This window comes from Lethenteron reissneri, chromosome 66, assembly GCF_015708825.2.
Source record: "Lethenteron reissneri isolate LAM-NWPU_2019-01 chromosome 66, ASM1570882v1, whole genome shotgun sequence".
Taxonomy (NCBI): Eukaryota; Metazoa; Chordata; class Hyperoartia; order Petromyzontiformes; family Petromyzontidae; genus Lethenteron; species Lethenteron reissneri.
The window spans coordinates 1,556,313-1,628,229 of NC_083844.1; the positions used below are offsets into that span (position 1 = coordinate 1,556,313).

Sequence of the window (71,917 nt, forward strand, 5' to 3'; positions counted from 1 at the left end):
CGAAGAAAATGTCCACAAAAATCATTCATCCGGAACGCGTAAATGGACAAAGTGTCAGGGGCCTGGTCTACCGACCTCCAACCTTTGGTCAAAGCAGCAAAGGCGACGACCAGCGTGTCGATCGATGTGCCGGCCCCGGCGTCGGTTACAGTAAGAATGGCGCCCTCGCTGTCCGGTCGCAGCGCTGATGATGCGGTATGGTAAGTTGAAGCCAGCTGTCATCCGGCGGTGAAGGTCGCAGCGCTGATGACGCAGCGTTGTTTGGTTGGACCACGCTGGGCCTGGAAGTGACATTACTCCCAGCGGTCATTGCTCCCTCAGCAGAAGTGACGACACACCCGGAAGTATCCCCCACATTTGTGGCTGGAATGCCGGTCGCGGGAACGGCGGTGGCGGGCTCGGGCGAGCGCCGCGCCTCTTCTCTCCCTCCCGCCATCGCCTGTGAGCGCCGCATCCCGCCCAGGAGGGAGGCGGTGGCGCAGTGCAGCTCTGCGAGGCGAAGCAGCGCCTCCTCCATCCCTGCTCTCGACGCTGGAGAGGGGACGGTCGGCGGAGCAGACAGCTGTTCAGCCGGCAGTGCAGCGTCGCTGTTGGCCGGCGGTGCAGCGTCGCTGTCGGCCGGCGGTGCAGCGTCGCTGTCGGCCGGCGGTGCAGCATCACTGTCGGCCAGCGGCATCGTTGTCGGCCGGCGTTGGCCGCCCCATCGCTGCTTGCTCCTCGACATCGCCGTCAAGACTGAAGCTTACTTCTTGTCTCCATAGCCACTTCTGACTCCAAATGTAATTGGTTCCGGAGACACTTGGAGAGGTAACTTCTTTATTACAATCCAACAGCACTCCAACAGTCCAACAGTCCTGATACTCTGTAACAGCTCCCAGGTACACAGCCTAGGTACACAGCCTAGATACACTACTCTGGCTACGCTCTGGAACTCGCCCTCACAAGGACGTAGAGCCGGGAGTTCCAGAGTCCCACCACTCGCTCTCACAGCATCCCAGGGTCCTCAGATGGCTGGTCTTGGGTCTTGGGTCTTGAGCTACGACTGGCCCTGATCGTCCAGGGAGCTCCCCTTTTATGCCTAGTCCCCAACGAGGGGTGGGGCCGTGTGCACCCCCAGATATCCCACAGAGCACACACAGCTCCCCCCTTTGGCGGCGCCAAGGGGCTTAAGCACCTGGGAACCCAACGCCTGGCGCCAAGAGGCTTAAGCGTCTGACCCGCCTGGGAACCCAGCGCCTGGCGCCAAGGGGCCCAAGCGCCTGGCCCGCCCAGGGTCCCAGAGCCCCCAGCAGCCCCTCCCTTCTTATGTCACTACACTTCCATAAGGAATCCCACCCACTGTGGAGGAGCTGCAAACTGTTGTGAAGGAGACCTTTGGAGTTTCTGATAAGTTTAGTCTTCAGTATTTGAATTTGAAGATTACTTTTCTCTTGATACAAGTGACCACATTAAACACAAAGACACCATAAAGGTTGTTTACGCTGCCCCGATTCTTCTTAACTTGGCTAATGAATGTTTCGGCAGTTCCTTTGGTCAACAGTCAACTAACTGAGTCAGCATCTTATGTAGAGTCAACTTCATCAAATGCAGAGTCATGTACTGGAACGTCTTCTTCACAGACACCATTATCCGGTCCAGGCGAAGTACCACAGAACGATGTCAGCCATGGCCAAAGCAGTTCCCCATTCCACTGTTTTCGTACGAAACTGAGATGTACCTTGAAAGAGCCTCTGAATATTACAAGAAGAATGGAACACTTCTGACTAACTCAAAGGTCAAAGCAGACATACTTGAGAAGCTATCTGAAACCGTATATGCATATAAAGCCTATCCATCAAGTGCACAGATAAGTGATGTTGCTCAGGCACTTGTCGAGAAATATCATTTTCTCAAGGAACCCGGCTCTTTCTCAGGTTACTATGGCTGGCAACAAAGCATCAAGTACAAGATGGCAAATTATCGCACCAAACTCCGAAGCTACGGTGTTCCTGAGGTGATATGCAATTCACTGAAGCGCAAGAGCCCTGCAGATCAGAAGTCTGCAAATAGTGTAAAAAAGCCGAGGAAGGCAGAAGTAAATTACCTCCCCCCTTACCCGGCAGGAGAGGATGAAGAGAGTCAAGAACAAGAGAGGATTCAGTTGCTTACTGAAGTAAAGGGACAACAACCAAGTGATAAAAGAAAAAAATGTCCAAAACATTTGCACACAGAAGAAACGAAATCGTCAATTGAACGCCCAGCATAGATGACATCAAAGCCAGATGGCCAGCTCTATTTTAAGCATCTCATGTGAGTTACGAGTGCATGCTAATTAAACATATTCCTAGTCAATATTTAAGGCTTTATAGCTGATTTTCTTTGTTTTCAGATCCAGGATGAGTTTCAGAGAATCACAACGGTACACCTTGAATCAAAATTCATGTCCAAGCTGGATGAATACACATCCCAGGCTTCTGAGCATCTTCCACTCCAAGGGCGGAACCATGGCGTTGAAGTTGCAGGCCATCCTGCTCAAGGTATCTTCACTGAGTATTATGTTTGCTAATATTTTATTTTTAGGGATTTTGTGATCAAACTGCTCTAATATTATTAGCTTATTAAACAAATCTACATGATGTAATGTTAGCCTGTGATTCCCTCTACAAAAAGAGTATGAAATAATTGCATACCTTTTTTGTGCTGTCTCAGGGACTGGTCTAATGAAACACTTCCTGTCATTACTGAGGTTTTCCAGGGAACCAGCTGTGACTCCAGGAAGTCATTGGTCCCAGCCAAGAAATAATGCATAGCACATCAACTCCCATAACACGTTCCTTCGGAGTGGGTAGGTAGGAACTTGGTTGGACAGCGCATTCGTGCACGACAGACAGACAAATAATCCCTGGTGGGCAGTGTGGAACCTGTTGTTCCTACCTGTATAAGTGTAGTGTATCGTGTCATGTATAGTGTAGTGTGTTGGTTAAACGTTGAGTTTTATAAGGGCGCCAGGGGGTGACCAGCCCCTCCCCACCCAGCCCCACCCCTCCTACCCCCCACCCAGCCCCTCCCCACCCTCCCCTCTCCACCCAGCCCCACCCCTCCCACCCCCACCCTCCCCTCCCCATATGCACGACAGACAGACAAAACATTCCTGCGGGCGGAGCTGGTAGTAACGTTGGGTTGCTCGGTCAATGGCCAGGGTCAACGGCGGCGTGGTGTATTCTGCAAATATGCCCGACTGAGGGCGAGCACAAGCCGGCGTGAGTAGGTTAAACATTGATACAGGTAGGAATAACAGGTTCCACACTGCCCACCAGGGATTATTTGTCTGTCGTGCATCGGAATGCAGCCCACCCATGCACCCCCCCACCGACCGCCGAGCAGGACCACGATTGGTTGAGGATGTCGGGGAGGGTGGGGGGAAGGTAAACATGCCCAATCATCCAACTCCCCCCCCCCCCAAACGCCGAGCGGGGCCGACATTGGTAGAGGTGGGGTGTAAACACGCTCACTCATGCAATCCCCTCCCCACCGAACACCGAGCAACGCCGCGATTGGTTGACGATGTCGGGGAGGGTGGGGGGGTAAACATGCCCACTCATCCAACTGCCCCCCCCCCCCCTGAACGCCGCGCTGAGTGTGTGAGTCTGAGAGTGTGAGTGTGAGTCTAAGAGTGTGAGTGAGTCTGAGATTGTGAGTGTGTGTGTGAGTCTGAGTGTGAGAGTGAGTGTATGTGCGTGTGAGTCTGAGAGTGTGTGTGTGAGTCTGAAAGGGGAGGGGAGAGGGAGGTACCCGTCGGAGGCCGTCGGACTGCGAGGGGGGCGGCGTACATAACGAGAGAGTGAGCGAGAGAATGAGCGAGAGAGAGAGCGAGAGAATGAGCGAGAGAGAGAGCGAGTGAGATAGAGAGAGCGAGAGAGCGAGCGAGAGAGTGAGCGAGCGAGCGAGGGCTACATAAAGCCCCGTTTAAAAAAAAATTACGACATGATGAACGAAACAAAGTGCCGACTACACCGAGCATCTTCTTGTTTCCTCTGATCGTAAAAAAAGAGGGAGAGGAGAGGGAGGAGAGAGGGAGGGGAGCGGAGGGGAAGGGTCATTTTATTTCCCAATGAATAGTGGGTGGGGTTTAGTGGGTGGGGCTAGTGGATAGTGGGTGGGGGTTAGTGGGTGGGGGATAGTGGATAGTGGGTGGGGGTTAGTGGGTGGGGCTCGTGGATAGTGGGTGGGGGTTAGTAGGTGGGGCGAGAGGATAGTGAGTGGGGGTTAGTGGGTGGGGATTAGTGGGTGGGGGGTGTGGCTGTATCCTCCCACGCGGAAGAACAGCAGGCGGCTACTGACATTCGTGCGACGTCGCAAACAGCAGCAAGCGACAGTGACAGCTGCTGTAGTGGCTGGTGCGTGGTCGCCATCTCTCTCCTCTGCGTGCTGTGTAAGTAGCGAACACCCAGGGGAGGGTGGACTCACTACTGGTGCCAGGCTAGGTGCAGGAGGTCACGGGACAGACCCTGCAAGTGTCTATGGGGACGACTGCTGTGCCAGGCTAGGTGCAGGAGGTCACGGGACAGACCCTGCAAGTGTCTATGGGGACGACTGCTGTGCCAGGCTAGGTGCAGGAGGTCACGGGACAGACTCTGCAGGTGTCTATGGGGATGACTGCTGTGCCAGGCTAGGTGCATGAGGTCACGGGACAGACTCTGCAAGTGTCTATGGGGACGACTGCTGTGCCAGGCTAGGTGCAGGAGGTCACGGGACAGACCCTGCAGGTATCTATGGGGATGACTGCTGTGCTAGGCTATGTGCAGGAGGTCATGGGACAGACCCTGCAGTTGTCTATGGGGATGACTCCTGTGCCAGGCTAGGTGCACGAGGTCACGGGACAGACCCTGCAGGTGTCTATAGGGATGACTGATGTGCCAGGCTAGATGCAGGAGGTCACGGGACAGACCCTGCAGTTGTCTATGGGGTTGACTGCTGTGCCACGCTAGGTGCATGAGGTCACGGGACAGACCCAGCAGGTGTCTATGGGGATGACTGCTGTGCCAGGCTAGGTGCAGGAGGTCACGGGACAGACCCTGCAGTTGTCTATGGGGATGACTGCTGTTCCAGGCTAGGTGCATGAGGTCACGGGACAGACTCTGCAGGTGTCTATGGGGATGACTGCTGTGCCAGTCTAGGTGCAGGAGGTCACGGGACAGACCCAGAAGGTGTCTATGGGGACGACTGCTGTGCCAGGCTAGGTTCAGGAGGTCACGGGACAGACCCAGCAGGTGTCTATGGGGATGACTGCTGTGCCAGGCTAGGTGCATGAGGTCACGGGACAGACCCAGCAGGTGTCTATGGGGATGACTGCTGTGCCAGGCTAGGTGCATGAAAATACGGGACAGACCCAGCAGGTGGCTATGGGGATGACTACTGTGCCAGGCTAGGTGCATGAGGTCACGGGACAGACCCAGCAGGTGTCTATGGGGATGTCTGCTGTGCCAGGCTAGGTGCATGAGGTCACGGGACAGACCCAGCAGGTGTCTATGGGGATGACTGCTGTGCCCGGCTAGGTGCATGAGGTCATGGGACAGACCCAGAAGGTGGCTATGGGGATGACTGCTGTGCCAGGCTAGGTGCATGAGGTCACGGGACAGACCCAGCAGGTGTCTATGGGGATGTCTGCTGTGCCAGGCTAGGTGCATGAGGTCACGGGACAGACCCTGCAGGTGTCTATGGGGATGACTGCTGTGCCAGGCTAGGTGCATGAGGTCATGGGACAGACCCTGCAGGTGTCTATGGGGATGACTGATTGGAACGAATAATAATAAGTTATGCATTATTCATTTACCTGATACGATTTGAGAGTCGTCGTTCTATCCACTGAACCTTTGTAATGCTGCGTTTATGATTTTCCCTCGAGTTGGCGGATGACACCAGCAGTTCAGATAACACCCTTGAACCTTAGAGTGTAACACGTGCCCTGGAACACATCCAACATTGGGTAGACCTGCACCTAGCCTGGTACAGCGCGTTGCTACAACTGCGTCAACTCCGTGCTGTTTACTCATGGACATCGGCCACGTCTCAGTTGCGCAATAATGTTGCCTGCAACTCGTCTCTGCCCGTGAGTTGCGCAATGATGTTGCCTGCAACTCGGATCTCTTTTCCCCACGAGTTGCGCAGTGATGTTGCCTGCAACTCGGTCTCTTCCACTTGGACGTCTCTGCAACCAGTTGCTCACAGCGATGGTGTAGACTGCGCCTCCAAGCCGTCGATCCGGTTCTGAGTTTCTGAGCCCTGCAGCAGAGTGCGGGGACCCAACTCCATCTGTTCACTCCCTCTCTGCCCCGTGGGCGGTGTTAGTCTGTGGGCGCGGTGTTGGTCTGTGGGCGCGGTGTTGGTCTGTGGGCGCGGTGTTAGGCTGTGGGCGCGGTGTTGGTCTGCGGGCGCGGTGTTAGTCTGCGAGCGCGGTGTTGGTCTGCGAGCGCGATGTTGGTCTGCGAGCGCGGTGTTGGTCTGCGGGCGCGGTGTTGGTCTGCGGGTGCGGTGTTGGTCTGCGGGTGCGGTGTTGGTCTGCGGGTGCGGTGTTGGTTTGTGGGTGCGGTGTTAGTCTGCGAGTGCGGTGTTAGTCTGCGAGTGCGGTGTTGGTCTGCGAGTGCGATGTTGGTCTGCGAGTGCGGTGTTGGTCTGCGGGTGCGGTGTTGGTCTGCGGGTGCGGTGTTGGTCTGCGGGTGCGGTGTTGGTCTGCGGGTGCGGTGTTAGTCTGCGAGTGCGGTGTTAGTCTGCGAGTGCGATGTTAGTCTGCGAGTGCGGTGTTGGTCTGCGGGTGCGGTGTTGGTCTGTGGGTGCGGTGTTAGTCTGTGGGTGCGGTGTTAGTCTACGGGAAGTGTTAGTCTATGGATGCAGCGATAGTCTATGGGTGCAGTGTCATTGGGCAGTGTTAGTCTATCGGCTGTGTTAGTCTATGGGTGTGGTTATAGTCTATGGGTGCGGTGTTGGTCTATGGGTACTGTTCGTTTATGGGTGCGGCCTTTATTCTGTGGGTGCAGTATCATTGGGGAGTGTTTGTGCGGCTAATTTATACTCGATTGCTTGTTGTAAACGGGTGTGTCTATTTGGTGTGCATTTGTTTTTTTAGCATCACCATAATCATCGTCATCATCACCGTGAGCACCATCATCATCACCAAAATAATCACCACCATCACCACCATCAACACCACCATCAGCGGCCTCACTCTTTCATAGGCTGCTAATACATATTTAGGATAACAAAAGAGACAACCCCAGTTCCAAAATATGAGAATAGGGTTTTCCCCTTTTTTCTGGCAACTAAACAGGTGTAAAGATGTTAAAACACCAAACTTAAACCTTTTACAAGAAATCATGTCTGCATTAACTACAATACTTGTGGTCAGAATGCAAAAAATCACTCTGATAATATTTGCATTTTCTTTGAAACTGATTGGTCCACACCAGAGACAGCTTTCTTTTAGAGTCTATGGCTAGTAATAGTCTCCGTGTGCGGTGATAGTCTATGGGGGCGGTGCTAGTCTATGGGCAGTGTTCGTATCTTTATTTCACAAAGCTGTCTCTGGTGTGGACCAATCAGTTTCAAAGACAGTTGCATATATTATCAGCGTTTTTTTTTATTCTGACCACAAGCATTGTGGTTAATGCCGACGTGATTCCTTGTAAAAGGTTTCAGTTTGATGTTTTCACATCTTAACACACCTACTCTTAGGTTTTTTCGGTAAAGTCACGTAGGGGGAAAATAAATAATAAAATAACCAATAAAAATACTAGCAATAGTAATAATAGAAATAAAATAATAAATTAAAAACTAAGAGTCTTAATCCTTGCAGTCACGAAAGCTTCAAATCTAGACTTAACACACCCGTTTTGTTGCCCGAAAAAAGGGGAAAAACATCTTCTCAGACCACCACACAGTTTGAGCAGCATTTTTTTAACATTTTTTTACCGAAACTTGTTATCAGGCGAATGCCCACAGCACAAACTTTGCATACCACTAACACCTCAACCAAAGACAAAGGTCCCCCGTGTAGCCTGGAACAGACTGCTGGGGCAAGTGCTGTTTGTTAGTAGTAGCGAGCAGCCCCAGTAGCGCCTATGAAGGCCACTGGCACGCACAGAGGGGGTGGGTGGCCAGCACCACGCCCGCCCGGCTGCCTTCGTCTCTACATCTGTTATATGGTAGTGTATAGTAGTGTAATGTATAGTGTAGTGTATAGTGTAGTGTATAGTAGTGAAGTGTATAGTAGTGTATAGTGTAGTGTATCGTAGTGTAGTGTAAAGTGTAGTGTATAGTGTGGTGTATAGTAGCGTAGTATAATGTGGTGTATTTTATGTTTACTGCTACACCACTGCACCAGCGACCCATTTGAGGTCAGGTGGCTCAGGGTCGGTTCAAATATTCGTCACTGGCGTTGGTGGTGGCCGTGAGCGAGAATCGAACTCGGTTTGCCGGGTTCGTAGTGCAGCGATGACCTGGCCGCCACCACCACCACCACCGCTGGCACCTGCACCATCGTCACCACCACCTCCACCACTAACACCACCCCCACCACAACCACACACACCACCAGCAGCACTCCTTCCAGCACCACCCCCACCACCACCTCCCCCACCATCACCAGGGCGAGGTGGAATTTTGCTCGTGCCGCGTGAGTCATTTGGCTCGAACTCCGTGTCGCCTTATAACTGGTACTTATTTCTTCAGTGTGCCAGTGAGTTGCCTCATTGCTGTCCCCCCTCCTCTCACACACAGGAACCGCCATCTGCAATCATGAATTGTGGACTCATCTTCATTCATGAGTATCAAGAGAAAGGTGAGTGTGTGTGGGTGTACGCAGGATGAGTGTGTGTGTGTACTCAGGATGAGTGTGTGTGTGTACGCAGGATGAGTGTGTGTGTGTACGCAGGATGAGTGTGTGTGTGTACTCAGGATGAGTGTGTGTGTGTGTACTCAGGATGAGTGTGTGTACTCAGGATGAGTGTGTGTGTGTACGCAGGATGAGTGTGTGTGTGTACTCAGTGTGAGTGTGTGTGTGTACACAGGATGAGTGTGTGTGTGTACTCAGGATGAGTGTGTGTGTGTACTCAGGATGAGTGTGTGTGGTGTATACGTGTATGTGTGTGTGTACTCTATTGAGGAGGCTCATGAAGGACGCTGCTACTGGTCAGTTGGAGGCAGTCGCCCTCCAACAGCAGCGGAGGGCATAGGAGTGACGCTCACAACAATGAGTGGAGCGCGAGTTGGCACAGTAGTGGACATTGCTGGTGCATCTGCCAGTCATCTCAGTGGGTCAACCCATGGCACCTTCTGGGTCTGTACCGTGATCTCCTGCCATCAGCGACCCTTGGACACTTAACGTGGCCTGAAAGTGCACCTAGACTGGCACAGGTGCCGTTGTGACGTCACCGTCACTTAGTGGCGAATTGCAGGTGTTCTGTGTACGTGTGTGGCGCTATCTGAACCGGTCCTGGGCCTCCCCTAGGTTGACTCAGCCTCAAATAAGTGCCTGGTGCCACAAGGGAGACAAAGGCGGCCGAACGTTGTGCTGGCCACCCAATGCTTCATGTACCGTGCTGGCCTATATTAGTGATGCTCGCTATCAGCTCTTGCCCCAATAGTCTGCTGATGCTATACAGGGTAGCTTTCTCTTTGTTGTGTGTATGTCGGTATTTTTTTACTTAAAACTTACGTGACTACAGGAATTAATATTCTATGGTTCTTTCGGTAAAGTCATGTAGATAGAAAAATACAAATAAAATAAAGTGAATAAAAAAAATAAACAAAAACCACGACGTTTCAATCACAACACAAGTGATCGTCTCCAGGAGGAAAGACGATCTCTTGTGTTGTGACCGAAACGTTGTGGTTTTTTTTCATTTTTATTTAATTTGTATTATTTGTATTCACTTTATTTTCATTATTATTTTTCTTCTATTTACGTGACTTTACCTAAAGAACCAAAGAATATACCATTGGAACCTCATTTGCTAATCAAAAATATGATAATTGTTTTTTTTACCCTTCTATCTGGCAACAAAACTGACACCTTTTTAACAATGAGTCATGTTTACATAGACCACAATATCTGCAGTCATAATGCAAACAAAAAACATAACTCTGATAATGTATGCACTGTCCTTTAAGTTGATTGGTCCACACCCGAGATGACGCCTTTTGGCATCATCTGGTCCAACCCATGTGAGACTAGGCTCTAAGGAAAGCTGTCTCGGGTGTGGACCAATCAATTTCAAGGACAGTGCACATAATCAGAGTTATGTTTTTTGTTTGCATTATGACTGCAGGTATTGTGGTCTATGTAAACATGACTCCTTGTTAAAAAGGTGTCAGTTTTGTTGCCAGATAGAAGGGTAAAAAACCAATTATCAACCAAAGAATATGTCTGTCTGTCTGGAGAGGTGGGTGGGGCTAGAGGCTGAGGGGGCATGGCTGTGACATAATGGGTGGGGCTAGTGACTAAGCGGGTGTCATTTTGAAAACGAAAAAACGTTGTTCATGATAATACGAGATTCGCCTCACCTCACCTGACCTCACCTCACTTCACCTGACCCCAGCTCACCCGACCTCACCAACTCACCTGACCTCTCCTCACACGACCTCACTTCATCTCACCTGACCACTCCTCACCTCACCCGACCTCACCTCACCAACTCGCCTGACCTCACGTGACCTCACCTGACCTATCCTCACCAGCTGTGCCGCTGAAGGCCGTGTCGGTGGAGGTGAGCGTGCAGGGCTTTGTGGCCTCCGTGCGCGCCACGCTCAGCTACCTCAACGCCGAGGCCTTCCCCGTGGAGGCCTCCTTCCTCTTCCCGCTGGACGACGACTCGGCGGTGCACGCGTTCAGCGCCAGCCTCAACGGGCGCCACATCGATGCCGTCATCAAGGAGAAGGAGAAGGTGGGTGGGTAGTGGGTTTGTGAGTGGGTGGGTTTGTTAGTGGGTGAGTGAGTGGGTGGATGATTGGGTGAGTGAGTGGGTGGGTGAGTGGGTGAGTGGGTGGATTAGTGGGTGGGTGAGTGAGTGGGTGAGTGAGGGGTGAGGGGTGGGTGAGTGAGTGGGCGAGTGGTTGAGTGGCTAGGTGGGTGAGTGAGTGGGTGGGTGGGTGGGTGGTGGTAGAGTGGTGCATTTGAGTGGGTGAGTGAGTGGGTGGAGAAGGAGATGGTATGGATACCGGGGCGGCCCATCCCACTGCAGTGGCCAGGGGTAGCTGTGTCATTTGTGGGTGGAGATTGCGGCTGAGTGGGCGAGGCTATGTCAAAGTGGGCGGGGCTCTAGCCGGAGTGGACATGACTGGGCAGTGGACGTGCAACGGTTGGCGTGCTTTGCTACGAACCCTGGCAGGTCCGAGTTCATTTCCCACTCACGGCCACCAACACAAGTGATAGTGATTATCTGAACGGGTCCTGGGCCTCTCCTAGGTAGACTCAGTCTTAAATGAGTAGCCGGTGCGGTGGTGTAAATATCACCACTGGGGAGACAAAGGCGGCCAGGCGTGGAGTTGGCCACAAACCTAACCCATCGTGTGCCGTGCCGGCCTTCATATGTGCTCGCTAACAGCACTTGCCCGAACAGTCTGTTCAGGCTATATGGGGGATGTTTGTCTTTGATGTGAGGGTATGTGGGTAAATGGGTGAGTGGGTGAGAGAGTGGGTGAGTTTGTGAGTGGGTGGGTAGGTGTGTGTGCTAGTCAATGAGTTAGTGAGTGGGTAGGTGAGCATGCTAGTGAATGCTTTAGTGAGTGGTTGAGTGAGTTAGTGGGTGGCTGAGTGAGTGAGTGGGTGGATGTGTGAGTGGATGATTGAATGGCACCGTGTCTCCCACGGAGTGCTTCATGTCCCCAGGCCAAGGAGGAGTACGACGATGCGATGAGCTCCGGCCACACGGCCTTCCTGCTCTCCGAGGACCGGGGCGACGTGTTCCAGTGCATGCTGGGCAACCTAGGGGCGGGCGAGGGGGCGGAGCTGCGGGTGGAGTTTGTGAGCGAGTTGGCGGTGGAACCGGACGGAGCGGTGAGATTCTGCCTGCCCACGGTGCTCAACCCTCGCTACACGCCGCCAGGTGAGGTGACGAGATGACTACAACACAGCGGTCGTAACGCAGCGATATCGCGGTGAGAACAATGTGGCCAATTTGAACTCGCTGGCTCAGTATCCGACACGGAGGACCCGGAGAAAAATCTATGCTACAACGGGGAGAGAGACACCGCAAACTCCAAATATACAGCAGGCGTCAGGACTGGTATCGAACCCACAAACTCCTGTACCAGGCGAGGGACTTAACATTTCCTAGTCACCGTAATGATGGTGAGAGAGAGAGAGACCGCAAACTCCAAATATACAGCAGCAGGCATCAGGGTCGGGATCGAACCCACGACCTCCTGTATACTAGCCGAGGGAGTTAATATCTCCTAGCCAATGTGGCGCTCCCACCAAGAAGGCCCCAACCGTCATCGTCCACCACCAACCACCATCACGTAACACGTTGCTTAAAACTGCAGCGAATCTGCGGCTCTCACATCGGCCTCTTCAAGCCTCACTGCCTCAGTCTCCGACACGGCCATTGTGAACCTTCCATTGACGAACACACGCCTCTTTCCCTCCCTCTGCTCTCTCCCTCTGCTCCCTTCCCTCCCATCCCCTCCCTCCCACCACCAGACTCATCACCAGCAGACTCCGCGCTGCCCTTTGTGCCATTTGTGAGCTGCTCCCAGCCGCTGCCCTACTCAATGGCCTTCCGTCTTCGCGCCGAGGCTCCAGGAGGCATAGCTGCCGTCACCTCGGCCTGCGACCTTGGGCCGGTCTCCTTCTCGGGCCCTGGCAACTCCGTGGCTGAGGCAAGGGTGGCTACGTGCCGGTTCGGAGATGTTAACTTTCTCGCTTGGTACGCAAGAGGTTGTGGGTTCCGATCCCGACCCTGACAAAATGTTAACTACCTCTGCTGCTACGCAGGAGGTCGTGGGTTCTGATCCCAATCCTGAAAAGATGTTAACTACTTTTCCTGGTATGCAGGAGGTCGTGGGTTCCGATCCAAACCCTGACGAGATGTTAATTACCTCGCCTGCTACGCAGGAGGTCGTGGGTTCTGAACCCGACCCTGACAAGATGTGAACTACCTCTCTTGGTATGCATGAGGTCGTGGGCCCTGACTAGATGTTAACTACCTCGCCTGTTACGCAGGAATTTGGAGGTTCCAATCTTGACCCTGATGAGTTTGCGTCTCTCTTTCTCCACGTGGTGAGATTTTAACTACCTCACCTGGTAAACAGGAGGTCGTGGGTTCCGATTCCAGAGCCTGATTCTGAAACCTGTTGTATATTTGGAGTTTGCAGTTCCTCCAGTTTTTCCCCTCCACATTTACAATCAAAGTCTCTATGGCTACTGCTTTACATTTCCACGTGATGATGATGATGATAAGCCACTTGGTCGGGCTATTATTTGTGATTGCGAGGTCACTTCTGAAAATAGTTTAGTTTTAGTATAGATCTCTATGAGTAAGGTTGTTTTGTGGGTCTCTATGGTTCTATATGAGTCTCTGCTTCTATATGAATCTCTGTGGGTCTCTGATTCTATATGAGACTCTGGGTCTCTATGGTTCTATATGAGACTCTGGGTCTCTATGGTTCTATATGAGTCTCTGGGTCTCTGTGGATCTTTTTGGTTCGATATGAGACTCTGGATCTCTATGGTTCTATATGAGTCTCTGGGTCTCTATAGTTCTGTACGAGTATCTCTGGGTCTCTATGGTTCTATATGAATCTCTGGGTCTCTGTGGGTCTCTATGGTTCTATATAAATCTCTGGGTCTCTGTGGGTCTTTATGGCTGTATATGAGTCTCTGGGTCTCTGTGGGTCTCTATGGTTCTATATGAGTCTCTGGGTCTGTGGGTTGCGCCGCGTAGCTCTAGATTGCGCCGGGTTTTGCCGGGTTGCATCAGACAGTTCTGGATTGCACCGGGGTTGCGCGCGGATTGCGCTGGGGTTGAGTTTTTGGTTGCACTATATGGTGGCCATGAGCGGTGATGGCCTCCCTCCCTTCTCTACCACCCCTCCACTCCCTCCATTCCCTCCCACCCTCCCTCACCCTCCCTCCTGTTCCCTCCCCACTCCTGCTCCACCACCACGCCTACCGTGTGCCCAGGTGTCTCTGGGGGAAGGGTTCAAGATGGACCGTGACGTGGAGCTGTTTGTCCACCCAATCCAGAAGCACCGCCCCTTCGCACTGCTGGAGGCGGGTGGCACGGCTAAGGGTACGGAGACACACGGATGCACACACACAGACACAACAACAACAACTGCCATTCGCTACTAAGTGGCGGTGACGTCACCATGGTGCCTGTGCCAGGTCAGGTTAATTTTGAGGCCACGTGAAGTGTCAAAGGCTCGCTGCTGACAGGAGGTCACAGCACAGATCCAGCGGGTGCCATGGGTTGGCCGACTGAGATGACCGGTAGATGCACCACCACCAGTTGTACCCCCCACTTTGCCCACTTGCTGCGTTTTAGGCCGCCCGGTGCTCCGCTCGTTGTTGTGAAAGTCGCTTCGCTGCCCTCCGTTCTTGCTGGAGGGCGAATGCCTCCAACTGCACAGTAGCGTCTTTCACCAGCCTCCTCCATAGAGGCCGATCTTGAAACCACTGGGGCCAGTCATGGGCAGGTCCACTCAGCTCCACATCCTCTCGTACCGCATCAGTCCGTCGCTTCTTCAGCCCATGTCATGCCCGTTTAGCCCCTTTTATTCTGCCAAACAGAAGCTGCTTGGGCATGCGGGCTACATGACCTATACATTGCAGCCTTGCCTACTGGAGGAGCTCACTGATGGGAATGTGTCCAGATCTTTCGAGGATTTGTGAGCTCACACAATCCAGCCTGGTTAAATCCAGGATGGATCGTAGGCATGCTAGCCTGAATGTTTCTAACCGGCTCAGATGTTCCATTCGGGGGGTCCGCTTTTCACAAGCGTAGAGAAGGGAGGGCATGACTGTGGCCGAGAAGACCTAAAACTTCGTGTGGAGTGACACACAGTGTTTGCCAGCCGATGAAAATATAATGCCGCTCGACTTATTCGGAGCGAGAGACCTCTGCTGTCAAACCGGAGCCGGTCATGAGCACACTGCCCAGGTATGGGAAACTCTCCACTCTCTCCACAACTGCCGCATCAACAATTGGGAATTGTGGGAGTCGATTTTCCTATGGTACAAAATACCCAGGCAAGTGCTTAGTTTTGGTGGGGCTGATGGTAAGGCCCCACCTCTTAGTAGCAATCTCCAGGTTCAGCAGCATCTCCAACTCCTCCTCTGAGTGAGCAGCAATTACCAGATCATCGGCATACATAACATGGTTAAAAAAATAGGGAGCCATCCCTTGACCACACCCGGGCATCGATGAGCCTCTCATTCTATCTGTACCAGATGGAAATTCTTCCGGTACAGCTATTGAAGGCTTCACGAACTACGTCATCGAAACAGATGTTAAATAATGTGGGAGCCAGAGGACATCCCTGGCGCACCCCAAGGTGTTAAGGGAATGGCTCCGACTCCCAGCCACGTAGTTTTAGCCGGGCATTCTCACCATCATGAAGGTCCTTAATGATCGTGAGCAGTGGGTCAGGGACTCCGAAAGCATGAAGAACAATCCACAGCCCAGGCCTACTGATGGTATCATAGGCCTTGACCAGGTCAATAAATAGAGATGTAGGTCTTTTTTTAATTCCCTACACTTCTGCTGTAGCAGACGGACATAAAATATGCCATCAGTGCAGGACCGCCCTTTCATGAAACCACATTGGGGCTCCGCAAGACTCTCGTCAGCATGCCTGGCAAGGCGATGTTGAATAATCCTTGCCAGAACCTTTCCCGGCAATACCACACACACACAAACAGACAGAGACACACACACAGATACACACACAGATGGAGGGTCCCCCAGGTAGCATAGAAACGGGATGGTGGGGGCAAGTGCTGTTAGTAGCGATTAGCAGCACCAGTGAGAGCCGGCACACAAAAGACAAAGACAATACCTTAGACACATATACACCCACACACTCGTACAAAGACCCATACCTCCGATTATCACGGTTGGCTCTGTATAATGTTACATAATTTCAGCTTTCACACGAACATACACTAACAAAGAGACCCATAGTGTCACACAGAGACCCATAGACTCACACAGAGACCCACAGACTCATCACTTTAGAGACCCACAGACTCACCACACAGTGTAGTGTTTCGAAGTGTAGTGTATAGTAGTGTCGTGTACAGTGTAGTTTATAGAAGTGTAGTGTAGTATATAGAAGTGTAGTGTATAGTAGTGTAGTGTACAGTGTAGTGTATAGAAGTGTCGTGTATAGTAGTGTAGTGTACAGTGTAGTGTATAGAAGTGTCGTGTATAGTAGTGTACAGTGTAGTGTATAGTAGTGTACAATGTAATGTATAGAAGTGTAGTTTATAGTAGTGTAGTGTAAAGTGTATTGTGTAGTGTATATCGTATCTGACAGCAGAGCAATGGTGGGGTGACTGTCTTTGTTCGATGGCTTAGCCAGAAGCCGCTGCTGCGAGGATGAGTGGAGTGTCGCATGATGATGGTTTATAGCTCCTTGTGCGACGACCTTATAGCAACGTATTAGTTTGGCTCACTGAGCTGCATTGGCTTCTGGTTGCCGAACGAATACAGTCACTCACTCTCCCAGTAACTCACCCACCAAGTCAATCACCCAGTCACTCACTCGCTCACTCACCCACCCAGCTAGTCACTCACCTACTCACTTACTCAGTCACATACCCAGTCACTCATCCACCCAGTCACTAGCTCATTCACCCAGTCACTCACCCACTCACTTACCCAGTCACTCATCCACCCAGTCACTAGCTCATTCACCCAGTCACTCACTCGCTCACTCAACCACCCACCTAGTCATTCACCCAGTCACTCACCTACTCACTTACTCAGTCACATACCCAGTCATTCATCCACCCAGTCACTAGCTCATTCACTCACTTGCCCAGTAACTCACCCACCTAATCAATCACCCAGTCACTCACTCGCTCACTCATCCACCCAGCTAGTCACTCACCTACTCACTTACTCAGTCACATACCCAGTCACTCATCCACCCAGTCACTAGCCCATTCACCCAGTCACTCACCCACTCACTTACCCAGTCACTCATCCACCCAGTCACTAGCTCATTCACCCAGTCACTCACTCGCTCACTCAACCACCCACCTAGTCATTCACCCAGTCACTCACCCACTCACTTACCCAGTCACTCATTTACTCAGTCACTCACTCATTCACCCAGTAACTTGGCCGGTCACTCGCCTACCTAGTAATTTACCCATAGACTATACAGTCACTCACTTACCTAGTCACTCATTTATTTGTCAGTGAGCCAGTTACTCAGCTCACCTCTAGGTCACCTCACCAGGCCCCCCACTACCGTCACTGTCTCTAAGCCCTCGCAACAACCCACAACCTCGTGCTTACCAGGCGAGGAAGTCAACATCCACGACAACGCGGCCAAACTCTGATCCTCTTTTTCTCTACCCCTTCCTCCTCCCCCTCCTCCTTCCTCCTCTCCCCTCCCCTCCTCCATAACCTCTTCCTTCCCCCCTCCCCCCTCACCTCCTCCTCCTCCCAGCCTCCTCTCTGATGAGTGACACAGTGGCCATGCTGAACTTCTTCCCGGATGCTGGAGAGACCAAGTCCGCCAAGGGGGCGGAGGCGTTGACTCAGAAAGGGGAGTTCATCTTTGTGGTGGACTGCTCCGGCAGCATGGAATGCCCCATGGTCAATGACGGCAGCGGAGGGAGGGAGACTCGCATCCACAGCGCCAAGGTGGGAAAGTCGCTGTGGGGCTCTGTGTGTGTGTGGGGGTCTCTGTGTACGTGTGTGTAGGTCTCTGTGTACGTGTGTGTGTGGGTCTCTGTGTGTGTGGGTCTCTGTGTGGTGAGTCTGTGGGGCTCTATATGTGTGTGTTTGTGTGTAGGCCTGTGTGTGTGGGGGTCTCTGTGTTTTTGTGTGTGTGGGTCTATGTATATCTGTGTGTGTGGGTCTCTGTGTATGTGTGTGTGTGGGTCTATGTGTATCTGTGTGTGTGGGTCTCTGTGTGGTGAGTATGTGGGGCTCTATGTGTGTGTGTGGGGCTCTATGTGTTTGTGTGTAGGTCTCTGTGTGTGTGTGTGTGGGTCTCTATCCCGGGATAGAGTCATTTTGTTGAGTGACTTCAATGCCCTTGTCAGTCATGATGCTGGCACCTGGTTGGGAGTGATTGGAAGGCATGCGCCAGATCAGCTTAATAACAACGGTAGGAGGCTGATAGATTTTTGTGCAGCCCATGGGCTTGTAATTACCAACACGCTGTTCTGGCATCGGCGCATCCACACAACATCATGGATGCATGCCGGGTCCAAGCAAGAACATCTGCTGGACTACATAGTGACGGATCAGCGGATGCGAGCCCATGTCCTTGACACCAGGACCTACCGTGGAGCTGATCTGCCCTCTGACCATCGACTTGTCATCTGTAAAATGCGCCTGCCATTCTTCCACTCCGGTGGTGGGTGTACACCCAAGACCCAATTCCAACCCAAAGTGGCCTGGTCTCAGTTAGCTGATGAAAGTTGCAAACGAGAATTTTATCATCGTTTGCAGCTGGGGTTGGCATTATCCCCCACTCCTGATTTTGAGGGTAAATGATCGAGGTTTAGGACCGTGACTCATGCACCTGCAATGGCTGCTTTGGGTACGCGGTCCAGACCACCCCAGAGACCCTGGCTGACAGAGGAGGTGTTCAGGATGGTTGAGAAAAAGCGACAGGCCCACTCTAATCATCTACAGCATCCCACGTCAGAGAATGAGGAGGCTTACCGCAGCCTTCGCTCGGAGGTTCGGAGAGCCGTGAGGCGCTGCAAGGATAGGTGGTGGTCGCGGGTTGCTGAGGAGATGGAATCCTCTGTGGCTCGCGATCACAAATCATTCTTCACCTCCATCAAAAAAGTAACCTGCAGCGCCACACCTATTACCATCATTAGGGGAAAAAACGGTGATCCAATCTCCGACCCCCAAGAACAGGTTTGTAGATTTGCTGAGAATTTCTGTGAGGTCCTGGGGGAGGGGAAATCCCTCAGCCTGAAAAACATTGTGGCATAAAGTGGGGATGACCCTGCTGAGGCTGCGGTGCCTGAAATATTGGAAGAAGAAGTCAACCCCCTGTGAGTGGCTGGCTGAGGTGCCATCTGTTGAGGAAGTACTGAAGGCGATCCAGAGTCTGAGACCAGGAAAGGCACCGGGCAGATGGTGAGCGGGCCCGGGTAAAACTATGTGGCCGGGAGTCAGAGCCATTCCCTGTACACCTTGGGGTGCGACAGGGATGTCCTCTGGCTCCCACATTATTTAACATCTATTTTGACTACGTAGTGCGTGAAGCCTTCATTAGCTGTACCGGGGTAATTTCCATTTGGTACAGATTAAATGGGAGGCTGATCGATGCCGGGTGCAGTCAAAGGATGGCTCCCTTTTGTCAACCACATTATGTATGCCGATGATTTGGTAATTGCTGCTCATTCAGAGGAGGAGTTGGAGGCGCTGCTGCTGAAACTGGAGTATGCCACTAAGAGGTGGGGCCTTACCATCAGTCCCACCAAAACTAAGCACCTGCCTGGGTATTTTGTACCATCAGACACTCCACCCCCACAACTCCCAGTTGGTGGTTGGGCAGTTGTGGAGAGAGTGGAGAGTTTCCCAGTCCTGGGCAGTGTGCTCATGACCGGCTCCAGTTTCACAGCAGAGGTCTCACTTCGAATCAGTTGAGCGGCAATGTATTTTCATCGACGCGTAACGCTGTGTGGAAGCTGCCTGGTCTGTCGCTCCACATGAAGCTTCGGCTCTTCTCGGCCATGGTCATTCCCTCCCTTCGCTACACTTGCAAAACGTGGACCCCCCTAATGGAACATCTTCGCCAGTAAGAAACATTTAGGCTGGGCTGCCTACGATCCTCCAGCAGGCAAAGCTGCATTGGTTGAGTCGTGTAGCCAGCATGTCCAGCCACCGCATGCCTAAGCGGCTTTTGTTCGACCGGATAGAGGGGGCTAAACGGGCGCAGTATGGGCTAGAGAAGGGATGGAGTGATGTGGTACAAGACAACGTGGAGCTGAGTGGACTTGCCAATGACTGGTACTGGCGGTGTCGAGATCAGCCTCTGTGAAGGAGGCTCGGGAAGGACGCAACTGGGCAGTTGGAGGGAGTCGCCCTCCAACAACAACGGAGGGCAGATAAGCGATGCTCACAACAACGAGCGGAGCGCGGTGGCTATAGCACAGCAAGTTGGCACAGTAGGGGGCACAGGTGGTGCATCAGACAGTCGTCTCAGTCATTCCGTGGTACCTGGGTCTGCCCCGTAATTTCCTGCGAGCGGTCGTTAGACACTTCACGTGGTCTCAACATGCACATTGCCTGGCATAAGCGCTTTTACCGCCACTTAGTGTCGAATGGAGGTTGTTGTTGTTGTGTGGGTCTCGGTGTGTATGTAGGTCTATGTGGTTCGCTGTGCGGTGATTCTCTGTGTCTGTGTGTGTGGGTCTCTATGTGGGTCTCTGTGTGTTGAGTCTGTGGGTCTCTGTTTGGCAAGTGTGTGGGTCTCTGTGTGTGTATTGGTCTCTATGTGGGTCTCTGTGTTGTGAGTCTGTGGGGCTGTGTGATGAGTCTGTGTGTCTGTGTGGTAAGTCTATGGGTCTTTGTGTGGTGAGTCTGTGGGTCTGTGTTTAGTGAGTCTATGGGTCTGTGGTAAGTATGTGGGTCTGTGCGGTCTGTGTGGTAAGTCTATGGGTCTTTGTGTGGTGAGTCTGTGGGTCTGTTTGGTGAGTCTGTGGGTCTGCGAGTGGTGAGTGTGGGTTTTTGTGTGTGTGCGTCTCTGTGTGTGTGTGGGTCAATGTGGGCCTCTGTGCGGTGAGTCTGTGGGTCTGCGTGGTGTGGGTCTGGTGGTGAGTCTGTGGGTTTGTGTGGTAAGTTTGTGGGTCTGTGTGGTGAGTCTATGGGTCTGTGTGGTGAGTCTGAGTCCTTTGCTTGCACCGTGTTAAACTGTGGCCTCCTTTCTTCTATGCTTTTCTCATGCTTCCCACATGTAAATTTCATCCTTCCCCCATGTTAATTCCATGCTTCCCCAATGCTTCCCCCATGCCTACGCCATGTTAATTCCTTGCTCCCCCCCCTGCAGGAGACGCTGATGCTGCTGCTGAAGAGTCTGCCTCTCGGCTGCTTCTTCAACGTCTACGCGTTTGGAAGCAGCTACAACAGCTTCTTCCCGTGAGCCTCCACCCTTAGCCCCCCGTAGCCCCTCCCACATCCCCTAGCCCCTTACCCAGCCCCCTAGCACTCAGCCCCCCATGTTACTCAGACTCTGTATTTAGAGTGGAGGAGGAGGATGAATCCGATGAGCTATGAAGCTCTTATTCACAGATGACCATTCCTCCCCAGGGAGGGAGGAGGGAGTGTGGAGTGGCGAGCGAGGGTGGAGGCGGGGAGGGACGGTGGAGGCGGGGAGGGAGGGTGGAGGCGGGGAGGGACGGTGGAGGCGGGGAGGGAGGGTGGAGGCGGGGAGGGAGGGTGGAGTGGGGGGAGGGTGGAGTGGGGAGGGAGGGTGGAGGGAGGGAGGAGGCAGGGAGGGAGGGTGGAGTGGGGAGGGAGGGTCTAGTGGGGAGGGAGGATGCGGAGAGGGAGAGTGGAGGTGTGGAGGGAAGGTGGAGGCGGGGAGAGAGTGTGGAGGCGGGGAGGGAGGGTGGGGGCGGGGAGGGAGGGTGGAGTGGGGAAGGAGGGTGGAGTGGGGAGGGAGGGTGGAGTGGGAAGGGAGGGTGGAGTGGGGAGGGAGGGTGGAAGCGGGGAGGGAGGAGTGAGTGGGGAGTGGGGAGGAAGGGAGAGGGGAGGGAAGGGAGGAGCAAGGGGGGGAGGGAAGGGAGTGGGTCAGATGGAGGGAGCGAAGGGGAAGGGAGAGGGGGTTTGGAGGAGCGAGGGGAGTGGGGGCTGTGGATGCCACGGTGTAACCACCCCGGTGATGAGAGTTGACGTCTCGGTCCCGCTTGCTGTACTCCCCCCCGCCCAGGGAGAGCCGTGAGTACTCGCAGGCGAGCATGGACGAGGCGCTGAAGCTCGTCAAGGGGATGAGCGCCAACTTGGGGGGCACCGAAATCCTGGAGCCGTTGGTGGCCATCTACCGCTCGGCATGCCGGCCGGAACACCCCCGGCAGGTGAGTGGCGCGGTCCAACCGCTACCTCCCCCACCCCCTCCTCCTCTCGCCATTCGGCAAGTCGCGCTTGGGCCAGTCCATTGTGATCGACAACATTGTGGGGGGGGGGTTTGGAGGTGGTTTTAGTGTCTTTAAGGGGTAACCCAAAATTACAAACGTCCCCCGGGTAGACACACAGATGCGCACAGAGGCGCACGTCAATATACACAACAACCGTCATTCGCCACTAAGTGGCTGTGATGTCACTACGACGCTTGTGCCAGGCTATGTGCACCTTGAGGGCACGTGAAGTGTCGAACGCCCGCTGGCAGGAGGTCACGGGGTAGACCCAGGTCCCACGGGATGATTGACTGAGATGGCTGGCTGAAGCACCACCTGTGCCCCCTACTATGCCAATTTGCTGTGCTGTAGCCACCCGGCGCTCTGCTCGTTGTTGTGAGCATCGCTCCTCCGCCCTCCGTTGTTGTTGGAGGGCGACTGCCTCCAACTGCCCAGTAGCGTCCTTCACGAGCCTCCTCCACTGAGGCCGATCTTGACACTGCTGGTACCAGTCATCGGCAAGTCCACTCAGCTCCACATCCTCCTGTACCACATCACTCAATCTCTTTTCTAGCCCATGCCATGCCCGTTTAGCCACCTCTATCCGGCCGAACAAAAGCTGTTTGGGCATGCCGTGATTGGGCATGCGGACTACATGGCCCAGCCAACGCAGCCTTTCCTGCCAGAGGAGCTCACCGATGGGACTTTGTCCAGATCTTTCGAGGATTTGTGAGCTCCTCACACAATTCAGCCTGGTTAAACCCAGGATTGATCGTAGGCAGGCCAATCTAAATGTTTCAAACTGGCGAAGATGTTCCATTATGGGGGTCCACGTTTCACAAGCGTAGAGAAGGGAGGGAATGACCGAAGCTTCGTGCGGAGTGACAGACCAGGTAGCTTCCACACAGCGTTACGCAACCGATGAAAAAATAATGCCACTCTACTCATTCGGAGTGCGACCTCTTCTGTTAAACCGGAGCCGATCATGAGCACACTGCCCAGGTATGGGAAACTCTCCACTCTCTCCACAACTGCCCCATCACAGATTGGAAGTTGTGGGGGTGGAGTGTCCGATGGTACAAAATACCCAGGCACACACGTACACACACACACAAATACAAAGACAACATCCCCCGCATAGTCTGTAACAGACTGTAGGGGCAAGTGCTATTAGCGAGCACCTATGAAGGCCGGCACGTCACACGAGGGGGTGGGTGGCCAACACCACGCCTTTGTCTCCCCAGTGGCGATGTTTACACACCGCACCAGGTACTCATTTGAGGCTGAGTCGACCTTGGAGAGGCCCAGGACCGGTTTAGATAATCGTCACTGGTGTTGGCCGTGAGCGGGAATCGAACCCGGGTCGCCAACTTCGTAGTGCAGCGTTGCGCTAACCACTACACTACCGCTCTCCACACACACAACAACCGCCATTCGCCAATAAGTGGCGGTGACGTCACCACACACAAACACATGGAATTCGTCCACAGGCGTCATGTGTAACACCTGCACATGCACGCACAGAGTACGTGTACACGCACACACACAGAAGACGTAATTGATGTGATGTTATGATATTATAGTTGACGGTATTGTGATGTGATGTCATAGTTGATGGTGTTTTGATGTTGTGATGTCATAGTTGATGGGGTTGTGATGTCAGAGTGAATGGTGCTGTGATTTTGTGATGTCATAGTTGATGGTGCTGACTGATGGAGAAGTCTCCAACACCCGTGACGTCATCAGCCTGGTGAAGAAGAACGCAAGCAAGCATCGGTTAGACTCACTCACTACTCACTAGTTCACTCACTCAGCTACTCACTCAGCTGCTCATTCAACTACTCAATCTTTGTTTTCAATTGAGTATAATAGTGCAGGTAGTGTAGTGTAGCGTCTAGTAGTGCAGTAGTGTAGTGTATAGTCGCGTAGTGTATTGTAGTGGTTAGTGGTGTAGGTAGTGTGTAGCGGCGTAGTGTATAGTGTGTCATAGTGTAGTGTGTGGTAGTGTGGCGTGCAATAGTGTGTAGTAGTGTAGCGTGTAGTAGTGTGGCGTGTAGTAGTGTAGTGTAGCATGTAGTAGTGTGGTGTGTAGTAGTGTAGTGTAGCGTGTAGTGTGTAGTAGTGTAGTGTAGCGTGTAGTAGTGTAGTGTAGCATGTAGTAGTGTGGTGTGTAGTGTAGCGTGTAGTGTGTAGTAGTGTAGTGTGTAGTAGTGTAGTGTAGCGTGTAGTAGTGTAGTGTAGCGTGTAGTAGTGTAGTGTGTAGTAGTGTAATGACTTGGACAACTGGATACGTGGAGCCTCTTTATTTAAGACACAGTGACTATACTAGGCCCGGACTTAGTTCTTCAATCTGTGTGTGCGTCTCTGTGTGTCTGTATGTGCGTGTCTGCGTGTCTGTGTGTGTGTCGGTGTGTGTCTGTGTGTTTGTCTGTGTATCTGTGTGTCAATGTGTCTGTAGCTGCTTCTCCTTTGGAATCGGTGACGGTGCCTCCACGGAGCTGATCAAGGGGATCGCCGCCAGCGGAGGAGGGACGGCCGAGTTCATCACCGGCAAGGAGCGCCTGCAGGGCAAGGTGAGCGCCGTGCGTCCCTAGGTCCGCTCAGACTGAAAACCGCGAACACGGAGACCCTTCACCTGACAAGTGCCACTCGGATGCCCGGGTTCTGGGCGTCTCTCTCTGTATCTGTCTTCTGTCTCTATGACAGACATCCAGAGGGCTGTCTGTCTCTGTGTCTCTGTCTTGGTATCTCTCTGTGTCTCTCTGTCTCTCTCTCTGTGTCTGTCTCTTTCTGTGTCTCTGTGTCTCTATCTCTCTCCGTTTCGACCTCGGGGGAGGCCCAGAACCGGTTCGGTTCATTTCCCGCTCACGGCGACCATCATTGACGATTATCGGAACCTCCCTCCCCCTCTCCCTCCCTCTCCTCCTCCCTCCCTCCCTCTCCTCCCTCCCTGCCACCCTCTGCCTTTACCTCACCCTCCCTCTCCCTCCATCTCCCTCCGTCTCCGCGCCTACCACCCCAGGTGCTGAAGGCCCTGAAGTGCGCTCTCCAGCCCACGCTGACCTCCGTGTCGCTCTCCTGGAGCCTCCCCCCGGGCCTATCGGCCATCGTGGTGCCCGAGGTGCCGCGCAGCATCTTCCTGGGCCAGCGAACCATCCTCTACGCACAGCTCGCTGGCACAGTGAGACCACACGCAACACGCGGGGACACGGGGACAAGTCTAATTGAGCGTCAGGAGGGGCCGGGTTTTAGGGTCAGAGTCTGGAGTGAGACTTAGGGTTCTAGATTTGAAGCTTTCGTGACTGCAAGGATTCATACTCTTAGTTCTTTCGGTAAAGTCACGTAGGTAAAAAATTAACTTAAAATGAAAAAAAAGAATCACGACGTTTCGGAGGCAACGCAAGTCTCCGTCATCAGGTGGGACCGTCACAGCCAGATTTGCTGCATCAAGTGAGGCAGGGATTCAAGATGCAAGCCCTTAAATACAAGTTGAGGGGGGAGGAGAGGGGGGGGAGCTTATCAGAATGTGGTAGCCAATGAATGGAATGTATCGGGAGGGGGGGGGGGCTAAAAGAAGGCACGAAGTGCTCGTAGGCGTCGGCGACGTGGACGTGTTTGTGCGCAAGTGACTATTGTTGCACATGCTAACGTATTGGACGAGGAGGGGGGGGGGCTAAAAGAGAGTACGGGGTGCAAGTCTACGTGGAAATGTCTATGTACAAGCACCTGTTGATACACATGATAGAAAAGAACGAAAATGCCCATGTTTATACCAGTGTTGCCTGACAATAAAGAGAGTACTGTTAAACACTGGGGATGTTAACACTCGGTAAAGTAAAATAGTGCCTGTCAGATAAGATGGTCCAAAAATGTGTAGTTAAATCTTTTTTACATGGTTAATAACATCTTTCCAATGATTACTAAGTTTGTACCCATCATCACGGTGGAAATTATGTCGGTGTTTGTATATCTGAATGGCTTCGTGTACAAACCTTTGATGGTAGCCAGAGGGTTTGCAGAGCAGCTTAGTCTTGGAAAAAACAATATCATGAGAGCCCACCGCGTTGTAGCAATGATCGGCAACGGCGGAAGACTCAATTTTGCCGTGTTTCAAATCCGACTTGTGCTCGCGGACATGATCAGAGACATGATGTATTTAAGGGCTTGCATCTTGAATCCCTGCCTCACTTGATGCAGCAAATCTGGCTGTGACGGTCCCACCTGATGACGGAGACTTGTGTTGCCTCCGGAACGTCGTGATTTTTATTATATTTTTTATTCATTTTAGGTTAATTTTTTACCTACGTGACTTTACCGTAAGAACTAAGAGTATGAGACTTAGGGTGACCGGGTCTCTGGGTCAGAGTGAGACTTGGGGTGACCGGGTCACGGGGTCAGATTGAGACTCAGGGTCAGAGTGAGACTCAGGTAGGCACCGGGTCTCTGGGTTAGGCTCCCGGACTGAGCCTCTCGTCTCTGCAGGCTCCGGCTGCCCCATGGCAGGGCGAGGCAGTGCTGAAGTACTCCCTGCATGGGGAGTCCGTGGAGAACCGGGTTCCCGTCACCAGCCAGACCGCCAACCCCGGCGAGTCCCGGTACGTAGCCCCCCTCGTTCACCCACCCACTCATTCACCCACCCGCTTGTTCACCCAACCAATCATTCACTCGCTCATTCACCCACCCACCCACTCATTCACCCACCCGCTTGTTCACCCACCCGCTCGTTCACCACTCGTTCGCCCACCCGCTCGTTCACTCACTCATTCACCCACCGACCCACCGATAAAGATGTTCAAAACAGGTGGCTGCCAAGGCAGCAACAAACGAGCCAGCAGCATTTTATAGTCCATAATAAGAGGTATAAATGTGTCCTTACACCCACCACCACCCGACACAGCCAATCAGTGAGGTTTGTGACATAAACAAAACGTGCCAATTCGTTACTAGTACAGCACTACACCGGTTGTGGGTTGGAGAGTAAACCCACAACAGCGTTTATAATTGGAGTACCCGTGTGACGTTTCGCCGGTAATTACAACAACAACAACCGGCATCATCATCAGGCGGACAGCCTCCGAGTTGTGGCGAAATCCTCCTCCTGTTTCATTCTTAAATAGATGTCCTGGGATAAATGTGATGTCGTCACCTTGTGAGCCAGTCAGGTGCGAAGGCTAGAGGTGGTGGGGGGGGTTAATGTAGTCATGCAAATTGCAATGGATATCAATTACAATGGATAACATTACTAATTGGCTGTGTCAGTTGGTGGCGGGTTTAATGACACATTTACGCGATCTTACCCAAAAACCTCGATTATGGATAATATTGGTCACTAAAGCCTCCAGATGTTAAGCATTTTACAGCCCAACAAAGGACCCACAGGCATCCAGGAGGCTGCCTTGAATATGGACCCCATGAGGCTTTCCCAGCACCCCGCTGGCCACAGCACGGCTCGCCGAGCAACCCGTGCAGGCTCCGGCCCGGGTGTAGGCCTCACGGTCACCCAGGGAGCCATGTGAAGGCTGCTGAAGGAAGTTGAGCGTGCTGGCCCACACACCATGGTGCACGGCCATGAGACCGCTGATCACGTGGAGTCGGGGTGGAGGCAGCTATCCGTATCTGGCAAACCCAGGGAACAGCAGCTCAGGCAGACCCAGGGAGAGACTCAGGGAGCGGTTCTCAGGCTCAGAGTGAGTGAGCCTCTGCACCCCCCTCCACCGTAACCTCTCCCAGTGCCACCCTGCACTGGCTCGCAGCCAAGGCGATGATCCGCCACCTCGTGTCGGGTCCCAACACCCCCGACTCTACGCCGGCGCCGGAAGACGCAGAGCAGCAGAAGAAGAAGAATGAGGAGGAGGAGGCGGAGGCCAAGTCTCGCCGGGAGCGAGTGGTGGCGCTGAGCGTGGAGTCGGGCGTCGTGTCCCCCTACACGGCCTTCGTCGGAGTGGACACCGACTCCCGCCAGCCACTAGGGGCCGCCATGCAGGAGCGCCCCACCCCACGCCATCACTTCTTTGGTGGTTCAGGTTAGAAGGGGGGGGGCGGGGGAGGGGGGTGGGAGGCTTTATGTGGTCGGTGTGTGGGTCGATGGTACGGTCGGTCAGCGTGTGGGTCAGTCAGTCTGTGGGTATGTCAGTCGGTCATTGTGTCTGATGGTATGTCAGTCAATCGGTGTGTTGTATGTCTCTCTGTGGATATGTCAGTCGGTCTGTCTGTGGGTCTGTGGTAGGGTCTGTCAGCCTGTGGGTCAGTCAGTCTGTGGTTATGTCCGTCAGTCAGTTGTTGTGTCTGTCTGTGGGTATATGCCAGTCATTTGGAGTTTCTGTCTCTCAGCCTGACTTGATTTTTGTCATTTACTCAATTGCTGTCTCTGTCGGTCTGCCTAGTCGGTTGGATAGCTAGTCGTTTGGTCTGTTAATCAGTATTGGTCGGACGGTCTGTCAGTCAGTCAGTCTGATAGTCAGTTGGTGTGTTAGTCGGTCGATGTTTTAGCCAGTTTGGTGTGTCAGTCATTCGGTGTTTTAGTCGAAAATCACGAACGACAATGGCAACGACCCCCCCCCCCCCCTCCTCCACGGTTGGCGGCACAGTCGGGGGGGGGGGGGGCAACGGTAGCGGGCGGCGTGGGCACGGCTTGGGGGCCGGCGTGGGCGCGGCATGGGGGGTGGCGTGGGGGGTGACGTGGGGACGCTAAGCGGCGCCGTGGTTGCCGTTTCAGGTTTCAGCGTGGTGTGTGACTCGTCGTCGTATAGTATGGACGTAGTGGACGCAGGTGGGTGCAGCTGTGCAGTTGCGGATTTGACGGCGGTGGTGGTGGCGGCGGTGGTGGTGGGCACGGAACAAATCAAAAATGAAAACCGCTCACGGAGCCACACGTGCACGGTGTGCACACGCTTTGGCCCAGAGTGGTGAGGACAACGATGACGTGGTGAGGATGAGGACGACGCAGTGAGAACGATGATGACACAGTGACGATGACGGTGTGGTGATGACGACGACAACGCTGTGAGGACTACGACGATTCGGTGAGGACGACGACGTGGTGAGGACGACGCGGTGAGGACGACGACGATGCGGTGAGGACAATGACGTCACCGGCGTGGCGCTAGCTAGCACGGGATGATCGCTTGCCGGTAGCGGACAAACGTCAGAGGTGTAAGAGGGAGGTGGAGCGAGGCGGAGGTCCCCCGGTACCCACCCCCCCCGTCCCCCAGTGTTCTCGGTGTGCTTTTTGCAGCACCCATGCATGGCGGGAGTAGAGGTGTTTGCTGTATCCTCCAGTGTCTGCTGCCACGAGTGCATACACGGCTCTGATGCCACCCTGAATCAACGTTTCAGCAAATGCAAAATAGACGCAGGCACACACAGACACACAGATACACAGATACACATGCAGACAGACCCACCCAACAACAACCGACATTCGCTACTAAGTGGCGGTGACGTCACCACGGTGCTTGTGCCAGGCTATGTGCACATTGATGCCACGTGAAGTGTCGAATGCCCGCCTGCAGGAGGTCATGGGGCAGACCCAGGTGCCGCGGGTCGACTGACTGGCCGATGCACCACCTGTGCTCCCTACTGTGCCAACTTGTTGTGTTTTAGTCGCCCAGCCCTCCGCTCGTTGTTGTGAGCATCACTGTTCTGCCCTCCATTGTTGTTGGAGGGCGACTACCTTAAACTGCCTAGTAGCACCCTTCATGAGCCTCCTCCACAGAGGCCGATCTTGACACCGCTGGTACCAGTCATTGGCAAGTCCACTCAGCTGCACATCCTCCTGTACCACATCACTCCATCTCTTCTGTAGCCCGTGCCGCACCCGTTTATCCCCCTTTATCCGGTCTAACAAAAGCTGTTTAGGCATGCAGTGGCTGGGCATGCGGGCTACATGACTCAGCCAACACAGCCTTGCCTGCCGGAGGAGCTCATCAATGGGACTTTGTCCAGATCTTTCAAGGATTTTTGAGCTCCTCGCACAATCCAACCTGGTTAAACCCAGGCTGGATCGTAGGCAGGCCAGCCTAAATGTTTCTAACCTGCGATGATGTTCCATTTGGGGGGTCCACGTTTCACAAGCATAGAGAATGGAGGGCATGACTGTAGCCGAGAAGACCTCAATCTTCGTGTGGAGCGAAAGACCAGGTAGCTTCCACACAGTGTTATGCAACCGAATGAAAGATAATGCCGCTCGACTGATTCAGAGTGAGACCTCTGGTCGTGAGTACACTGCCCAGGTATGGTAAACTCTTCACTCTCTCCAGAACTGCCCCATCACCAATTTGGAGTTATAGGGGTGGAGTGTCTGATGGTACAAAATTTCCAGGCAGGTGCTTAGTTTTGGTGGCAAGCTCCGGGTTCAGCAGCAGCACCTCCAACTCCTCCTCTGAGTGAGCAACAATTACCAGATCATCGGCATACAAAACATGATTGACCAATAGGGGGCCATCCCTTGACCACACCTGGGCATCGATCGGCCTCCCATTGTATCTGTACCAGATGGATATTCCTATGGTGCAGCTATCAGAGACTTCACGAACTACGTGTTCAAAGTAGATGGTAAATAATGTGGGAGCCAGGGGACATCTCTGTCGCACCCCAAGTTGAACAGGGAATGGCTCCGACTCCCAGCCACGTAGTTTTACCTGGTCCCGCTCACCATCATGAAGGTCCTTAATGATTGTGAGCAAAGACTCACGGACTCCGAAAGCACAAAGAACAACCCAGAGCCCCCCATGCCTTCTGATGGTATCATTGGCCTTGACCAGGTCAATAAAGCAGAGATTTAGGTCTTGTTCGAATTCCCTACACCTCTGCTGTAGCAGATGGACAGAAAATATGGCATATGTGCAGGACTGCCTTTTCCTAAAAAAACACATTGGGGCTCTGCAAGCCTCTCCTCAGCGTGCATGGCAAGGCGATGTTGAATAATCCTTGCCAGGACTGAGAAGTGAGATGCCCCTGTAGTTGTTACAGTGTGTGTGGTCCCCCCTGCTTAGAGATGTGGACCACTAGGGCATCTTTCCAATCCTGCAGAACCTGTCTAGTGGTGCAGACTGTTATTATGATGTCATGTAGGGCAGTGTGTGCACAAACGCCACTTGGCAGATTATCTCTGCCCGGTGACTTTCCTGGTCACACGGGATAACGACTTCTTCCAATATTTGAGGCACTGCAGCCTCAGCAGGGTCATCCCCACTTTGTCCCACGATTTTTTCCTGTCTGAGGGATTTCCCCTCCCCCAGAACCTCTAATGATGGCAATATGTGTGGCGCTGCAAGTTACTTTTTATGGAATTAAACAGCGATTTGTGATCGCGGGCCACTGAGGCAAATGCCATTTTCTCAGCAACCCGTGACCACCACCCATCCTTGCAGCGCCTCATGGCTCTCCGAACCTCCAAGCGAAGGCTGTGGTAAGCCTCCTCATTCTCTGATGTGGGATGCTGTTGACGATCCTGTCGCTTTTTCTTAGCCAGCCTGAACACCTCCTCTGTCAGCCAGGGTTTCTGGGGAGGTCTGGACCATGTGTAGTGGGTTCAAACTGAGACTCTCTTTGGAGGCAACATTTATTAATACCAACACACTAACAGGAACGGGTAACTGCCCCTTCACCAGATAATAACCTATGGTGGTGGTCCACCAGGCTAACTACACTCATTTCACTTGGAGTAGCTACGAATGGACGGGACCCCAGCTTGGGTCCAGGTCCACGTGTTGATGACTCTTCTTGGACGTCAGACGTTGAACGTCGTTTTTTCAGGATAACAACAGCAGCCGGTGTCACTTAGGGCTCCGGCTTATAACCTGTGTGGCAGGGCTCACTCCGCCCCTAGTCATGCCCACCTTCTCCAAACCTCGAGAAGGATCTTCACCTGGACAACCAGAGTGCCATGGCCCCTTTGTAAACCTGAACCATGCCCGGCACTCTCGCCCTCTATCCTGTAGGGGCTGGCACTGCACGCAGAGCGTGGTGCCATCTGTCACTGTCAGTCAGTGCTCACTGAGCCCCGCTAGGACCCGTACTGCATACACATTCAGGTGGTGGCAGCGATGTCAATACATTGCGCGCCGTGCCTTTCCCAGGCTGGATTCACACAGTGACATCCAACGATGTCACTACACATGTACCCAACGCAGCCATTGCAGCTGTATGAGCCACAGTCCTAAACCTCACCTATTTCCCCTCGACATCAGGAGAAGTGGGGGACAATGCCAACCCTAGCCACAAGCGATGATGAAATTCTCACTTGCAACTTTCATCAGCTAGCTGAGACCAAGCCAATATGGTTTTGAAGCGGTCCTGGGTGTATACACACCACCGGAGTGGAATAATGGCAGGCGCATATTACAGATGACAAGTCGATGGTCAGTGGGCAGATCAGCTCCACCGTAGGTCCTAGTGTTAAGGACATGGGCCCGCATCCGCTGTTCTGTCACTATGTAGTCCAGCAGATGTTCTTGCTTCGACCCGGCATGCATCCATGATGTTGCCGGAACTGCATGTTGGTGATTACAAGCCCATGGGCTGCACAAAAATCTAACAGCCTCCTACCATTGTTATTGAGCTGATCTGGCCCAAGCCTTCCAATCACTCCAGACCAGGTGCCAGCATCATTACCAACTCGGGCATTAAAGTCACCTTACAAGATGACTCTATCCCAAGGGGCCACTTTAGCCAGCACCTGTGACAGGAGGTCATAGAAGACATCTGACTCATCGGCCTTGCCTGCATCCCTGCACGGATATTCATCTTCGGTGGGGGCATAAGTAACCACGACCACCACTCCTCGCCTCTGGTTGATGGGAAGGTGAGCCCAAAGTAGCCTGGGGCTTACAGCTTCCTACACCTCACTGCCACGCTCCCACGCCCCCTTCATTATTTTGTTCAGAAGAAGAGCCACTCCCTGTTGTTTAGTAGTCTCCTGCCCCGAGTAGAGGACTGTCCACCTCTCAGTGGCAGGAGCCAGAGCCGGTCCACCGGACCTCCTGAATGCCACAGAGATCCAAGCGGTACCGTTCCAGCTCCCGACAGAGGAGTGGCAGCCTCTCCTCCGCAGTGAGCGTTCGAACGGACAAATACACACACACAGACACACACACAGACACACACACACAGAGACAGCTACACAGATACACACACAAATACAAATACAACAATCCTCCGTATATCCTTCACAGACTGTCGGGGCAAGTGCTGTTAGAAAGAGCCTATGCAGGCCGATACGGTTAAGTCGACATAGTGAATACCCAATACCAGTTCAAATAATCGTCACTGGTCTTGGCCATGAGCGGGAATCGAACTCGGTTGCCGGGTTCATAGCACCGTACGGGAACCATTACACTACTGCTCCCCATAGACACACACACAGACGCACACACACAGATAGCTACAAAGACATACACAGACACACACAGATACACACACAGATACACTCACATAGACACACACAGAGACATACAACAGCCAGGCACGCCGTAAAATTGCATCGTCGTTCATCAAGCGTCTCTGGCACGGCACTGGCACGGATCGCTCGTGCAGTGGAAAGAGCTCGGCTGGAGGAATGTTGAATGAGTAGTCCCCCATCTTTGTGTGTTTTACAGCTCCTAAACGTGGTGCCATGCGGTCCATGATGCCAATGGCTTCTCCAATGATGTGTGCTCCTGTTGCAAGTGGGTACAACAATCCGATCCACTGAATGCACATTTCCATTACAGCACAAGCAGACACACACACAGATTCGCAAAGACAAATTTGCCTCCTCCCCTCGTATAGTCTTAACAGAATGTTGGGGCAAATTCTGCTAGCGAGCTGGTACAGCGCACCAGGGGGTGGGTGGCCACCACCACGTCCAGCTGACTTTGTCTTCCAAGTAATAAAGTTTTAACACGGACAAAAAGACAAGGATTGCCCGTATAGCTCCACCAGACTGTTGGGGCATGTGCCATTAGTGAGCAACACCTAAGAAGAAGCCAAAATGCGTTAACCCACCGCTCCCCACAACGGCTACAAACATCTCATCGCACGTGTTCAAGCTCTGATAATTTTAGTGGCTAAATTCAAGATCCTAAGAATGGCAGTGGCTAAATTCAAGTACCTCAGCATTTCAGTGGCTGAATTAAAGTTCATGATAATTTCCCTGCCTACATTTAAGTTCCTGAGAGTTTCAGTGGCAATATTGGAGATCCTGAGAATTTCCGTGACTAAAATCAAGCTCCTGACAATTTCAGTGGCTAAATTGAAGTTAATGAGAATTTAATGACAAAATTTAAGATCATGAGAATTTCAGTGGCCAAGTTTAAGTTCATGAGAATTTCAGTGGCAAAATTCAAGTTCCTGAAAATTTCATTGGCAAAATTCTAGTTCATGAGAATATCCGTGGCTAAATTCAAGCTTCTAAGAATTTCAGTGGCGAAATTCAAGATCCCGAGAATGAAATTGCCTAATTTCGAGCACCTGATAATTTCAGTGACAATTCAAGCTCCCGAGAATTTCAGGCATCGGGGTCTGGATCTTACCCATGACCTCCCTGCATATCAGGACAAGGTATTTAACAATTTCTCTTAGCCACCGTGACTCCTGGGTTCCCTCTAGATCGGCAAGGTCACGCGTTTTATTTGGCTTGAGTGTTTTCACATTATTTTTGGGGGGTTGTCTGTTTGCATCTTTATAGAGCAGCGATCAAAGAGGAGTATATTTGGCGGAATGTTTGCATCGTTCAAGAAGAGTCCTCCACAGAAAACAGGTTGTTTTTTTTATATCCCAGTTGCACCCATTGATGATGTCTGCGAACATACACACAGACACATACACATACATACCCACAACATCCGCCATTCATCACTAAGTAGTGGTAACATCTCCATGGTGCTTGTTCCAGGCTATGTGCATGTTAAGGCCATGTGAAGTGTTGAACGCCCACTGACAGGTCACAGGACAGACCCAGGTGCCATGGGTTGGCTGACTGCGATGACTGGTAGATGCACTAGCTGTACCCCCTACTGTACCAACTTACTGTATTTTAGCCACCTGGCATTCCACTCATTGTTATGAACTTTGCTCCTCTGCCCTCCGTTGTGGCTGGAGGGTGATTGCCTCCAATTACCCAGTTGCGTCCTTTACAAGCCTCCTCCATAGCGGCCGATCCTGACACGACTGGTACCAGTCGTCGGCAAGTCCACTCAGCTCCACATCCTCTGTTACCACATCAGTCCATCTCTTCTCCAGCCCATGTCGAGCCTGTTTAGCCCCCTCTGTGCGGCCAAACAGAAGTTGCTTGGGCATGTGGTGGCTGGGCATGTGGGCTACATGACCCAGCCAATGCAGTCTTGCCTGCCGGAGGAGCTCACTGATGGGAATGTGTCCAGATCTTTCAAGGATTTGTGATATCCTCACACAATCATGCCTGGTTAAACCCAAAATGAATTGTAGCCATGCTAGCCTGAATGTTTTTAACCGGCGCAGATGTTCCATTAGAGGAATCCACGTTTCAGAAGCATAGAGGCGGGAGGGCATGACTGTGCCTGAGAAGACTCGAAGTTTCGTGCTGAGCGACAGACCAGGTAGCTTCCACACAGTATTGCACAGCCGATGAAAAGATAATATCGCCCGACTGATTCGGAGTGAGATCTCTGCTGTCAAACCAGAGCTGGTCATAAGCACACTGCCCAGGTATGGGAAACTCTCCACTGCTCCATCACCAATGGGGAGCTGAGCGGGTGGAGTGTTTGGTGGCACAAAATACCCAGGCAGGTGCTTAGCTTTGGTGGGGCTGATGGTAAGGCCCCAATGTGGGAGCCAGAGGACATCCTTGTCGCGCACCCCAAGGGAATGGCTTCGACTCCCGGCCACGTAGCTTTACCCGGGCCCGCTCACCATCATGAAGGTCGTTAATGATTGTGAGCAGAGAGTCAGGGACTCTGAAAGCACGAAGATAAACCCAAAGCCCAGGCCTACTGATGATATCATAGACCTATTAATGATATCATAGACAGGTCAATAAAGCAGAGATGTAGGTCTTGTTGGAATTCTCTACACCTCTGCTGTAGTAGACAGACAGAAAATATGGCATCTGTGCAGGACCGCCCTTTCCTGAAACCACAGGGGGCCTCTGCAAGCTTCTGCTCAGTGTGCCTTGCAAGGCGATGTTGAATAATACTTGCCAGGACCTTACCCGGCACACTGAGTGAGATGTCCTTGTAGTTGTTACTGTCTGTGTGGTCCCCTTTCTTAAAAAGAGGGACCACCAGGGCATCCTTCCTATCCTGCAGAACCCGTCCAGTAGTTCATACTGTTATTATGATGTCATGTAGGGCAGTCTGTGCACAAATGCCACCCTCCCTCAGCATTTCGCTTGGGAGGTAATCTCTGCCCAGTGCCTTCCTGGTCTCAGACTCTGGATCGCCTTTAGTACTTCCTCAACAGATGGCACCTCAGCCAGCCCCTCACAGGGGGTGACTTCAAATATTTGGGGCACCGCAGCCTCCGCAGGGTCAACCCCACTTTGTCCCACAATCTTTCCCATGTCGAGGGATTTCTCCTCCCGCAGGACTTCTGCAAACCTGTTCCTGGGGGTCAGAGATTGGATCACCGTTTTTTCCCCTAATGATGGTAATAGGTGTGGTGCTACAGGTTACTTTTTTGATGGAGTTAAATAGGGATTTGTGATCGTGGGCCACTAAAGTGGGCCACTGAGGCCCGCGATCACAAGTCCTTATTTAACTCCATAAAAAAGTAACCTGCAGTGCCACACCTATTACCATCATTAGGGAAAAAAACACACAGACACGCACACACACATACAGCTATACAGATACACACACAAATACAAAGCCAACGATCCCCCATATAGCCTTAACAGATTGTCGGGGCAAGTGCTGTTAGAGAGAGCATATGAAGGCCGATCCGACTAAGTCGACATAGTGAACACCCAATATCAGTTTAGATAATCGTCACTGGTTTTGGCCATGTGCAGGAATCGAAATCGGTCACCGGGTTCATAGCGCAGTACTCCAACCATTACACTACTGCTCCCCTTAGACACACACTCAGACGCACACACACAGACAGCTACAAATACAGACACACATACACACACAACACAGGCACACACAGAGACACAGGCAACAGCCAGGCACGCCGTGAGGTCGCATCGTCGTCCATCGAGCGTCACTGGCACGGCACTGGGACTTATCACTCGTGCAGTGGAAAGAGCTCGACTGGAGGAAGGTTGAATGAGCGGTCCCCCATCTTTGTGTGTTTTACAGCGTTTAACCGTGGTTCCATGCAGTCCATGATGCCAATGGCTTGTCCAATGATGCCTGCTCCTGTTGCAAGTGGGTACAACAATCCGATCCACTGAATGCACATTGCCATTACAGCACAAGCACACACACCACAGATACACACACACAAACAAAACAAATACAAAGATACCCCGTGTGGCGTTAACATATTGTTGGGGCAAGTGCTGTTAGCGAGCACCTATGAAGCCCGGAATTGCACATGAGGGGGTGGGTGGCCAGCACTACGCCCGGCCGCATTTCTCTCCCTAGTAGTAATATTTTACACATTGCACCAAGTACTCATTTGAAGCAGAGTCGACCTAGGGGAGGCCCATGACCGGTTCGGATAACACTGACACACGCACAGATGTGCACATGCAACACGACAAGGATGTGCACAGACACACAACGATGCGTGACCAAGTGCATGCTGCTGATAGCAATGCGTCTCCCCCTCTCGGCTTCATCTCAGGTCGATGCTGTTCAAGCTCTGCCAAGATGTCGATGCCCGAGATGATTATGAACTCGCCGTGCAGGTCAGATGACCTGCACGGCCCAGGAGACGGACAAGAAGCCATGGAATGCGATTACTTTGCTCCAGACACTCCAGCTGAGCTGCCCTTCCTGGAGCTCGTCGACCTGCAGAGGGCCCACGGGGCCTGGGAGCTGTCCGCCCAGCTGGCCTCGGTCGTCCAGTCGAGCGAGGAGGCACTGCGCAAGGAAGCTCCTGCGGTGAGAGACTCCCTTCACTACCACTGGTTTGTACTGAGTGTTTCTAGTGAGACTCTCTTCACTACCACTGGCTAGTAGTGAGTGTTTCTAGTGAGACTCTCTTCACTGTCACTGACTAGTAGTGAGTGTTTCTAGTGAGAGACTCTCTTCAATATCACTAGCTAGTAGTAAGTGTTTCTAGTGAGACTCTCTTCACTGTCACTGGCTAGTAGTGAGTGTTTCTAGTGGGAGACTCCCTTCACTGTCTCACTAGCTTGCAGTGCCTGCTTGTAGCGAGTACTTCTGGTGAGAGGATCGCTTCACTCACCCACTGGCTTGTGTGCTGCGATGGCCAGGAGATGTTAACTCCCTATGACGAGGTGTGTGTGTGAAGAGGTGTGTGTCTGTGTGACGAGGTGTGTGTGTCGAGGTGTCTTTGTGTGTGTGACGAGGAGTTTGTGTGTGTGACGAGGTGCAGGGCGTGAGCGACGAGGTGTGGGCCACGGTGGTGGCCCTGGTGTGGCTGCACGCTCTGGCCCCAGACCACCACGACGAGTGGGAGCTGCTGGCACTCAAGGCCTCGGCCTGGCTGCGTGGGCAAGGTGAGTGTGGAGAGGGTGACGAGGTGAGGGTGATGAGGTGAGGGTGACGAAATTACCTTGATAAGGTGAGGGGTGGGAGCTGTTGGGATTCAAGGCCTCGGGCCTGGCTGTGTGGGTGAGTGTGGTGAGTGTGACGAGGTCAGTGACAATGTTGTTGATGGTGATGTTGCTGATGATGATGCTCATGACGACGATGTTGCTGATGATGATGTTACTGATAGCGACGATGTTGCTGATGATGATGTTGCTGATGACAATGTTGCTGATGATGACGATGTTGCTGATTATGTTACTGATGATGTTGCTGATGTTTCTGATGATGATGATGATGACGACGATGTTGCTGATGACAATGTTGCAGACGATGTTGATGATCATGTTACTGATGGTGACGATGTTGCTGATGATGATGTTGCTGATGACGATGTTGCTGACGACGATGTTGCTGAAGACGATGTTGCTGACGATGTTGATGACGATGAAGATGTTACTGATGGCAACGATGTTGATGACGATGTTACTGATGATGACGATACGATGTTGCTGATCGATGTCCTTCCAGCTGTGGACCTGACACTCTGCGTGAAAGCCGCCAATCAGCTGCTGAAGACGAACGTCGACGTAGGAAAGCTGTAGCCCAGTCGGTTACCTGGCAACCATCATGAGCTTCCTGTTAACCGCTATCATGTACGTTACCATTCCCAATCCAAAACTGAAATCCTATAAATTACCATCCCCATAATATAACCGCAATCCTATAAATGACCATCCCCATCATATAACTGCTCTGCTTATACATTAACATCAGCATCCTGTTAACCACAATCCTATACATTACCATCAACATAGTATAACCACAATCCTATACATTACTATCCCCATCCTATAACTTTTCTTATACATTAACATCAGTATCAATTTAACTCCAATGTTATTCCTTACTATTAGCATTTCAGCCTTCATCCCCTGTCACTCATGGCCCGTCACCTCTTGTGTCTTCAGGCATCGCTGCACCGCCCCTACTGTACCACCCACCACCCTACTGTACCCCGCACCGCCCCTACTGTACCCCACACCGATCCTACTGGACCCCACACTGCCCTACTGTACCCCACACCACCCCTACTGTACCCTGCACTGCCCCTCCATGACGCTGTGCTCTGCCTCCACACCCCCCACCCGCCGCGCTCTTTTCCATCAGTTTCTCAAAACAACCCATTGCGAGTTAATCTACGCATTTTTGCCTGGAGTTACGTCTCCCCTTAAAGTTTTGTTGGCGATGGTGAAGTCAATAGACGATTTGCTGTCAACAGTAGCAGCAGCAACAGCAATTTCGTTTCCTTATTTGGGGGGGGAAAATTTTAACTTCGCATGACCTTCCTGCAAAAACAGAGGTCAGACTTGGTGAGGCTTTCGTGGGTTAACAATTGTTATAAGAAATCATGGGCTTGCGGGGTTGGTGGGAGGGGTTAGTTGTATCCAAAAATATTTCTGGGCGAGACCGGAAGGTTGATGCATCTTGAGATGCGAAGCCAATGTCAGAGATTATACCATGAGTGGTGGATTCAATTCAAGTGGCCGGGATGTCTGGCTCCTGTAATTATCTGTGATGAAGCTCATAAACTATTAAACATTTTTTTTCATTTTACCAGGTGTAAGGTCCCATTGAGCTGTGTATCTCTTTTTTAGAAGCCCTGACCTGGCTATCACAACGAAGTTGGCTTATCATCGCCTGGACATTTATAGCGGCAGCCAACTACTCTAAATGCATGATGTTGATTGTAAATGTGGAGGAAAAAAACCGGACGACCCGGAGAAAAAAAAGCCATGCGACCACAAAGAGAAAGAGAGACACGCAAACTCTAAATATACAGCAGGTGTCAGGGTCTGGATCGAACCCACGAGCCACTACATTTCACGCGAGGTGGTTAACATCTCCGAGCCATCGTGGCGCCCCTAATAATTGCCGCATTGGAGACACTCCAGAACCATAGGTGTCGAAAGATCCTGGGTTTGAATTGGGCAAAATCACCCAAGGCTTTACAAGCAAATTGATCGACAATTCATGCTAAATTAAGCAAGACGCTATGGACTGCTTTGCATAATAATCCCCCGTCTCTCCACGTAAAAAAAAAAAGTTTCTCATACTACCTACCTACCATCCGCACGGCGTTCTGGACGTGGGTGATTTCAGCAGCATTGGTTCAGCAGAAGCAAAACTCTGGACTGGGGTTTGCCATTAGGAGTATCAGCAGCAGCAGCAGTCAGGCTCTGCCTGAACCAATAATGACAAATTGTCCAGATGTTTATAGACAAGGAACTCTCTCTATACTCTATGGGGGTCTTAGTTTAAAACATAATTATGCCTTATTTTGAGCTGTGCAGGATTATGGTTTTGAGTTTCTATACAAAGAACACTTTCGCAATTTCTCACTGCACATTTTGTAGTTCACACAGCGTCATGAGCTGTACCATGATGGCCGAGGCAAAGCTTTACGTTCGGTAACGCAATCTGCCTCGGTGTGTGTTTACAATAAGTGTCATGTTCATAGTGGCCGTGTTATGGACACACTGAAGCGATTAATGCCAAGGTCCTGAGTTCAAGACCCGGGTCTGGGTGTCTCAGGAGGTTCATAGTGGCCGTGTCCATAGACATTGAAGCCATCAATTTCGAGTGCCTAAGTTCAATACCCGCGTCTAGGTTTCTCAGGACGTTCATAGTGGCCGTGTCCATAGACACTGACGCCATTAATGCGAGAGTCTGAGTTCAAGACCTGGGTCTGGATGTCTCAGGTTTCGTAATGGGCAGTGTCAGGGACACTGAGCCAGCACTGCTGGGGTCCTGGGTTCAAGCCCTGGAACTGGGATGCATCCCACTGCCTTCATGTCCACAATGGCCTATGTTAAAAACTGTCTAATAATACTCCGCGATAGTATTGTGCGTTGAGGTGAAATATATACTCCAGTATCTGGGAATGGATTTAAGCATGCGGCTTTACTTTTTACTGTTCGGTGTGATAAATGGGTGTCTTTGGTTGGTTTGCAGAGTTTACCATGGTTATTGTTGTTGAATGTCGATGCTTTTAAGCTTCAGGAAAATAAAATGCAGTCGACTAAACTTCTCAAGGTGTGTGCGTTGCGTGAGTTTGCAGAGTGTGTGTGTGTAAGAAGCGTGTGTATGCATGCGGAGTGTGGGTGTGCAGTGTATGTGTGTAAGAAGCATGTGTATGATCTCAATACTCCAGCACTGTCAATACTCCCAATATTCCAGCACTCCTCAATCCTCTCAAGACTCCAGCACTCTCAATACTCAGTGCGAGAGGAGGCTGTCACATGGCTCTGTGGCTACGTCGGGCTGAAGGTCCACTCGCATTTTAACATGGACACACTACATGTGTGTTTATTTAACAATTTTCTCTCCCCTTGTATCTAGTTGTTCTGTGTAAAAGTCATATGTAAAAAAGAAAGCATTCGCCAAGTACACCAGAATCTCGATTATCCGCGCGAATGACGGAGAGGACGGCCGCGGATAATTAAAAATCATGGATAATCAAAAAATAACATTTTCTCCAGATCTCTATGCCAACAACCACTAATATTATGTTTGAGTTAAGAAAATGTAGTTTGTTTATGACCAAACAAAAACTTGCAGTAAAGAATCGACTGATCAATGATTTGCGTGCTCAGTGATAACACTTTCCTGATTCCGCCCAGCAAAAGACTCGGCACATTAAGTGGACAGCAGAGCCATACCAATCAACATCAAACTCCTCCCCACTGTTGTAAAGATATGCAACTACTGTACTGTAGTGGCGATTGCATCGATTTACGGATTAATCGGATCAACATGTATTCGGTTTAAGCACCGTGATTGGTAATCAACATTTCCAAGAATAATGTAAAATGTTTTAGATTATTAATTTGAGTTATTTAATGTCAAAATCTCAGGTGCGAGGTTAATCCGCAAATCGGATAAACTGCACATGTGGGATGATCGAGAGTATACTATCAATAAAACTGCTAGTTCATGCGGCCAACATCAGACCCAAGTAAACCCACAAGCATTTTAAAGAGCTGGCAACAACATTCATTAACCTTGCCCCAAATATGCCTGCACACCTGATGGAGCTAGTTGTAATTACTGGAGAAACTTCGTACTCGAATTGTAAATGTTGTGGATTTGTTCTCCAACACACCAGTGTGCTGTACTAGTAACTAATTGGCATGTTCTGTTTACGTGACAAACTTTACTAATTGGCTGTGTTGGCGGGTTTAACGATATTTATATTTATGCGATGTAACCCCAAACTTAAATGCTATATTATGGACCATTCATTAACCCCACTGTGCGGCCACGAACATTTGCCCCTACAAAATAGTAGTCCGAAGTGCGGTGCTTGTGTGAAACCCCACGGACCCAGGTGACAAGAGTGGCTCGGGGCAAGGTTCAAAGGTGACAATTTGCGAGGGGTTTCTCGTGTGACCCGGCTTTTCGTGTGTGATGAGTGACCGCAGGCCGCAAGCCTCCGGTTGTTTTTGCTACGAAAAGCGAGGGGGGGGGGTCAGTCTAATACCGGCGGTTCTCAACATTTTGTTGGCTACTGTTATACCCCCCTCCTGGTTGAATTTTGTTTCAACCGCGTTACCACCCTTTCCTTACCTCACCTCAACGTAGTCCTGTTAAATAAATGTTATGAATGAAAGCAATCCTCGATTTACGCACTTTTGTAGTACGCCATTTTGTAATAACGTCGCACTTTGTATTTAGACCTTTTATTGACACGCGCAAAGTATTTTTCGGAATAACGCCCCATCCACACCGCGACACAAGCCACCCTAGCCTGGCACCGAAACCCAATGGCGTTAGCCAGCGGCCAGCATCTCACTGTCAGTGTCCATTGGTGTGCTCTTTCCTTCGTCCACAACGCAATACCAGAGTAGTTACAATATTTAGGGGACTAAATGGAGAGCTACTAAAGATTTATAGAATAGGTGCTGAGAGAAATTAGAAAGAGAACAGGTTGTGAAGGGATAATTAAGAACACAGGTGGCCAGATGTCTAACATCTGGAGAGGAAGGGGTACAGGTGGTGGTGGGATAATGAATGAGAGGGGACTTTAGCAAGAGAACACAGGTGGTGAAGCATTAAGAACCGAGAGGGAGATATAAAAGGGGAGCGTTGCTGGCAATAGGTCTACTCATATATGTGTAGGACTTGAAATATCACGCGCCACGTGTTCTGTTGCTATGCAAGCGAGCAGCGTACAGTGGAGGCAACTGAGGATACAGTTGTTGTTGTCGTGATATTAAGTGGGAGGTCGTTAAGAGATGCCACAGGTGTTAAGGGTAACTGAGGACGCAGGCCGGTGATTGGTCAGGAGGGTAAGTGGCTGATGACTGGCGCCGAGTTGGTGGCGATAACATGGTCACGTGAGGCTGGGTGCCTGGGGGCGAGTAGCGAAGCGGGGGATGAGATAATTAATTGGGGTTGATTGGTTCGGGTATAAAGGCATAGCGTAACGGAGAGACGAGGAGTCTTGGGGTCTTGGAGTCTTGGTTGGTGTTGGAGTCAGAGTTGGAGTGGTTGGTGCCCGGGCCAGGGACAGAGACAGAGCAGTAGGGAGCAGGAATAGATACGATAAGGGTAGATAGAGAGAACACAGTGTACGGTAGCAGTGGATAGAGAGAACACAGTGTACGTAGCAGTGGATAGAGAGAATACAGTGTACGGTAGCAGTGGATAGAGAGAATACAGTGTATGGTAGCAATGGACGGAGTGAGTACAGAGTAGGGTAGCAGCGGAGTAACAGACCTTGGGAGAGAGGGAGAGAGAGCGAGCGAAGTCGCGGAGCGGAGCGAGCGAACGGGGAGACATGGAGTGTTGTTGATGTCGGGTTGTGCATTGGAGCGAACGGAGAGTTATGGAGTGATGACGAGGAGGAGGTGTGAACTATATGCGTGAATAAAAGAGACGAGAAAGACAAAGAAGTTGTCGCATCAGTACGAGTCCTACAGCTGTTGTTAGAAGTGATTGAAAGAACTACGCCGATATGTCAAAGAAAGTTACGAAGAAGAAGAACTTGCCAGCGGCCTCGTCGGCCGACAGCAGCGATGCAGACGTGATACCTCCATCGGGAGTGGAGGCTCCCACTTCCCCGGGGGACGCGACTGATGGGGCGCTGCTGTGCGACGAGGGCGACCCGAACGACGATGACGAACCAAGCCCGCCTCAGCGTATGGAGGACTGCGATGGCTGAGTGGGAGGCCAACATGATGGCGTTCGCGAAGGAGTTTGAAAACGATACGAGAGGCACCGACGGGATCGGACCAGCCACCGCACGAGCCTGTGACACCAGTGGTGGCCGGCGGCGCAGCTGTGTCTCCCGCTACGCCAGGAGCGGAGCTGGATGCCAATGAGGTGCCGGGGTTGCCGACTCCGAGCTCACGGCGCCGGCTGCACGTGGAACGGTTGAGGCTTCGCGATGAACCAGCGGTGGTGACGGCACAGCCTCTGGTGGTGTGCGCCGGCGTGGCTGGAGTACGTCGGAGTCGGAGGGACCGGGGTTGCTGGCAGCAGTGGCAGCAGTGGCCGCTCGCGAGCCTGCCTCGCCACCCTGCGGACGAGCTATGAGTACGGGCGTCGAGGACGCTTCGCACGGGTCTGCTGGAGATGAAGAGGCGTCTTCCCGCGGTCATCAGGAGACTACAACCACGGATTCTTCCCATCCGAGGACTATCAGGCGAGTCGTGACACATTTAAAATACAGCCGTATCCTTCCCATCACCCATCCGCGACACCACACACTGTAAATTTCGTACAGAAATGCTTTATGGGGAACGTTAGTTCATCGCGTTTTTGTACCACGCCGAGTTCGTCGGATGTGGTGGCGTTGTTCAAGGGGTACAGATTGGAGTAATTGTCGTTACGGGGGCTTCAGCGACCCTCTTTTCTTGGAAATTCTTGTTAGTTGCCAACCTCGCCAAAGATTTTGAACCAGTGGATGCTACGTGTATTGTGACAAATGGGGGCAGTTGAGAAAATTGGCTCGCGTGCTTGTAACAATTTAAGTTGGGATGGTGTGTGTAACGGGATACATTTTTGTTAATCTGTTCTGGCTGTGCCATGTTGTTGGGCACAGATTTTCGCAAAAGATGCCAATTAATATTTATAGTGGAAAGGAACGGTTGGAATTGCCATCGGGAAAATGCCTTAAATTTTTGGAAACTCCATCTAAATGTGCTACGATGATTGGGGCGACGATTGTTAACAATGATGATGTTTATTGTGCCGACGATGACGATGATGTTAACAATGATGACGATGATTGTGCCGATGATGACGGCGATGACGATGATTGCGCCGATGAGGACGATGATGTTAACGATAGTGACGATGATTGTGCTGATAAGGACGATGATTTTCACGATGATGATGTGATGCCGCCGCCACGAAGCCGTTCGGCAAGCGCCCCATCTGCGACCTCGCCACCACCAAGCGACGCAGCCGACCCCGCATCCCCCTCACCTCACCTCACATGAACACACCCCCACACATTTTCCCCCACCCATAGAGCTGGAAGGGGAGGTCACCTGATCGACCGGTTTTTATCCGAGAAACCCTTATCGGGATTAACTCTCACGGTTTCTGGCGATCAGGGAATTGGACGACCTACCCCGACGCTACCGTGCACCGCGGCGCTGCGACCGGCCTTAAGATGGTATGGCCGCGGCGAAGGGCATTCGGCCACCGCGGTTGAAGCGCATCCCCCACACACACCACCCACGTGTCGACGAGACAGGCAGAGGAGGGACGGGGCGGCATAGTTTAGGGTGCGCAATTGATAGGGCAGGTGGTGGGGACATGCGGAGGCTCCGCGCTTAACTTCAGCAACGGGCCGTGGTGATGGACGCTGCCTCATGGTGCGCAGGAGCACGGCGCCATGCATGAGAAAGGAATTAATTAGAATTTACGCCGCGCACGCCGCACACTGATTAGCATATCAAAAGCGCCCGGAACCGCCGTGCGCGTGCTAGAGGGGCGCGAGCCCATTGTTCAGAGCCGCATGCCTTTGAGGTAGGGAGGATAAATAGGGGGCGCAAAGGGGAAATCGCTCTTACTCCAGCGCCAGAGGACCAGACGCAGCTCCAGCCAGCGACCCGGACGTCCGTGCGACGCACCAAGGTACGCTGTTAACACAGGGAGCAGCAAACCGCCGTGGGCACCCAGCAGTGAGTAAGGAGGTGAAGTAGGGTCATAACCAATAAATAGGGAATAGGTACAGGTTTAGTGGAATAGGCCAGCCTCGTCGACTCACTGATTTAACATTAATTACAAGGTAGCAGATAATAAATCATTAATAGCGAATCGTGGCCTTGTGTGATCTCGTGAGCGGTGTGAACGCGTGTAGTGCTGCGGATCGCCTCGGGGGAGCGCTGCGCAGAGCGGCGCGAGAGTGGGTGTCGCGTGTGTTCACTCCATGTGTGATACAGGTGCGCGATCATAACGCAAGAATTCAGTGGTGAGTGAGTGCCGCGGGGAGCTGTGTGCGTGAGTGCGCATACATTCGTTACGTGTCGGATACGGGTGTGCATTGGTAACGTGGTTATTCGACGTGGAGGTGAGTGCCGCACAGGGCTATAGACGGGCACACGCTCGCAGCGTGCGAGAGCTGTACGTAGCGGTGTAAAGAGGGGGAGTATGGCGTTTGATTGATGATGCTGTGCGCACATATGCTCGCAGCGTGGGAGCGCGGCGCGAGGCTGTAACAGTAGGGGCGTCGCGTTCGAATGCCGGCGAAACCGTAGCGGGTAATAGGGCGGTGCGGCAACGCAACCGGAATAGGGGATGCGTGAGGGAGAGACCCCGGGGGCCAACGGCCCCCACAATGACAACGATGTTGAGTGAGCAACGGGTGTGGTTTAAGTGTGGTTAGTCAAACAGTGCGTGTTCCGCCTGTGACGCTGAAGCGCGCGCCTTTGTGCTTGAAAGTGCCTGTTTTCGGATAACTGGGAGAAAAGAGTAAATTGTTGACACCATCAAACGTCGTGGCACGGACTCCCTCCTTGGCCGGAGCTTTTACGATGGTGCGGGAAAATTGTGAGCTATTTATATAAATTGTCAATAAAAAGGGTATATGTTAAGGAATACGTTAAAAGGAATGCGAATAGAAGAAAAGGAAAAAGGAATACGAATAAAAAAAGGAATACGGATACAAGGAATAACAGTTAAATGGATGAAAGTTAAATGAATTAAAGTTAAAAGGAATACAAATTAAAGGGTCACGAGTCGGTTGTTATTTAAAAAGGGAATATGTTAGGGAATACGTTAAAAGAAATACATATAGGGAATACGGTAAAAGGGAATACGTTAATAAGGGAATACGTTACGTTGAAAAGGGAATACGTTAGAGTCAGTTGTTGTTTAAAAAGGGAATACGTTAGATCATACATTGGCTGCGCAGAATTCAGATTGGGTTGCGTGCTTGGCAGCGAGCGAAAGGAATGCGCTGCTGCAGAGTGATGAGGAACCGGGAGGGTTCCGGGATTCGTAATGAAGGCGTGCTTGGCAGCAGGCAAGGGAAATGCGCTGCTGCAGTGTGACGAGGAACCAGAATGGTTCTGGGATTTGTAATGTATTGATGATTTGACATCCGAGCAGGGGACGCGTCTCCGTAAGCTGCTTTTGAAATTTTCATAACGTCTTTAGCTCAGGGAAATATGGTGTCGGTCGTGCGTCCCTGTTGAAACATCACAGAATTGCAGTGGGAGTCATGTTGATTTACCTGACGACGTTATTGTGTTTGTAAGAATTTTGAGGCAAATTGCAACGGTTGTGAACTGTGTTGGCTGGATACGGGACGCTAATTTGAAATTTAAACCCAAATATGCCATTTTGTTGAGAACACCTGTCAAGTATTGGGTCATGTTGTCAGCGCGGTGGGAGTGCCACTGACCGGGGGGGAAAAGAGTTGGGTACGCACGTGGCCAATGCCGAAAACAGTATCAGAAGTGCGTAGCTTCATGGGAATTGCATCATACTACCGTCGATTTGGTAGATTTTTTTGTTACGATTGCGAGGCCACTGCATACGCTGCGACTAAGGGTGAAAAGTTCCTATGGGATGATGAGGAACAGCGTTCGTTGAAACGCTTCGAGACGCATTAGCAGACACACCGCCACTCGGATATCTACATTTTGAAGAGATGGTTGTTATTGCGGGGATAATCGATGGAGTGGTAAGAGTCATTGCATACGGCAGCCGTGTGCTGTCTGCCGGCAGAGTAAGAATGTTGTGTAACGCGCATGGAATTGTTGGCGATAATATGCTTCATGCAGTTGTTTAGACCATGTTTGTTTGGGATATCGTGTTGCTGAAACTGTTGTATTATGGTACCATTGTGCTTGAGGGTAAAACTTATTTGCGATGCACGCGAGTGTTGATGCACTTGGGGGTAAAGGTAACCGCATTGACTTTGGTAGCGATTTTACTGGCCGGGATTGCATAACGATGTTCATTGTACGCAAAGCATGTAACGGGTGCGCGAAGCGAGAGGCGCCAGCGCGACCATATCGGGTGCCGTTGCGAGCACCGGTGGGTTAACTGGGTAACACGAAGCGGAGGCAGGCGGTTAACGGGCGCCTGTTCGGTATATAGCCTCCGCGGGAACCATGGCAAGTGGGAGACAGGGCCGGGTTACATTGTCTGATGGTGCCAGTGGGCACGTCACATAAATTTTATCAGCCCTGGCAGAGTCCCGTCGAATTGTGGAAATTTGTAGGGACCAGAGTAGGAGAATTCGGTGCGGCTGCCGATGGTGGCATGTTCACCCGTCACGGTTAAAGAAATATGTCGTACCTTGTGATGTGTCATCTCCCATCCCGGAACGGCCTGTATTGGATGTGTCTGACGAGCGTACCATGCAACGACGGGAGAACGCACCTCAGCAGTTTACTCCCCGTGTGTCTGCAGGATTGCCATTTTTGAGTCAGGAGACACCCCGGGACACACGAGACCACGATGGGGTCTCATCGGGGAATGGCCGGTGTAACGAAGATGGGCGCACGTTTCGGGCAGGACGCTGCCCCGCACCCACGGACAGAGATGCCCTGCCCCCTGCTCAGTCAAGCCGGGGCGATGGACCGGCCGCAGGAACCCGCTCAAGGAGATTGACTTTTTCATGGAACTTGGGTGACATGGACTTTAGGGATCGCGTGCATTGTTGGGTTGTTGTATGTTGTGTTTTCCGCATGATGCGTAGTGATGTAGGACTTGAAATATCATGCGCCACGTGTTCTGTTGCTATGCAAGCGAGCAGTGTACAATGGGGGCAACTGAGGATACAGTTGTTGTTGTCGTGGCATTAAGGGGGAGGTCGTTAAGAGACGCCACAGGTGTTAGGGGTAACTGAGGACGCAGGCCGGTGATTGGTCAGGAGGGTGAGTGGCTGATGACTGGCGCCGAGCTGGCGGCGATAACATGGTCACGTGAGGCTGGGGGCCTGGGGGCGAGTAGCGAAGCGGGGGATGAGATAATGAATTGGGGTTGATTGGTTCGGGTATAAAGGCACAGCGTAACAGAGAGACGAGGAGTCTTGGGGTCTTGGAGTCATGGTTGATGTTGGAGTCGGAGTTGGAGTGGTTGGTGCCCGGGACAGAGACAGAGCAGCAGGGAGCAGGAATAGATACGATAAGGGTAGATAGAGAGAACACAGTGTACGGTAGCAGTGGATAGAGAGAATATAGTGGACGGTAGCAGTGGATAGAGAGAATACAGTGTACGGTAGCAATGGACGGAGTGAGTACAGAGTAGGGTAGCAGCGGAGTAACGGACCTTGGGAGAGAGGGAGAGAGAGCGAGCGAAGTCGCGGAACGAGCAAACGGGGAGACATGGAGTGTTGCTGATGGCGGGTTGTGCATTGGAGCGAACGGAGAGGCATGGAGTGATGACGAGGAGGAGGTGTGAACTATATGAGTGAATAAATAAGACGAGAAAGACAAAGAAGCTGTTGCATCAGTACGAGTCCTACATATGCAAGGATAATTTAAGCGATTATGTCTGCGAGTGCGAGTGACATCTCCGAACCTCCTCCTTTACCATAATTTATTATGGGAAAATTGCTGTTGACATATGTAATTTTGAGATACGCGTGCTTTTCTAGGAACGCATCTATTGCGTATGTCAAGGAGTGCATGTAATGCACATCAATATTTTAACCAAATGTCCATTTTGTGAGGTATAACCTATCTAGCTGCTAGTAACTGCAAGCAAATAAAAAAATTTAACGAATGCTCCGCATAGTACGACGCAATTTGTTCGTGCTTGCTGGTTACTCTTGTAAACCACATTGTTTACCATCAATTAGATTAGAAAGGTCTTTTTGATCGTTCTATGTTATACCATATGGATACAAATGTTGTAGTTATTTATAGACAGATTCATACATCGCGATTATCTACCAATGAATCTCATATAGGATAAAGAAAAATTCACACATTTATAAATCACCTCATCATGTACCTCCTGGGACATTGCCACGAACTCCCCAGGCATCCGCGTACCCCTGGTTGATAACCACGGTGTAGTGGATAGTGCAGAAGTGTATAGCAGTGTATAGTGTAGTGTATAGTGGTGTTTAGAAGTGCAGTGTATAGAAGTGGTGTATAGTAGAGTGTACAGTGGTGTGTATAGTGTATGGTATAGAAGTGTAGTGTAGTATGTGTAGTGTAGTGGGTTGAATTCAGGCACACACTGGAACTTTGGGAGGCAACACTATTTATTATTAATACAATGGGTAACTCTTAACATTGGGTGGTGACCACCGACCTATCCTCGCTAACACACATCATCACTCGCTAACACTCGCTAACACTGACGCTCTGATATGACTAGCGTGGCCAAGCCAGGATGGCTACTGATTGGCCACGCTGACTTGAGGCTTGACTCTTCTTCTTCACGAGGCGTTTTCATGAGGCATCATCATCCCGGACCCGAGCAGCCCCGCACCAGGTGCGGAGCCCGCTTATATTTCACAGATTAATTCCTATTCTATAGGAGGATTTTAATCTTGATTTGAAGCTTTCGTGACTGCAGGAACCCATACTCTTTGGTTCTTTAGGTAAAGTCACGTAGGTAGAAAATAATATATCACGACGTTTCGATTGCAACACAAGCAATCGTCATCAGGTGGGACAACCACAGCAAGAAAAAACTGCTGAAGTAGGCGAGAGATCTGCCGTTGCACGAGGTTATATAGGCCTCGGCAGTAGTGGGGGAGAGAGTAAAGTGGACCACCGTTGCAGCACTGGAGAGATCGGCTGCAGGGGGGATTAGAGAAGGGGGGGGAAGGAGGCGGGGCAGAAAGTGGACCCCGCGGCAGCACCCGGGTCACTGGAGTAGAGGTCGGAGAAAGATGCACAGAGAGAGAGGAAGACACAGAGAGTTGTAAATAACTGCTGACATGGGCAGGTAGGATGGAGACATCACAGTCAGTTAAGACTTTACCTGGTTAATAACGTCATTCCAATGATTGCTCAGTTTCTACCCATCTTCTCAGTTGAAGTTGTGTTCGTGTTTATGTATCTGGAGGGTTTCATGAACAAATCTCTGATAATAGCCGGTAGGTTTGCAGAGTACCTTCGACTTGGAAAAGTCAATTTCGTGTGAGCCCACATTATCAGCAACGGCAGAGGTATTGGTCCTGCCGTGTTTCAGATCTGCCTTGTGTTCGTGAACACGGTCCGAGACATGTCGTTTCGTTTCCCCAATGTAACTGCTGCCGCAGCCACAATTCAGTTTGTAGACACCCGAGTATTGCATATCAGGAATCACATCCACCCACACGGATGCCTATCTAAAACCTGACTCCCACCACCATCCAGTCCAGAAGAATTCCCTCATCAAAACCCTACACCATCTCCGACCAACACCACCTAGCCAGTGAACCGGAACATGTACACCTAGCCCTCAAGATAAATGGATATTTTGACTGTACAATCAGCAAAGCTATCACCCCAACAGTACATAAAAATCGTGATCTGATCCCATCTGTGAAGGATGTGATCCCTGACATGCAATACCCTGGTATCTACAAACTAGGCTGTGTCTGTCGCATTAGTTACATTGGGGAAAGTAAGCGACATGTCTCGGACCGTGTTCGTGAATACAAGGCAGATCTGATACACGGTAGGGCTAATACCTCGGCCGTGGCTGATCATTGTTTTAACGCTGTGGGCTCACAGGAAATTGATTTTTCCAAGACGGAGGTACTCTACAAACCCACTGGCTATCAACAAAGATTTGTTCATGAGGCCATCCAGACATATATAAACATAGACACAACTTCAACCAAAAAGATTGATACAAACTGAGCAATCATTGGAAGGACGTTATTAACCAGGTAAAGTCATAACTGGCTGTGATGTTTCCATCCTACCTGCCGATGTTAGCAATTATTTCCGACTCTCTGAGTTGCATCGCTAGGTTGGATGTCTTAGCATTGACAGGCTTGATGTCTTACTAGCTCAGTCACTGATGCTCTCGCATTGACATGCTAATCTTTCACAATACAATGGCCACCTCCACAGTCTCAGGTGGACCATCTCTAGCCCCACCCTCTTACCCTGAGGCTGCACCCATCTCAGGACTATATAATACTGTTTAGCAACTTTCTCCGTATTTTTTCACCTGAAGACGATTGCTTGTGTTGCGATCGAAACGTCGTTATTTATTATTTTTATTTTATTTCAATTTAAAGCTTTCGTGACTGCAGCGATTCATATTCTTGGCCTACGTGACTTTACCGAAAGAACCAAGAATAATTGATATTTTTATATCTCCGTGACTTTACCGAAAGACCCAAAGAGTAATAAATAGTTTCGTTTTTAGTTTAGTCTATGGGTATCTGTATCTCTGTGTATCTATGTGCCTTTATGTGTCTCTGTTTTTACGTATATATTTGGGTCTCTATGTGATTGTGTGTTTATATGTGTCCCTATGTATCTCCGGGTCTGTTTGTGTCTGTCTCTATGTATCTCTGTTTGTCTATGTGTCGCGATGCGTTTATGTATCTCCGTGAGTCTCTATGTAACTCCATGTGTTTCTATGTATGTTTTATCTCTGTCTCTCTGTATCTCTGTGGGCCTCTATGTATCTTCACGTGTTTCTACGCGTCTCTATGTATCTCTATGGGTCTTTAATTTCCAAGTGATCATCATGATGATGATAAGCAGGTCTATAGAGATGCTATCATTTATGTTGCCAGGTCCCTTCTGAAAAAGACCTACATAGGTCAGTGGCCCTTACCTGGAAAATCGAATAATAGTTTTAAATAGTTTATCTTAAATAGAATAGACTGGTATTCCGTATTTAAGGCAGTGGTTCTTAACATTTTACTGAAGCCCTGAACCGCTTTGGTTCTCATTTGTTAAAAATGTATAATGTTGATAAATACATTGGGTTTAATTAAACAAAGCAGTTATACTTACGTGCCCGTGCTTAATTTGTATTTTCGGTGATTTACCTTCTAAAAAGATCTGGTCATGTTTTGCACTCCCAGAAAGGGCATCTCGCACCCCTAAAGGCTGCTTGATGCACCCCACATTAAGAACCGCTGATTTAAGGTAACATGAAAACACGTAACTTGTTTACCACGAGAAGACGAGCATCTTCATCCTCTAGCACAGCTCACTATATTTCAAGATGTGAAGTACCGGTGAAGACGCTTGACGCCGAGGTTGAGGCACACGTATATTTATTTCACAATACGACAGTGGGCATATACACACTCGAGGGGGTATCGGCCCCCTCACCCGTATAACTCTGGATACACCCCTAGCTAACTCTGTCCTAGCCCCGAATCCTCCACTAATGGGCTAGGGGAGGCTAACTGGCCCGACACTGGTAAGTCGGGCCCGGTACCCGGAGTTCCAGAACAGCTCTTACAAGAGCACCGGCTCTGGCTTTCGGGACCACGCCGCTGGCTCAGTCCTGTCCGGCCCTGAAAAGGACATCGAACTAGGGGAGTCCAGGGCTCTATCTAAGACGTCTTCAGTCTTCTTCCCTTAGCTTAAACATAACTGACTCGAGCCCTTTGAACATCCCCTTTTATACCCAACCCCTCCCTGAGGGGTGGGGCCCCGGGGGATCATAACGTTCGAACCAGCCCCCCCCAGGGTGTCTGGCTCGGACGTCGTAGAGGGCACCTCCTCGTGCACTTACGTAGCCCCGCCCACTGTGTTTGTTTTCCATAGGCTGCCATGCATAACGGGCCCTCTCTTTAACACCCCTACATCACCCCCCCCCCCCCCCCCCCCCCGCATAGCTTGCAGCCGTCCCGGCTGCCAACATACAAAAATGACAATAAAAGTGCATTTACACCTTGACCGCGCGTGTGCCTCACTATTTTTCAACAATAACAAGAACAGCAACAAGAACACAACAAAATGCAACAGCAAGAAGAGAAAACAACCCGACGCACCCCCCCTTGAATAAATACGAATTCCGTAAAAAAAACAACCTATATACAATTTGCAGGGAACCCACCATACACACAACACCAGGTGAACCCAACGTATGTACATTTCAATGGGCAGGGAACACACCACCCACACAACACACAATGAACCCAACATATGTACATTCAATGGGCAGGGAACACACCACCCACACAACACACGATGAACACAACCTATGTACACATCTTCCGGCCTCATAACAGTCTGCGCATTTTTGCGCGCGTCCTTGCAGCGGGCCCCTCACACGGGGTAACCCCGGGTGGCGGACCGTCAGGTGGCAATTGTCCGTCCCGGAGTGAGTCCTCATCCGATGCCGCGCGACCGTCGGTATCCCCAGGAGGGGTGGTCGGGCGTGAGCCCGTCAGTCCTGATGCACCTGGAGGTGGCACGGCCGGCAAGGCATTAGGTGAGAACGACGGAGACGGACCCAATGAGTCGGTCGACCCCCCACACGTTTGGCCACGCATGTGTGAAGTGGGTTTGTGTACCGCAACGAAGGGTTTTAACCTAGAGGGGTCCACGAACCATCGCCGCTTCCCCCATTTAATGCGCACGCACTGTGGTCGCAAAACTTCGACCACCTCCACAGGGCCCCGCCACGGCCGCACCAGCTTAGAGGAGGTAGCCAGTGGCACTTGGGGACAGTGCAGCCATGCCTTGTCCCCCGGCTTCCACTGTATCATGTGCGCCCGACTCAGCCTGAGGCGCTCATTCGCCTTTTGACGGAGGTCCGAGTTTAGCATTGCAGCATCCCGCGCCTCTGTTAATTTGGCCAGATTAAATTTGACGTGGTCAGCCAATTTAGTTTTCCCTTGCAGCTCGGGGATCTGCAGCTGGGCGTGAACAGGCGGGTCGGGTTCGCGACCGTACATGAGGTAAAAGGGGGAAAATCCCGTAGCTGCATGGGGTGCCATCCGGTATGCCGCCAAGACCCCTTGAATATGCAGGTCCCAGTCAGTCTGTGAGTCCGAGACCTGCTGTGACATCATTGACGTAATGGTGCGATGCAGGCGCTCGACCATCCCGTCAGTTTGCGGGTGATACGGGGAGGTACAATTTTCTTCGTGCCTAGGAGGTCACAGACTTGTTTGAGTAATTTACCGGAAAAATTTCTGCCCTGGTCGGTCAGCAGCCGCTCCGGAGCACCTTTGTCCAGGACGTATCCCTGAACAAAGGCCTCCACGATGGCTGCTGCCGACTGGTTGGCCAGGGGCCAGGCCATAGGCCAGCGTGTAAAATACTCGACACCAGTCAACAAATACCTATTGCCCCTGGGGGTGGCGGGAAATGGGCCCAAAATGTCCAGCGCGACAAGCTCATTTATTCTGGACACTTTGATCGATTGCAAGGGCGGGTTAGACTCCCGCGCCGGCGGTTTCCGTTGCGCACACCGAGGGCATGATCCCAATAGATCCCCAACATCCCTCGTCATGCCAGGCCAAAAAAAATCAAGTTGTAGCAGTGCAAGAGTCTTTTGGGTCCCCAGGTGTAATAGGCGCTCATGCGCGGCCCACACCACCTTGCCTCGCAACCCAGAAGGGACCACCAGCCGATGTCGCTGGGATTTGCCGTCCCAATGCATCAGCAGACCTTGCACCATTTCCCATGCATCCGAATCACCCTTCACACGCCCAGCACCCCCGACGCGACGACGCCACCCGAGGAGGGAGGTATCCTCCATTTGGAGGCGCCCCCATGTGACGGGCAACCCCAACAGGGAATCTCTTCCCTGTTGTTCGATCGAATTAGTAACCAATGGTTCGTCGTCGTCGGTGGCTGCCAAGATCGGAACCGATGCGTCCCCTGAAGGCCTGCAACGTCCCGACCCCAGGAGGCATGCACATTCGGAGGTGGTTGGCATGCGCGACAGAGCGTCCGCATTCGTATGGCGAACGCCCTTACGGTAGGTGGTTTCAAAATCAAAGTCCTGGAGAACCTCCAACCATCGAGACAACTGTCCCGATGGTTGTTGAACTCGCAGGGCATACTGTAGTGCCGCATGATCTGTGCGGACGGTGAAATGCCGACCGTACAGATATGGGCGATACTGTTGGATGAAATAGACAATTGCCAACAGTTCCCTACGGGTGACACAATATCTTTGCTCCGCAGGAGACAACACCCGACTACCGTACGCGACCACCCATTCCACGCCATCAACCACCTGGGAAAGCACACCCCCAATACCCGTGTTGCTCGCATCGGTGTCGAGCAAAAAGGGCTTAGAAAAATCTGGGTAAATCAAGGGAGGGGCTTTTACCAGGGCATCCCGAAGGGAGCAGAAAGCAGCCTCCTCCTCTTGACCCCAGTGGAACCGAACCCCTTTAGATGTTAAAGCGTGCAGGGGTTTTGCAATTGTCGCAAAATCAGCGACGAACCGTTGGTAATACGACGCGAACCCAATGAAACTCCTGACCTCTCCCACCGAGGTGGGAGTCGGCCAGGAGCTGACACACTGCGTTTTGGCGGGATCGGTAGCAATACCTGAGCGTCCCGCGATGTGCCCCAAAAAACGCACCGAATCGCGCAACAAATGGCATTTTTGGGGCTTGAATTTCAAATTAGCAGCCCGCATCTTTAGGAAAACCGCCCGCAACTTCTGGAGATGTTCGTCAAAAGTTTTACTAAAGACGATAACGTCATCTAAATAAATGAGGCACGACTCCCATTGCAATCCAGCCAAAACCAATTCCATCAAACGCTGGAAAGTTGCCGGCGCTGAGTGTAAGCCCATCGGCAACCGGTTGAATTGGAACAGGCCATGCGGTGTACGGAAAGCAGTTTTAGGCTTTGAATCATCGTCCAGAGGAAGCTGCCAGAATCCCGAAAGTAAATCCAGTGTGGAAAAGAATCGCGCTCCTGCCAAGGCGTCCAGCGATTCATCCATCCGAGGGAGCGGGTATGCGTCGGCAACCGAAATTTTGTTAAGACGCCGGAAATCAACGCAAAACCGCAACGAACCGTCCTGCTTTTTAACCAGGACGATCGGCGCTCCCCAAGGGCTGGTGGAAGGAGAAATGATGTCGGCGGCCAACATGTCATCAACAGACGATTTGACATGGTCCTTTTCGGCGGGACTCAACCGAAACGGATTTTGGCGAATTGGCGCGCTGTCACCCGTGTCAATATGGTGACGCAGCAGGTGAGTACAACCCAAATCGTATTTATTCCGACTAAAAACGTCGGAAAATTCCCGCAGTAGTGTTTTAAGTTGTTGACGCTCTGAATCTGACAGGTCCGTCGATCCCGCACAAAGCGCCTCGAGCCACCCTTCATCGCTGCCCGAATGCGGTCGCGGCGCAGGGACAACGCTGACGTGATTTGCGACGGGTTCCTCACATGGCACCGGCGTTGCGTGAGCAAGCACGGTCCCCTGTGGGACCACCACCGTCTGCGAGCCCACATTGAGGACCGCGATGAAGGGTTCACCGTCCCCTCTTACTATGGTCTGGGCCGGAAGTAAATGAGGTCCACTAACCCCGGCCCTAGACGGCCCCAGCAGAACCCCTTGGGCCCCAACACCCTTAGCGAAGGGCCGCCGAAGTTTCAAGGGAATCAACATTTGCGCCCCCGGAGGGACGCGCACCGTTCTCTCTACGAATGCCGGCACCGTCGCGAACGCCGTCCGAGTCGTAACAGGCGATGGCAGAAACGCCATGCGTCTGCCCGACGGGAGCTCAATACATCCCTGGTCGATCAATATCCTAATCGGCATTTTGGCCAGGAAGTCCGTCCCCAGCAGGCACGGAACCGCCAGCGAGGAGGAAACAAAAATCGGCCCAGACAATTTAATATCCCCAATACAAATTTGGGCACGAATTTGTCCGATGATGCCAAGTGAGCCCCCGTTAGCCGCATAGAATGGTACGTTAACAGGCATCAAAGGACGACTCCGGACAGGGAGAATATTGTAAATCAACTCCGAAATAATGGTCGCCGATGCTCCCGTATCGACCAGGATGCGCACTTCAACCCCGTCGATGTGCCCCACAACGGCCGACGACCCCGACGATGCGGCTACCACACGATCGGCCAGCACGGACCACTGGCCGGGTTCGATATGAGTACCCGGGGTGGTGCGTGATGGTGCGATGGTGCGCGATATCGGCCCCCCTCTCGTTGCGGTGTTTGAGTGCGTGACGGGTGTGTGCGTGGGCCAAACATGTGGGGTGCCGCGACTCGCCGGGTTATGATGGTGGAGCTTGTGATGAGGCCCGTCGTCCCGTTGAGGTGTCGTCCCGCGCTGTCGAGGAGCGCGGCACCCCGAGGCGACGTGGCCCCGGACGCCGCAGTTGAAACACCGCGGGAGCGCTGTTGGAGGAGACGGATGGTTGAAACGGCCCGGCCCGTCCCGGCCCGACCGTGCTCCTGTCGCCTGTTGCGGTCGGTGGTCGACGGCGTAGAGCTCTTCCGTCGGAATGGTGGCTGCAGCCACCGCACGCCCCGCCGATGCCCTGCTGGCTTTCCGCCGCAGTGACAGGAGGTTGGCGTGGAGGAGCCGCGCCGCCTGGAGCGATGTCATCTCCTCGTCCTCCCGGGCGACGACCGCGATGTCAAGGTCGTCTGCCAGGAGGAGGATCTTCTCCGTGACCATCGCGTCCACGCCGTCGTCGTCCATACGAGGGAAGGCCGACTTAGCCATCGCCAGGAGGCTCGTCCGATATGCTAGGGGCGACTCCTTCTCACCCCGCTTGCGGTCGTAAAATTGCTGTCGGCATTCAGCCGATGGTCCATAGACCCCGCCCAGCAGCTGTAGTGCCATCGGTAACGTAGACCGCTTCTCTCTCGGCGCCGATGTGAGGGCGGCGAGCGCGTCGCCGTCGAGGAGCGCCGGCAGCGCGCAGAGAGCCTCCTCATCGGACCATTTCGCCATCTCCTGATGGGCGAGGAAACGTCGGCGAAAACCGGCCCAGTCCCCCTCCGCGCCGATGAACTCCTTCAGCGGGGGCAGTCTCTGATGAAGCGCAGCGGTCGTTGTGGACTCCCGCAGGCTGATGTCACCACCACTCGGCTGTGCGTCGGTGCGAACGGCCGATGGGATCGCCTGTCGCGCTTGTGATGACGTTGCAGCTTCAGCGACGGCGATGTCGGAGCGGATGTCTAGGCTGGCCACGCCCCGAACAGCTGTAGCGTCGATGGCGGGAATTTCAAATTCGGACTGCTCCGAAATGGCGGAAAGGCGCCCTGGTCGTTGGCTCGCCTCGCCCCGTGTTGGATCACCGGCCCCTAGTCGCGTGATGGTCTCCAGCGTGGCGGCAGCGGCATACAGCAGCTCCGCCAGCCTCCCGTGAGCCAGCCGTAACGCGTCTGGCTGCGGCCCCTCTTCATTTCGATGCCCCGGTAAGGAGGCGTCAGGCCCCGGCTGCACCTTGTCTTGTGGAGCCGTCTCGGGCTCGACGATCTCGGCAGTGTCTTCCTCCTGCGGTACTTTGGCCCGCGCTGTTTTCCGCGTGTCCATGTTCGAATTACTTCTGACACCAGTTGAAGTACCGGTGAAGACGCTTGACGCCGAGGTTGAGGCACACGTATATTTATTTCACAATACGACAGTGGGCATATACACACTCGAGGGGGTATCGGCCCCCTCACCCGTATAACTCGGGATACACCCCTAGCTAACTCTGTCCTAGCCCCGAATCCTCCACTAATGGGCTAGGGGAGGCTAACTGGCCCGACACTGGTAAGTCGGGCCCGGTACCCGGAGTTCCAGACCAGCTCTTACAAGAGCACCGGCTCTGGCTTTCGGGACCACGCCGCTGGCTCAGTCCTGTCCGGCCCTGAAAAGGACATCGAACTAGGGGAGTCCAGGGCTCTATCTAAGACGTCTTCAGTCTTCTTCCCTTAGCTTAAACATAACTGACTCGAGCCCTTTGAACATCCCCTTTTATACCCAACCCCGCCCTGAGGGGTGGGGCCCCGGGGGATCATAACGTTCGAACCAGCCCCCCCCAGGGTGTCTGGCTCGGACGTCGTAGAGGGCACCTCCTCGTGCACTTACGTAGCCCCGCCCACTGTGTTTGTTTTCCATAGGTTGCCATGCATAACGGGCCCTCTCTTTAACACTCCTACAGATGTAACGAGATTGGAAGAACGTTCTGTGTGATTTGGTCTAAGGATCAACGTTAAAAATTAACATGGAATAATATTAAAGTGTAGGAATATATTTGGAGATGGAGGAGATTGAGAACAAAATTACTCAAAATAAAATACTTGCGTAGTGGCATAGCACTGGCTGCTGGCCGAAAAGGGGATCTGCGGTGTACGGTAGTCCTGACGTTAGCACACCAAGAACCCAAAGGTAGGTTCAAAAAGGGGGCGTGGCCAGGGCAGAGGGAGGCCATGCTGGTAGTATAAGAGTGGCACCTGTAAGGGATCTCGGGGATGTTATTGGAGTGCGATCCCCGTCGTGCTGCTGAAATCCTTCGTCGCCATTCTTCTCATCTTCTTCAACATTCTTCTCGTCGTCTTCACTATTCTTCTCGTCGTCGTCTCCGTCTCTACCATCTCGGGGCGCCGCTGGTCAGGCAGCCTACCAACTGGTCTATCTGAGTAGCGTCGACGATAATAGACGGACTGAATATTAATTGTGTTAACCGCGATGGTGCTTGTTAATAAAGAAGTGCCTCCAAGTCTTATCGTTTCCGAGTTAGTCACTACACATGTAAAGGTATACTCATTAAGCATTGATTACAACAATAATTCCAGCACCACGTCAATACCGAACTGGGTAGCATGTCCCTCATGTCGTGTCAGTCACATGAATTTGTTTGACCATACTGCACAAATACGGTTCAGTGCAGGGTCTGCATTACACCTGCTTTAAACATCAGCCTGGTAGTAATTTGAATTGCCAGCGTGCTGTTTAGCCTTTCAAAAGCAGAAGTGTAGTAAAATGCGAGTCCAATGTCTCTCTCTCTCCTCACGTGGTGGCATGGATTTTTCTCTGTGTCCTCCAGGTTTTCCCTCCATATTTAGAATTGTTGCTTTTAAAATATTTGTCTCCGTAAATGTCCACGTGATGATAAGCCACTTCTTTAAGATATAATTTGTGATAGTCAGGTCGCTTCTGTAAAAGAGCTATTAGAGCTCAGTGGGCCTTATCTGGTAAAATAAAAACATTATTTTGTTTTAGTTTAAATGTACAGCCATCCAATTGCCTGGTCACGCCACTCAGTGCCGAAGGACCCTGACGCCTGCTGTATATATGAAGTTTTCATCTCTCTCTCCTCCTGTATCACTACCCCAACCCCTATCACTACCTCAACCCTAGCACTACCTCAACCCCTATCACCACCCCAATCACTACCCTATCCCCTATCACTCATCCATCCCTTACCACTGCCGCTATCACTAGAAATACCCCATCCCAAATCACTACCCCTATCACTACAAAATCACTACCCAATGACTACCCCGAGTACTGTTTATATCAATGCCCCTTTCCCCTATCACCACCGCTATCATTCTCTCTATCACTGCCATAACCCCTATCACTACCCGAACCCATAGCCCTACCTCAACCCCTATCACCACCTCAACCCCTATCACCAACCCTATTACTACCCCATACTCTTATCAGGCTGTATTTTTCTGAATTTTTTTTTCATTTGTGTAGTGGGTCCAAGTACAGCGCACACTAAGGCTTGGAGGAAACACGGTTTATTAACCAACATTACATAACATTGAACAACATAAGGTGGTAACCCACCATTTCTACACCTAGCTGTGTACACTCGATGGCTATGTACATTCTGGAAGGGCAACTACAAATCGGACCAAGTTAACCAACACGCTGCCTGGTCCAGGCAGACCGCCGACGAAGATAGATTGGCTTTTATCCTTACAGCGTGACCAGGCCCCGCCCTTGGCCACGCCTCTTTTCCCGATCCTTCGCAAGGGTTCAGGGCACACGTCACGTGTTCCTCAACCCTGGATCCCCGCCGTCTGCCCCACTTCCGGTCACGTGCCCCTTCCTGTTTACCCAGCCTCCCCTGGTATGCCCATCCGGTGTCCAGAGAAAGATTGTGTGTCTCCCCATGGTCACGTGGGTTTGTCTCTGGGTCTTTCGTCTTTTCCCTCCGCATTTAAATTATAAAAACTATATTATAATACTTGATTTGAAGCTTTTGTCACTGCAGGAATCCATACTCTTTGGTTCTTTCGTTAACGTCACGTAGATATGAAATAAAATAAATCACGACGTTTCCGGTGCAACACAAGCGTCCGTCATCAGGTGGGAAAGCATGGTCTGCTGCTGAGGCAGACTGTTTTAAAAGGTTTGAAATGGGTGTAGCCCAAGGGTTATAAAGAAGTGGCCGGGGCGAGTGATGTTAATGTGAGAAATTAGCATGTAACTGTATGATAGGAGAGCGGCCTCCTCGACGAGGGCATCCATTTAAAACATTTTAAAACCGTCTGCCTCAGCACCAGACCACGCTTTCCACCTGATGACGGACGCTTATGTTGCGCCCGAAACGTCGTGATTTCTTTTTATTTGATACCTACGTGACTTTACCGAAAGAACCAAAGAGTATCTATTATAGTAGTTTAGAGTATTTGGCTGCTATACATTTCCACATGATACGCCAGTTTGTCGAGCTATCATTTGCGATGGCCAGGTCGTTTTTGAAAAAGGGCTACATAGCTCAGTGGGCCTTACCTGGTAAAATGAAAGAAAATACTTTTAGGTTAAATGTGCAGCCATCCAAATGCTTGGTCACCCACTGTTGGCCGACGGGCCTCCACGAAAGTGAGCTCTCGACTCCACACAACCCCTCTGGATGCTACTTTTGTCTACTCTCCACACTGTCCAGACGTCTTGAACGATGTGGGCGTTACCCCACAGCAAATGACCTTGCAGATTGCCCGTGTGTGCTTTCTACCCATTTATACTACTCGGTGGACAAAAGTGGACGGGGGGGGGGGATTTAAGAAACGTGCACCCCTGTCCCAAATCTCACACGTCTGGATTGTGTCATAACTATTCCACGTAAATACAATGGATATTCCAAAAGCCATGATTCCTCTGTTTATGCTCTATAACATGAACTAAACTCAACTATTTGAAAACGAAACTTATTTTACTTTACCAGGTAGGGCCGACTGAGCTATAATGTTTCATTTTAATAAATGATAGCTCAGTGAATTTGCTGATCATATGGAAGGAAATGTATACCAGCAGCCAAATACTATGAACGCGTGATATTGGTTCTATACCACAAGACTCGAATACAAATCCACGCGAACACAGAACATGAAAATTCCAAACATACACGCGTCAGGGTCGGGATCGAACCCACGTCTTCCTGCATAACCGTCAAGGGAGATAAAATCGCCACTGTGTCGAGATGTTGAATAAAAAAAATACAAATTGGCAAAAAGAGATTGACATTAAGTTTAAGTGTTATTTGAAATACGATGACAGTCTTTCGTGTCCTCCATCGGCGAGGCATGGCATTTGACTGTACAGTGTTGTTTGTGTTAAAAAAGAGGAAGTTTGGTCACTGGCTATGTCAAAATGAAACTCAAAAAACGCAGATGAAATGGCAGGCGGGCAAGTGGACGGTGTAACACCACGACGAACCTGGCCCTCGCTGAGTGAACAGGAGAACGTGGGTTCGATTCCGACCCTGATACCTGCTGCATATTTAGAGTTTGCATGTTCTCCCTGTGGTGGTGTGGATTTTACTCCATTTCGAGTATTTGGCTGATGCAAATTTCCACGTGATTAGCCACTTCGTTGAGCTATCTTTTGTGACCAGGTCCCTTCTGAAAAAGAGCTATTTGGCTCAGCGGGCCTTACGTAGTAAAATTAAATGAAACATTCATATAGTTAGTTTATATAGCCTCGGAATGTTGGGGAAGGTACTATGAGCAAAACCCATTCACTAGACCCAGACACTTCTTCATGACCCTTGGGCTACACCCATTTCAAACCTTTTAAAAGACATTCTGCCTCAGCAGCAGACCATGCTTTCCCACCTGATGACGGACGCTTGTGTTGCGCCCGAAACGTCGTGATTTATTTTATTTTATACCTACGTGACTTTACCGATAGACCCAAAGAGTATGGATTCCTGCAGTCACGAAAGCTTCAAATCAAGTATGTTTTATTGTTTACTTTAATAATCAGAAGATTCAGAAGTTAATTTACCAAGTAAAGCTTAGAAGCTATTTTTAAAGGCCGACTCGGCCAGCAGACACCGACGAACACTCACACATGCACTGACCTATTCACACACTCACGCACTTACCCACCCACAAAGTCATCCAACCACCCAACCACTAACGCACTCAGCCACTCACACAACTCACTTGCCCACTAAGTCACCCACTAATTCACTGAAGCCTTGCAATGGGTGTGTCTATTTGGTGTGTCAACATCTTAATACCTCCTGTACTCTTTACAGAAGGCTGACGCCGATTTTTTTCTATCATCTTGATAACGACAAAATGGTTCCCGTAGACATTCGTTGGGATGGTTGGCCAATCCCGATTGACTGTAATTTCCCACGTCCGCGTATTTAAGGGACGCTTAAAGCTGCCACCATCATTCTCTGCCACCAGAATGGGCTCATCGAACAGCAGGAGAGGTGGGTTTTCTAGAACAGCACTTTTTTCAACACTCATTCATATTCTTCTAATGAATCGTTACATATATAGACACACGTATACAGCACGTTTATCTCCCCTAAAAAAATGTAAACGTACTTCACCAAGGCCACTCAGTGGTGGATACTAAAGGCAGGGAGCAAAGACGTCTGTGTACAGGATAGAAAACAATACAAAGACTACCTATCTATGCTCATTCATAGAGATTAGCTGTCGATGATATTAAGTCTGCTGGCGGTCATGCGGTTGTTTAAATTATGAACGCAGTGTTTAGCAGACCACACTACGAAACTGGTGGCATAGGTTGTATTGCCAGGCATGACTGCCGACATTTAATACTTAGTGCTGTGTGCATACATTATCAGTGGGGTGACAAAGGCCCTGTGTGGTGTTTGTCATACCACCCTGGTGTGTCGTGCCAGCCTTAATGGCTGCTTGCTAACAGCACTTACCCTGACTTTATTTGTATAAAGTTCTTACATTTTTATGGTACGCTACGTGACATGAATTGCCAATTTTTTTTCAGCAGAGTCGTTAACGTGAATCCATATTAATCTAGACTTGAAGCTTTCGTGACTGCAGGACATATTATACTCTTTGATTATTTCGGTAAAGTCACGTAGGTAAAAACTAAATGAAACAGAAGGAATCACAGTTGTTGATTTGAGGGAGGAAGGAAAGCATGGTTATAGTGAAGATTATTATAATTCTATCGCAAAACAAACATAATGAATCACATTGTTTTATTTTGTTTCTACCTACGTGACTTTACCGAAAGAACCAAATATTATGAATCCATAATGTCAAACAACGTGTGGTGTTTTTCTTTTTTCCTGGCAACCCTATTATTATATGTTGGTACTGGCAAAGGAGGTCCAATGATGAAGATCAGGGGTCCTCAAACTTTTTAAACAGGGGGCCAGTTCACTGTCCCTCAGACCGTTGGAGGGCCGGACTATAGTTAAAAAAACTATGAACAAATTCCTATGCACACTGCATATATCTTATTTTGAAGTGAAGAAACAAAACGGGAAAAATACAATATTTAAAATGAAGAACAAGTAAAGTTAAATCAAATTTGCCAGTATTTCAATGGGAATTATGGGCCTGCTTTTGGCTAATGAGATGGTCAATGTCCGGTTACATATTTGTCACTGCTAGTCGTAACAAGTGATGCAAGTGTGCATCCGTTAGTCTAGATCTGGTTGGAGATTTCAAATGTTTCATTCTGGAAAAAGTCTGTTCACAGACATAAGTGCTGCCAAAGATGGTTGCCATTTTGAGTGCATGGTTCCTGAGATGAGGATATGTCTTAGAGGGGAGAGATGCATAGAAATTATGAAGGCTGCTTGACTTGAATGCGTCTTTCAGAGAGTCACAATTCTGCAGTTCAGTCAGTTCCATTTGGTAAATTGTATCCACATTTTCAATGTCAATAGAAAATGGGTTACGGAAAAGCTGTATGTCCTGTTCATGGAGATGAAGCTCTTTAAATCTAAATTGGAACTCCTTTTGCATTTTTTCCAGTGAATCCACACATGTTTTGTTTGGGAATGCAACCAATGGTTTTTCCGCTAATAGATTTTGAGTTGTGGGGAGATGGCAGAAGTTTTCCTCCTTTACTTGTTTGATGAGGAGGCCTAATTTTACTTCAAATGCTTTGACATGTGATTGCATATCACAGATGAGCTTCCCCTTTCCTTGAAGTTGCACATTGAAACTGTTGAGTAGCTCTGTTACATCTGTCAGAAAGGCAAGGTGCCATTTCCATTCTGCATCATTGAGCTCTGGTACTTCTTTGTTTTTTGAAAGCAGAAAAGCTGTAATCTGTGGAAGTAAGTCATAGAAACGTTTCAAAACTCTCCCTCGACTCAGCCAACGGACTTCTGTGTGGTACAGAACATCTTCATAATCAACATTTAGCTCAGACAGAAATTCCTGAAATTGTCTGTGGTTTAGTGCATGAGCTCTAATGAAGTTAACACAAGATACCACAATTTTCATAACAGAGTCCCACTTCAGTGATTTACTACACAGCGCTTGTTGGTGGATGAGGCAGTGTATGGATATTGGATGAGAATGGTTATGTTTGTCCATCTCTTGGTTAATGCGAGCAATTACTCCTTTCTTAGACCCCACCATTATAGGAGCACCATCAGTTGTCACGCTGGCTAGTTTAGCCCAGTTCAGCTCCAAACCATTCACAGTTTGGCAAACCTTTTCATAGATATCCTCTCCTGTAGTTGTTCCTTTGATGCTTTGCAGTGCAGCAAGCTCTTCTGTGACTTTGAAATAGTCATTCGTCCCACGAATAAAAATTAGAAGTTGTGCAGAATCACGAACATCATTGCTTTAGTCGAGTGCCAAGGAAAAATAGGAAAGTTTTTTTGTGGAGTTTTGCAAATGCTGATGCAAATTGTCTCCCATTTCTTCAATCCTCCGTGTAATTGTAGGTCCTGAAAGACTCACTGTACTAAATAAATCGGCCTTCTCTGGACACATCTCTTTGGCAACAGAAAGAAGGCATTCTTTAACAAATTCTCCCTCCACGAATGGTCTGCCAGTGCACGCTATTAGCTTAGAAACTTGAAAACTTGCTCGCAGTGATGAAATATTTAGCTGCTTCTGCTTCACAAAAGTATTTTGCTGAGTTGTTAATGTATTTTTCAGTTTTAATATTTTATCTTTTCTCACTTCTCCGACCAAACACTCATATTTATCTTTATGTTGAGTTTCATAGTGTCGACGTAAATTGTATTCTTTGAACACAGACACTATATTCTGGCATACCAGACACACAGCTCTTTCCTTGTACTGCATGAAAAAGTAATCATAAGTCCACTGTTATTTGAATATCCTACACTCCGAGTCAATTTTTCTCTTTCTTGACATCATTGTTTCCTAGGGAGTCAAAATTGCTATTAGTAAAATACCAATATATATACAGCGCTACAAAAACAATATACCAGCAATAACTTTGCCCACACAGAGACATACAGACTGCACTGCCCATCAATGCAGTCTGATTGGGGGAACTCCGCTTTTACCCCAGGCTCACACTGGTGCGGGTGCCATTAAAAAGTTAATTACACCTGCAGTTTTGTTCACAGATCGCAGTGCGGTGGGCACAATCAGTGCCCACCGCCGCAGCTCAATCAGTGCCCACCGCCGCAGCCCAATTAGTGCCCACCACCGCAGCCCAATCAGTGCCCACCACCGCAGCCCAATCAGTGCCCACCACCGCAGCCCAATCAGTGCCCACCACCGCAGCCCAATGAGTGATCACCAGCGCAGCCTAATTAGTGCTCACAAGCGCAGCCCAATTAGTGACCATGGGCCGGAAAAATGTCCTCAGCGGGCCGCATGTGGCCAGCGGGCCGTAGTTTGAGGACCCCTGATGTAGATCCTCACCCCGAGCCCTCATTACTTTGATATTACATTGTCTTTGAGCTGGACGCCTTTTGGCGTCCTCTGGGCGAGCACCAATTGGGTCGAGGCTCAAAAGAAAGCCGTCCCTTGGTGTGGACCAATCAGTTTCAAGGACAATGCATATATTATCATAGTGTTTTTTTGTTGCATTTTTGACTGCAAGTATTGTGGTTAATGCAGACATGAATCCTTGTAAAAAGGTTTCAGTTTTGTTGCCAGAAAAAAGGGGAAAAACCCTATTATTACATTTTGGTACTGGGAAACGAGGTCTAATGATGTAGACATTAACACTAGGTTTATTTACTTACCTAAATCATTGGTAATCTAAGATTAGTGCTAATCAGGGTCTATGAAAGAAGCGGGTAACTGTTTTTCTATAAATTGACATACCAAGGGCAATATTATAGAGGTCTGCTATATTCTGGCTGATCAGGCCATAAAGCAAAATTAAATCAGTGGTATTTCCCTTTGGTTGTTAGTCAATTTACATTGACTGTCTGTTTTGAATATAGTAGAGTCCAAGACTGGGCACTAAACTCATTTGCATAATTGAAACAAATAACTTCTACAATTTAGAACAGGTATTTTATAACTTGATACATTATTCAATCAGTTCATAAATATATTTTTTTACCTCTTTAAGGACGACCAGTTCTGTAGGGTTGTCACCAAAGTAGGTAGCCTAAAGAAGCAGCAGGTCCAGTGATTGTTGTGATTCAGTGTTGCCGTTGTCATAATTTTCAGTACTCATATGATCTGGAGGGGCTGCTTTTGCATGTCAGATGAATTTTGTGATCATTGGTCCTTTTTGGGAAAGCTCCTCTGACAATTTAGTTTGAATTGGAATCCCAATCAGAGTTTCAAAATGCCTATAGAGGTGGGATGCCTCAAATAAATAAGCCCATGATTATTTTAAAGCAGAAACACATTTCGCTTATGTATTAATTGATAAACGTTCACTGTAGTAAGTCTCACGCATTAGCTGATTCACACTGATGCATTTCACGATATGCAGTCTGCAACTATGTTTGCTTCTCTAGTTGACTCTGCTCTGTTTCATTAGCAGGTAAAACTCCAGGCTGCCATTGGACACAGCCATAACTGTCACGTAACTTCTCTTTTTTTCCCATCCACTGACACTTGCCTTTTGAGTTGGACTCCTTTCTGTTAATGGTCTTTTGCAATTTTCAACTCTGTTTTCCAATTGCAGTATTAAAGAGTCATAGCCAGATCCGACCGTATTGTCTCCACTCACATCGCGAAATGAAGCTGGATACTTAAGTACAATTTCCTTTGCTACTTCCCGCAGATATTTTTTGCCAGGCCTGTTCTGCACAGCTAGAAATTCATTCACAACTCGTCTCACTATTTATTTTCTAAGCAGTGGATTTGGCCTTTTTTTTATCTGTTCAATCTTAGGATCAGAGCAGGTGGAATTTTGTGCGACGGAATTTCAAGTGTTTATACCAAAGATTCAACAGCAGCTGATGGTTCTGAAGTTAAAACAAACAAAAATGAAGTCAAAATAATCATACATTTTAGAAATCATAAGGGGTTCTGTCTCATAATGTTTATAAAACACCCACATACACCAAATATTATATATTCTAGGAGGCTGTCCCGTTTCAGACCGCCTTGCCTATGCATACCTATACAACACACATCACATTCAACAAATGTTTATACCCAAGAAGTTAATAGTGTCAATATGAGAAATCATCACCATTTTATTAGAAAACACAGCAATTAATTTTAGTAAATTGTAATACATTGTATAGGCTAATTTTTATCATTGTAATACTTCAAAAAAATACCTGCTTTGAATGCTTGAAGCAGCTTTCGACCTTGAATTGGTCTCAAAATTCCCTCCAGGTCTTTTATTTTTACCAGGGTAATCATCTATACACTCTACCCCAATCTCATGCAGCCTTTGTAGTTGGTGTTTTCACAGAGGGATGGCAATGTCACCTTCAGCAGCTCTTTCACTCTTTCCATCGTTTACAGGTTTGTGCTGCAATGGTAAAAGGAGTTTTCCCCTCTGTGATAAAATGTAAGAGGCATGTAGTCATGAATAGTAGAAGAGCTTTTACAAATTACTTTACTCTGGCTAAGGTGTTATATTTCATACACACCAAGATCAGATACAATAGAAGCCATCTTTTCTTGGAGACAATGCAAGTTGTATTTGATTTACAGTTGAACTGTGTTGTGGATACAAATTTCCCAGGATGGAATACACTGCAATGATTTTGTGCGTTTGCTTTGCAGATCCAAGTGGATTAGCCACTTCAAATGCATCTTGAAACAACACAATCTTGAGTGCTTGAGAATCAGAAGCAAACAATTTATTGCATGCCCATCACTTATATCTTGCAATATACTTAGCTTGGAAGGGAGTGGATTGGAAATCTGACTCCAATTCGCATCTGCGTTATAAAAATGTGTTCCCTAATTACATTCATCGCGTTGTATCCCATTTT

The 71,917-nt window shown here is 50.6% G+C and overlaps 1 protein-coding gene across 12 annotated transcripts; it reads left to right on the forward strand.

Annotated features, from left to right (window-relative positions):
• The first annotated feature begins 4,282 nt into the window (after positions 1 to 4,282).
• LOC133359754 (von Willebrand factor A domain-containing protein 5A-like) lies at positions 4,283 to 39,803 on the forward strand. Of its 12 annotated transcripts, none has more exons than XM_061578275.1 (21): positions 4,283 to 4,411; positions 8,752 to 8,812; positions 10,711 to 10,916; positions 11,861 to 12,077; positions 12,674 to 12,858; positions 14,156 to 14,264; positions 17,656 to 17,852; positions 21,229 to 21,317; positions 22,111 to 22,255; positions 23,991 to 24,070; positions 24,753 to 24,867; positions 25,317 to 25,475; positions 26,777 to 26,889; positions 28,025 to 28,317; positions 29,010 to 29,063; positions 33,892 to 33,960; positions 34,962 to 35,033; positions 37,555 to 37,623; positions 38,045 to 38,304; positions 38,762 to 38,885; positions 39,448 to 39,803. In XM_061578275.1, the coding sequence occupies exons 2-21, from the start codon at positions 8,770 to 8,772 to the stop codon at positions 39,519 to 39,521; spliced, it is 2,673 nt and encodes an 890-aa protein (XP_061434259.1). In that variant the 5' UTR covers positions 4,283 to 4,411; positions 8,752 to 8,769; the 3' UTR covers positions 39,522 to 39,803. The 12 variants fall into 12 exon arrangements, with proteins under 12 accessions (XP_061434259.1, XP_061434264.1, XP_061434260.1 ...); XM_061578280.1 differs by having other exon boundaries at positions 38,174 to 38,304; XM_061578276.1 differs by having other exon boundaries at positions 12,674 to 12,852.
• Positions 39,804 to 71,917: the final 32,114 nt, after the last annotated feature.

Coding starts and splice junctions, on each gene's coding strand:
- LOC133359754 (XM_061578275.1), top strand. CDS start 8,770: ATGAATTGTGGACTCATCTTCATTCATGAGTATCAAGAGAAAG. Junction 33,961..34,961: donor GATGTGTGCTCCTGTTGCAA/GTGGGTACAACA, acceptor GCATCTTTATAG/AGCAGCGATCAAAGAGGAGT. Junction 38,305..38,761: donor TGCGCAAGGAAGCTCCTGCG/GTGAGAGACTCC, acceptor GACGAGGTGCAG/GGCGTGAGCGACGAGGTGTG.